The following is a 72,089-nucleotide window of genomic DNA, read 5'->3' on the forward strand; positions in this document are numbered from 1 at the left end:
TTTACAAACACCCTCACACCCCAGACCAAGTCATACCTATCTAGATCAATAATATAGACTTTCTATTTAAGCTTATTAAAATTAGCTTTTATTTGATACCCATTTCAAAAATATATAATTTTTAGACCACATCCCATTACCCCCACACTCCAGACCAAGTCATACCTATCAAGACCAAGAATGAAGACTATCAGTCTACATATGAAAATAAATTTTATTTGATACCCATATCATAAATAAATATTTACACCATCCCCCCTCCCTTTGATACACACCCTAGAACAAGTCATACCTTACAAGACCAAAAAGGAAGACTTACAGTCAATCCTTATTAAAATTAGCTTTTTTTTGTTTACCATATCAAAAAAAATTATTATTTACACACACCCCCACACCCCAGACCAAGTAATACCTATCAAGATCAGGAATGAAGACTTTCAATCAAAGCTTATTAAAATTAGCTGCTATTTGATACCCGTATTAAAATTAATTTTTACATCCACCCCTCTCTAACACTCCCCAGACCAAGTCATACCCATCAAGACCAAGAATGATAACTTTCAGTCAAACCATATTAAGATTAGCTTTTATTTGATACCCATATCAAAAAAAATATTTTTTACACACCCTAACCATAATCCCCAAAATCCAGACCAAGTGATACCCATCAAGACCAAGAATGAAGACTTTCAGTCAACATATTAAAATTAGCTTTTATTTGATACCCATATAAAAAATAAATATTTGCACCCCCCCCCCTCCTCTTCGATACACAACCCAGAACAAATCATACCCAACAAGACCAAAAATGAAGACTTTCAGTCAAACCTTATTAAAATTAGCTCTTATTAGATACCAATATCAAAAAAAAATTTATACACCCTTCCCTAACCCCCACTTTCAGGACCAAGTATGAAGACATTCAGTCAATCCTTATTAAAATTAGTATTTATTTGTTTACCATATCAAAAAAAATTATATTTTATAACCTCCCCCCCCCCTAACCTTCAGACCAAGTCATACCAATCAAGACCAAGAATGAAGACTTTCAGTCAAGCCATATTTAGATTGGCTTTTCTTTGATACCCATATCAAAAAAATTACTTCCCCCTCCCCCCATTTCACACTGCAGAACAAGTCATACCCATCAAGACCAAGAATTAAAACTTTCAGTCAAACATTATTAAAATAGCTTTTAGTTGAAACCCATATAAAAATAAATTTTTACACCCCCCCCCCTTCATCTACCTAACTCCCCAGATAAAGTCATACCTATCTAGACCAAGAAAGATAACTTTAAGTTAAACCATATTAAAATTAGCTTTTATTTGATACTCATATCAAAAAAAATATTTTTTACAGACCCTAACCATAATCCCCATACTCCAGACCAAGTCATACCCATCAAGACCAAGAATAAAGACTTTCAGTCAACCATATTAAAATTAGCTCTTATTTAATACCCATATCAAAATTATTTTTTACAGCCCCCCCCCCTACCTATCCACTCCCCAGACCAAGTCATTCCCATCAAGACCAAGAATGATAACTTTCAAACCATATTAAAATTAACTTTTATTTATTAACCATATAAAAAAAATTAATTTTTACACCCCCCCCCCCCATAACCTTCACCTCCACAACATAGACAAAATCATACCCATCTAGACCAAGAATGAAGACTTTCAGTCAAACCATATTAAAATTAGCTTTTATTTGATACCCATATTTTAAAAAAAAAATTTACACACCACCCCCCACTACCTCCCACTACCACACCCCATACCAAGTCATACCCATCAAGACCAAGAATGAAGACCTTCAGTCAAACCATATTAAAATTAGCTTTTATTTGATACACATATCAAAATTAATTTTTACATCCCACCCCCCCCCCCCACCACTCCACTCCTCAGACCAAGTCATACCCATCAAGATCTAGAATGAAAACATTAAGTCAAACCATATAAAAATTAGCTTTTATTGATACCCATTAAATTTTTTATTTAAACATGTTAGCAATGCTTATTTTAGGCCATTTACGTCAAAAATGCGAAAATCTAAAACAAAATATTCTTATTATAATTTTGTTTACATTAATCATTTTCACAAAATTTAGAAATTTACCAGATTCTATAAAAAAAAATTGAGCAGACCCAACGAGTAGAATACGCAAGCCGACTAACCGAGCCTACTATGCGAGCCGACTACACGAGCCGACTAATCGAGCAGACAACATGCGCCGACTAAGTGAGTCGGCTTTTTAGGCTCCTTGATCGACTTCAGTCGGAGCCGTTTCTTAAAGTACGACTCGAGTCTCAAGTCGTAGGAATTCCACTTTTTAACAACACTATCAACACCCCAGACCAAGTCATACCCATCAAGACCACGAATGAAGACTTTCAGTCAAACCTTATTAAAATTAGCTTGTATTTGATACACATATCACCTCCACAACCCAGAAAAAGTCACACTCATCAAGACCATATATGAAGACTTTCAGTCAAACAATGTTAAAATTGGCTTTTATTTGATAACCATATCAAAAAAAATATTTTATTACCACCCCCCGCCCCTTTCATACATACCCCAGATTAAGTCATATCTATCAAGACCATGAATGAATTCTTTAATACAAACCATATTAAAATTAGCTTTTATTTGATACACATATCATATAAAATTATTTTTGTTACCTCCACCCCCCTACCCTTCAGACTAAGTCATACCTATCAAGACCAAGAATGAAGACTTTCAGTCAACCATATTAAAATTAGCTTTTAAATTAATTTTTACCACCCCCGCCCCAACCCCACTCCCAAGACCAAGTAATACCCATCAAGACCAAGAATGATAACTTTCAGTCAAACCATATTAAAATTATCTTTTATTCGATACCCATATTTAAAAAAATTATTTTAAACCACTACCACACCCAAGACCACTTATACCATCAAAACCTAGAATTAAGATTTTCAGTCAAACCTTATTAAAATTAACTTTTATTTGATACCCATATCAAAAAAATTACTTCCCCCTCCCCCCATTTCACACTGCAGAACAAGTCATACCCATCAAGACCAAGAATTAAAACTTTCAGTCAAACATTATTAAAATAGCTTTTAGTTGAAACCCATATAAAAATAAATTTTTACACCCCCCCCCCTTCATCTACCTAACTCCCCAGATAAAGTCATACCTATCTAGACCAAGAAAGATAACTTTAAGTTAAACCATATTAAAATTAGCTTTTATTTGATACTCATATCAAAAAAAATATTTTTTACAGACCCTAACCATAATCCCCATACTCCAGACCAAGTCATACCCATCAAGACCAAGAATGAAGACTTTCAGTCAACCATATTAAAATTAGCTCTTATTTAATACCCATATCAAAATTATTTTTTACAGCCCCCCCCCCTACCTATCCACTCCCCAGACCAAGTCATTCCCATCAAGACCAAGAATGATAACTTTCAAACCATATTAAAATTAACTTTTATTTATTAACCATATAAAAAAAATTAATTTTTACACCCCCCCCCCCCCATTCACCTCCACAACATAGACAAAATCATACCCATCTAGACCAAGAATGAAGACTTTCAGTCAAACCATATTAAAATTAGCTTTTATTTGATACCCATATTTTAAAAAAAAAATTTACACACCACCCCCCACTACCTCCCACTACCACACCCCATACCAAGTCATACCCATCAAGACCAAGAATGAAGACCTTCAGTCAAACCATATTAAAATTAGCTTTTATTTGATACACATATCAAAATTAATTTTTACATCCCACCCCCCCCCCCCACCACTCCACTCCTCAGACCAAGTCATACCCATCAAGATCTAGAATGAAAACATTAAGTCAAACCATATAAAAATTAGCTTTTATTGATACCCATTAAATTTTTTATTTAAACATGTTAGCAATGCTTATTTTAGGCCATTTACGTCAAAAATGCGAAAATCTAAAACAAAATATTCTTATTATAATTTTGTTTACATTAATCATTTTCACAAAATTTAGAAATTTACCAGATTCTATAAAAAAAAATTGAGCAGACCCAACGAGTAGAATACGCAAGCCGACTAACCGAGCCTACTATGCGAGCCGACTACACGAGCCGACTAAGCGAGCAGACAACATGCGCCGACTAAGTGAGTCGGCTTTTTAGGCTCCTTGATCGACTTCAGTCGGAGCCGTTTCTTAAAGTACGACTCGAGTCTCAAGTCGTAGGAATTCCACTTTTTAACAACACTATCAACACCCCAGACCAAGTCATACCCATCAAGACCACGAATGAAGACTTTCAGTCAAACCTTATTAAAATTAGCTTGTATTTGATACACATATCACCTCCACAACCCAGAAAAAGTCACACTCATCAAGACCATATATGAAGACTTTCAGTCAAACAATGTTAAAATTGGCTTTTATTTGATAACCATATCAAAAAAAATATTTTATTACCACCCCCCGCCCCTTTCATACATACCCCAGATTAAGTCATATCTATCAAGACCATGAATGAATTCTTTAATACAAACCATATTAAAATTAGCTTTTATTTGATACACATATCATATAAAATTATTTTTGTTACCTCCACCCCCCTACCCTTCAGACTAAGTCATACCTATCAAGACCAAGAATGAAGACTTTCAGTCAACCATATTAAAATTAGCTTTTAAATTAATTTTTACCACCCCCGCCCCAACCCCACTCCCAAGACCAAGTAATACCCATCAAGACCAAGAATGATAACTTTCAGTCAAACCATATTAAAATTATCTTTTATTCGATACCCATATTTAAAAAAATTATTTTAAACCACTACCACACCCAAGACCACTTATACCATCAAAACCTAGAATTAAGATTTTCAGTCAAACCTTATTAAAATTAACTTTTATTTGATACCCATATTAAAAAAAATTTTTATTTCCCTCTTACCCCCCCCCCCCACTACCACACCCCAGAACAAGTCATACTAATCAAGACCAAGAATGAAGACTTTGAGTCAAACCATGTTAAAATTAGCTTTCATTATATACCCATATCAAAAAAAATTATTTTTTACACCACCCACCCCCCCCCCTCTTCATACACACCCTAGAACAAGTTAAACTCATCAAGACCAAGAATAATAACTTTCAGTCAAACCATATTAAAATTAGCCTTTATTTCATACCCATATCAAAAAAAAATATTTTTTACACCACCCACCCCCCCCCCTTCATACTCACCCTAAAACAAGTCATACTCATCAAGACCAAGAATGAAGACTTTCAGTCAAACCATATGGAAATTAGCTTTTATTTGATATCCATATAAAATAAATTAATTTTTACACACACCAACCTTAACCCCCACCTCCACAACATAGACAAAATCATACCCATCTAGACCAAGAATGAAGACTTTCAGTCAAACCAGATTAAAATTAGCTTTTATTTGATACCCATATAAAAATTAATTTTTACCATCCCCCCCCCCAACCCACTCCCCTGACTAATTTATACCCATCAAGACCAAGAATGATAACTTTCAGTTAAAGCATATTAAAATTAGCTTTTATTTGATACCCATGTCAAAAAAAAAAATTTTACACCCCCCCCCCCTCTACACCCCACTATCACATCCAGGGTTGCCAGGTCAAAATTTTCAAATTGTAGGAGAAATTCGGTATTTTGTGGGAGTAATATAAAAATTGTGGAAGAAATATGAAAATTCCTAAAAAATATATTTTTTACACCACCCACATCCCCCCTACCGCCCCCCCCCCACATTTTCACATTCCATACCAAGTGGTTCCCATGAAGATCAAGACCTATAATGAAGACTTTCAGTCTAACCATATTAAAATTAGCCTTTATTTGATACCCATATCAAAAAAAAAAATTTTACACCACCTACCCCCCCCCCCTCCCCGCAGAACAAGTCTCATCAAGACCAAGAATGAAGACTTTCAGTCAAACCATATGGAAATTAGCTTTTATTTGATACCCATATAAAAAAAAATTAATTTTTACACCCCCCCCCCATAACCCTCACCTCCACAACATAGACAAAATCATACCCATCTAGACCAAGAATGAAGACTTTCAGTCAAACTAGATTAAAATTAGCTTTTATTTGATACCCATATAAAAATAATTTTTACCATCCCCCCCCAACTTACCTCCCAGCCCAAGTCATACACATCAAGACCAAGAATGATAACTTTCAGTCGAACCATACCATATTAAAATTAGCTTTTATTTGATACAATTAATTTTTACCCCCGCCCCTCCGCACCCCACTCTCCCGACCAAGTCATACCCATCAAGACCAAGAATGATAACAATTTTAATATGGTTTGACTGAAATTCTACATTCTTGGTCTTTATGTGGATAACTTGGTCTGGGGGTGGGAGGGGAATGTAAAAAATAATTATTTTTGATATGGGTATCAAATAATAGCTAATTTTCTTATGGTTTGTCTGAAAGTCTTCATTCTTGATCTTGATGGGGTATGACTTGGTCCAAGTCGAGGGGGTGGTGGTGTAAATAATAATTATTTTTGATATGGGTATCAAATAAAAGCTAATTTTAATATGGTTTGACTGAAAGTCTTCATTCTTGGTCTTGATGGGTATGTTGATCTGCGATAAGAGGGGTGGGGATGGTGTAAAAATTGATATGGGTATCAAATAAAAGTTAATTTTAATATTGTTTGATTGAAATTCCTTATTCTTGGTCTTGATGGGTATGACTTGGTTTGAGGAGTGGGAGAGGGGGGGGGGTTAGAATGTAAAAAATAATTTTTTTTGATATGGGTAACAAATAAAAGTTAATTTTAATATTGTTTGATTGAAATTCTTTATTCTTGGTCTTGATGGGTATGACTTGGTCTAGAATTGTGAGAGTGGAAGGGGAATGTAAAAAATATTTTAAACTAATTTTAATATGGTTTGACTGAAAGTCTTCATTCTTGGTCTTTATGAGTATGATTTGGTCTGAGGGGGGAGGGGTGTAAAAAACATTTTTTTTGATATGGGTATCAAATAAAAGCTAATTTTAATATGGTTTTACTGAAATTCTTTTTTCTTGGTTTTGATGGGTATGACTTGGTTTGGGGGGTGGGGGAGGTAGTGTAAAAAATAACTATTTTTGATATGAGCATCAAATAAAAGCTAATTTTAATATGGTTTGACTGAAAGTCTTCATTCTTGATCTTGATGGGTAGGTTGGTCTGCAATAAGGGGGGTGGGGAGGATGTAAAAATCAATTTTTTTATGGGTATCAACTAAAAGTTAATTTTAATTATGTTTGACTGAAATTCTTTATTCTTAATCTTGATGGGTATGACTTGGTCTAGGTGGGAGAGGGTGGAGGGGGGATGTAAAAATATTTTAAGATAATTTTAATATGGTTTGACTGAAAAAATTTGATTGATTTATAATTAAATAACTTTTATTTTATATATTTCGAGATATTTTATTTTCTTTTATTTTTTACATTTTCAAATTTATTTTCATTTTTCTAAAAATAAAATAATTATAAATAATTTTAGTTTAAAATTTTTTTTAGTGCCTTATATTTTTTTTACCTAAACTGATAATGATTATAATATTTTTAAAACGATATTAAAAACTCCAAAATATAAATCTATTCTAAATATACCGGCAAAATTAAAATTTAAAGTTTTTTCTTATTTTTATTTAGAAAATGAGTCTTTATTTTGTAAAAAAAAACAAACCCATTATTATCATATCCAATATTCAATCCATATTAAAAGTCCACCATAATGACAATAATCATCCCGGTGTCAACACAACAATTAAAAATATAGAATCCGTATATGCTTCAATTCCTCAAAAATTCGTTATAAAATATATTCAAAATTGTCCAATCTGCTCTATAAAAAAAATCTTCCAAAGGCGCCAGTTGGAAAACCTTTAGTAGGCCATTCCGTCTGGGGGCGGGTGGAAATAATATGCCATAAAATAATAAAAATTAACAAATTTCCATTTTAAAAGTAAGGTTTTCTAAAAATTAGGCAGAATCGAGGGCGATCTTTTTTAATTTAAAAAATCATTAAAAGTTAAATAATTTTAATAATTAAATATTGATAGCGTATTAAGGAAATGGGTATCCCGTCATTACAGAGAAACCATTACAGAGAAAACCAGGGATGCGAACCCTACAAAATTTTTGCCCGGGTTCGGTTCGAGGTAAAAAAAAAGAAGGTGGGTTCGGTTCGGGTTCGGTTCAGGGAAATATTTTTGAACCCGGGTTTTGTTCTGTGTTCAGCTCGGCTTTAAGAATTTTTGAATTGATAAAAAAAAATTTATATTTAAATCATAATTAAAAAGCTTGACATAAATTTGATATAAAAGATAAATTTTTTATTTTGTTTATAGGCAAAATATAGTTAAAAAATGCAAAAGTTTACAAAAACTGTCCTACATCTTTTTTTTAACAATTTAGATTTTGAGAATTCCTTAAATTAACAATATCCAATATAATAATTTTTACTTTGACTTGTTTACTTTCATTTTTCTCTAATAAATTTGGTAATAATTAAAAATAGGCGTAAATGAATTTAATCGTTTAAAATTTATTAACCCTCCAATAGGAATCTCTGAGAAAAAAATTAAAAATGGAGCAAATGAATTAAATTATTTAAAATATATTAACACTTCACTTTATTGGAAATTTGAAAATTAAATTATTAATATTTGTATTTACAATTATACAAATATAGTAAACAATATACTGAACCCGGTTGAACTTGGGTTCATATAAAATTCTCGGGTTTGGTTCTGGGTTTTTAAAATTTTATAAACGGGGTTCAGGTTCGGGTTCAGATTTTTTTTCAAAAACCCTGGTTTTCTTCTCCAGGGTCGGCTTTGGTTCGAATCCCTTGAGATAGAGAATTTATTTATAGAGAATAATTTTATAGAGAATGATTTTACAGAGAATGATTTCACAGAGAATGTTTTTACAGAGAATGATTTTATAGAGAATGATTTTATAGAGAATTTTTTGTAAAAAATTTTATTTAAAGAATATGATTATTTTATAAAAAGTAAATCTATATAATATATAACATTTTTGTGTAAATTTGTGAAATCATTATTTAGGCTCTGCATACATAGGGGAAAAAAAATTACAGTTTTTATTCTAATATTAAATATTATAATTACCTTATATAAGAGAATAATTGGGTATTTTTTATTGTAAGAAAATTATTACAATCGGCACAGAAATTTTTTTATCTTTATACAAAGTTTTTCAATTATTAGAAGCGAACTTAACTAGTGACAGTTACATTGCCAAAGTAACTTTTAACAAAACTATCTATTTTATTTTGTATTCTTATCTTTAAAAATAAATTTCGCGAATTCCTCACAAATCATGTCAAAATTTTGTTCTACCATTAGGGGAAATGTGTCATAAATGACCTTGTTTGAAGACTAGCCACCACCCTTTAACATTTTATCTATTGGACCGATTTCTCTCAAAATTGGTCAAGATGTGTATATTTATGATATGTACCTTATCTAAGTTCATTTTTTCAATAGAGCAATCCAATAAAAAAATATTTTAAATAAACTATTTTTAGTACCTCTTTCTAGAAAAATCACTTTACACATTTTTTTGTTTGGTGAAAAAATTACTAATTTAGATTACTGGTATTTTATATAAATATTATCCATAGGCATTTAGCATTATTCACACAAAAAATTAGAGCTTACGTTTTATTAAATAAATATATAAAGGCGATGAATAATAATAGACAGATGAGTATTGTCTGGCCATGTATTGACTGGCCACAATTCACACATTATATAGATTAACAATTTTTTATTAATCATATTCTCTAAATAAAATTTTTTATAAAAAATTCTCTATAAAATCCTTTTCTGTAAAAACATTCTCTATAAAATCATTCTCTATAAAAAAATTCTCTAACGACGTTCTCTATAATTGATTTCTCTGTATAAGTTTCTCTGTAAAATACATTCTCTATAAATAAATTCTCTATTTTTGTTTCCTCTATAAAGGTTACTCTGTAACATTCTATGTAATGGTTTCTCTGTAATGACGTGGAACCAAGGAAATGTATATTATATTTTTATTTAACGATTAGGGAAAGAGGGGATATTAAATAAAAATTTTTATTTATTTCACAGATAAGCCGTCACTTTTTTTATTGTTTGCCGATGAGCAAAATTATATGAAGGCTGAATACATTGCTACTAAAATAGCAAAGGTTTCAAACAAAGATTCGTGTTTTCAAATTGTCCATAATATTACTAGTAGTCCTTATTCAAAAAATGTTGGCAACAAAATTATATGGAAAAATAGTTGTGCTACCAATAATATTGGGAATAGTATTTCTAATATTTTAAAAAGTTCCCCTTCTTTTATTTCATATTTAAATGATCGAGGGCATCAAAACATAATTTACTCTCAAATAATTGGAGAAAATAACCTAATCTTAGGTGATCACGTATTATTACCTATCCATAGGACAGATAGAACTAATATCTGTCCTAAAAATTTAGTAAGGAAAATATTAAAAATTGAAAAAAATAAAATATGCGTAGGTGTGTGCTGAAGAATTTCAACACCGTTTATTGCCTCTAGTCTGTATAAAACGATAAAATTAAATTATTCTGAAGTTCCCAACAAAGATATATCAATCATAGGTAATTTAAGCTTTTTTTATTATAGTAACATACTCCTCAAATTAATTCATCTATATAAAATATATTAATTATTTATTTAAACTGCTAACAATATTTAAGAGCCTCCCGGAGTGTTACAAACTATGGGAAAACGTCGTTATGTAATTGCAAAATGGGTTGCATGAACAAAAGATGCGAATGTTACAAGAACAACCTTAAATGTTCAACTAAATGTCATGTATCATTAAATAATTGTTGTAATAAATAATTTATTTTTTAATTCCGATTTTTTTAAATATATATTCATGCGAAAATATTTATGATTTTTATCCTTTTTGAAAATTTATATTAATTAGTTTATTATATAACAAATAAAGAAAATAAAAACTAGACGGCAAAAATTGACAAAAAAGTATATTATTTTATTTTAGAAATAAAAACAAATTTAATAGAAAAATATATATTTCGAATAAGGGTTTGACTTATAAAAACAGGAGAAAGAAAATTAAGATTAAATTAAAAAAATTTTTTAATAAATAAAAATATATTTATACACCATATTAAAGTAGAATTAGGCGTATTTGATACATAAAATTAGTCCTGACCCCCCCCCCCCCCCAATAATAGTTTCTCCATCGAGAGGTATCGCTTGGCTTGTTGCCTATTCAATATGTCTTAATTATCGATTGATAACTAATAACCATATATTTATATCTATAATAAGTTCAATAAGAAATTACTTAAAATATATGTGTCTGAACCACGAATCTGTGCTCGGGAATTTTTTTAAAAAAAAATGAGTTTTGATGAAATTCCATTTATATGATAAAATAAATTATTAAAGATAAAAGGGGGTTAAAGGGAAAAATGAATAGAGTTTAAGTTTATTTTTATTATATAAAAAAAATAGCTAGATTTAAAAAAAAATTGGTGTTGTTTTTTTTCGTTTTTTCAATTTTTTTTTGTTGTTTTTGTGAATATTTTTTTCAAAAATTTTAGGAAAGTAATAAGAAAGAAAGAAAAATTAAAATATGGGTTATTGCTTAAGTCGGGTATATTATTTTTTTTGTTATTTTTTTTATGTTTTTTTTAATGTTTTTTTTAAAGTTATTTTAAATTAATATAGTATTATTTGGTGATAATTTTTTTAAATAATGTAACATATTTTTATCGAAATATAGTATTAAACGAGTCAATTTTATTCATTAAATTGAAATATTGTATTAAAATGTATACAGATGATTATTAAATTCATAAGAAATTCTCCAAATATTAAAATAAATTTTTAGGAAAGTAATGAAAGAAAGAAAAGAAAGTTTTATTAAATTCTTAAGAAATTCTCCAAATATTAAAATTTTTATATAAAGCTAAAATATTTAAATATTTTTTTTTATTTAAAAAAAAGATTCCAAAAAAAACTTGGGGATTCAAGATCTCGAATCCCCACGTTGGGATTCCGAATCTTACGAGATTCCATATCCCAATACGACATATACATGATTAAATAAAGGAATGTAAAATATATAATAAAATACCCTAAAATTTTGTTATATGAAAATATAAAACAATTTTAACAAATCCAAAAATATAAGCAATTAAGTGTTCAAAAAAATGGGAGGTTTGGGGGGCGAAACCCCCCAAAAAATATTTAACCCCCCCCCCCCACCTTATGATAAAATCCTGGCTACGCCACTGTGTATGAGAACTTTTAGTGGAGATTGAACTAAAAGATATTCTTGTTTATTTGCGCAAAGGTTCAAAATGATATTTATCAACGTAAAAATTATATATTATCTTAATTCTTTTATTTATCATGTAATACATATAAAAAAACATTTAAAAAATAAATAAATATTGTTATTTTAAATTTTTTTAAATGGTATTTTAAAAAAAATAGGATCGCTTTTGAACACAAAAATTTGGATTCATTTTGCATGATAATAACAAATAATATGAGTAAATGGTTCGGGTCCTAAATATTCCCACAGCTGTTTTCGCGTTAAAAAGAAGAAAGATGGTGAATACAAACTAGACATTTTTAACATTTTTTTAAATTTTATTTTTAACATTTTTAAAATTTTAATAAATTTATAAATATTTATACAATAATTTACACAATATTACTACTGAGAATAAAATTATTTATAAAAGTAAAACATATTAATTTTTTTAATTGTACTAATATAGAAATAATATTTAACTTTATATAAATATATATAACAATTATAAATAAAATATTTAAATATATATAAAATAATATTTATTTATATATATTAAGAAAGACTATTAAAACATATCATAATCCTCGATTAATATAAATGATTTCAGATAATAATAGAATAAACCTATAATCTTGCATCTATGTTTTGTCAGGTATAAAAGAAAGGTTATTGACAAACTGTCAGATGACAGGTATAAAGATTTAATATGACGTAAAATAATATACCAAATTTTTATCCACTATTTTCTATTTTTATCTAAGATAAAAAGCTTAAATATATTTTTTTAATATGCCCCACTGAGTATTTTGGAGAAGATATCTTAAAGCTCCCTACCTATTTTTTTTCTCTCACTTTCCTCATTCTATGCTGTGTGTGTGCATTAGACTAAAAATTTTTCAATTATTATCTTCATATAGCCATTTATGCCACTTATCCTTTACATTATTTTAACTAGATATACAAAAATACGAATCGAATCGAATAATTCATATTCGTAGGAATAATAAAATGATTATTCGATTCGATTCGTCGAATATTCAATTCAATTTGAAAATTTTATTTAACCGTAAATTAAATAAGATAATATTAAATTTATTTTGTAAAATTTAACTTTGAATTTTATTAGTAAGATAATATAGATACATATATAGTATAATAATGTAGAAAAATCAATATAATATTCATATCATGTAGAACAAATATACCAACAACTAGTGTTGTTAATCGGCTTAGCCGAATCGGCTCGAACAGAGCTAACCCAAATTTTGGGTCGTTTTTTTCGACTCCAACTCAAAGTTTTGGTCGTTTTTTACGACTTCGACCCGAGTTCAAGCCGAAAAAAACGACTTCGACCCAAAATATGGGTCGTTTTTTTTGACTCCGACCCAAGTCCAAGCCGAAAAAAACGACCTCGACCCAAAATATGGGTCGTTTTTTACGACTCCGACTCAAAATTTGGGTTGTATTTTTCGACTCAAACTTGAAATTTGGGTCGTATTTTTTGACTCAAACTAGAAGTTTGGGTCGTATTTTTTGACTCAAACTTGAAGTTAGGGTCGTATTTTTCGACTCCAACTTGAAGTTTAGATCGTATTTTTCGACTCCAACTCAAAGTTTGGGTCGTTTTTCTGACTCAGACTCAAACATCGGGTCGTTTTATTCAATCCGACCCAAAATATGGATCGTTTTTTTTAAAGACGCCTTAAAGTTAGGGTTGCTTTTTTTCACCTAACCAAATATCTAGATCATTTTTTTCGACCAAAAGTCAAATAACATTTAGTAGATATTAATATTATAGGCGGCAAAGGTTCTTAAAGCTTCTTTAAATTATAACGCTCTGATTTAACTATTCCATCATAGTTATTTTTTAAAATTTTTAAGTAAAGATGTACCATAGAAAAGAGCCATTTGTTATGATGGTTATTTTTGAACTTTTTTAAATGAATTAGATAAAAATATATATTGTAGACATGTTAAATCAAAATTTCAGTGAAGATGTATCATAGATAAGTGACAAATCGACATTTTTGAACTTTTTTCAATTTTTTTAAAGGAAATAGCTAAAAATATATATTCTAAACATGTTAAATTTAAAATTCAGTGAGGATGTATCATAGATAGGTGACAATTGTCATAATCGTTATTTTTGAACTTTTTTCAATTTTTTTAAAGGAAATAGCTAAAAATATATTTTCTAAACATGTTAAATTAAAAATTCAGTGAGGATGTATCATAGATAGGTGACAATTGTCATAATCGCTATTTTTGAACTTTTTCAAATTTTTTTAAAGGAAATAGCTAAAAATATATATTCTAAACTTGTTAAATTTAAAATTCAGTGAGGATGTATCATAGATAGGTGACAATTGTCATAATCTTTATTTTTGAACTTTTTTCAATTTTTTTAAAGGAAATAGCTAAAAATATATATTCTAAACATGTTAAATTAAAAATTCAGTGAGGATGTATCATAGATAGGTGACAATTGTCATAATCGTTATTTTTGAACTTTTTTCAATTTTTTTAAAGGAAATAGCTAAAAATATATATTCTAAACATGTTAAATTTAAAATTCAGTGAGGATGTATCATAGATAGGTGACAATTGTCATAATCTTTATTTTTGAACTTTTTTCAATTTTTTTAAAGGAAATAGCTAAAAATATATATTCTAAACATGTTAAATTAAAAATTCAGTGAGGATGTATCATAGATAGGTGACAATTGTCATAATCGTTATTTTTGAACTTTTTTCAATTTTTTTAAAGGAAATAGCTAAAAATATATATTCTAAACATGTTAAATTAAAAATTCAGTGAGGATGTATCATAGATAGGTGACAATTGTCATAATCGCTATTTTTGAACTTTTTTCAATTTTTTTAAAGGAAATAGCTAAAAATATATATTCTAAACATGTTAAATTAAAAATTCAGTGAGGATGTATCATAGATAGGTGACAATTGTCATAATCGCTATTTTTGAACTTTTTCAAATTTTTTTAAAGGAAATAGCTAAAAAAATATATCCTAAACATGTTAAATTAAAATATCAGTGAGGATGTATCACAGATAGGTGACAATTGTCATAATCTTTATTTTTGAAGTTTTTTCAATTTTTTTAAAGGAAATAGCTAAAAATATATATTCTAAACATGTTAAATTAAAAATTCAGTGAGGATGTATCATAGATAGGTGACAATTGTCATAATCGCTATTTTTGAACTTTTTTCAATTTTTTTAAAGGAAATAGCTAAAAATATATATTCTAAACATGTTAAATTAAAAATTCAGTGAGGATGTATCATAGATAGGTGACAATTGTCATAATCGCTATTTTTGAACTTTTTCAAATTTTTTTAAAGGAAATAGCTAAAAAAAATATATCCTAAACATGTTAAATTAAAATATCAGTGAGGATGTATCACAGATAAGGGACAAAAAATGGTTATTATATATACGAGTAGTTAGGTACATAATAATCCTTAAGTGATAAAATGAGATGCTAATATATTTCTTGTAATTTTAATTTATAATAAAATTCTTAAATATGTTATTGTCATAGACTGGGTTAGAAAATCAACTATCACATAAACTCATCTATGTTTTATTCATATTATATTTTTAAGTTTGAGGATATAAAAATATTTCCTCTTTGAAGTTACTAGTTAGGATAAAATTTACTTGGCACATCTTACAATGATATTTATACTTGTTTTTTTTTTCGAGAATAAATTTTATGCGATATCTCATGAAGGAAATTACATATCATTGTAAAGAGAAATAACTTTGTATATATTATCTGCACCCATATCTTTTATATCAATCTCTATCGATGACATTTTAAATTATATTGGAAACTAGATTGTGTAGATTTCTAAATATTAATTTAAAAGATTAAGATGCTAGAATTAATTATAGATATATCTTAATAATTTGTATATGCATTTATTATTTAAAATCTCTCGTTTTAAGCCTATTTAGCAAGAAAAATATTGACTAATTCTGTAATTGATAATAGATATCTATACCTTTATATAATCTATGAGAAAAATTGCTCTTATAATATTCTACTTAATAAAATAGTGAATAATTAACGCCTGAAAAAAAGTAAGCGCTTTATAACATGGTTCAAAGTTAATCCCAGTATTAATTTTAATGTGTAATTTTTCTCAAGTGTTCAAAATTCTAAATCTTAATATCAAAAACTATTTTAGTTATCAATTTAAAGTCAAATAATATTAAAACACTAATATTCTCCAGTATTCATAAAAAACAACAGCCTGAAACAAGAACACTAAGCTCAAAACATTTAAATATTTGATACATTTATAGTTTAAATATTTTTATTTAAATTATATATATTTATTAATGTACAAAAAATTTAATTTAACAATATATATAGATATAAAAATCATGTATAAAATTTATTATTCATGATATTGATATCCCATGAATTTAAACATAAACACTGTTTAAGTGTTTCGGAGGCCATGCGATTTATTTTATTTGTTACGGTGTCCACCCCTCTTGAGAAGACACGCTCGCTCTCAACGGATGTACTTTGCTGCGACAAAAAATCTTTAGCCATCATGCAAAAGTACGGAAAACGCTCAGAATTACAGTACGACTTAAAAAAACTCGACTTAACACTACATTTTTGAAAAATATGGCTCGCCTAAATTACTAAATTATATTTAAAAAAATTCATATTTTATATTAAAAAAATGCATATGGAATCGCAAATACTTGTAAAAAAAATTACAAGTATTTTATTAGTTTAAAAATTCCATATGGAAGTGAAGTGACTATTTAAATTCTAAAATTAAAAAAGATATTTTATTTTACTTGGCGTGGCACCAGCTAGACGGCAAATTTGTTGAGATTTTTTCTTTTCTTCATTGTTAGGGATAGGGATATGATTAATAATCATTTTTTTTAACTTTCCAAATTTTTTTTATTATTTTTGAGGGTAGCCAAATTAAATTTTAATTTATTTTTTATTCATTTTTTGTTTTTAAAATTATAATTCAATTTTAGAGAGTAACATAAATTTTATTAATAAAAGTTGTCCAATTTTCAGGATTAGTCAATATTTTTCTTGCTAAATAGGGTTAAAACGAGAGATTTTAAATAATAAATGCATATACAAATTATTAAGATATATCTATAATTAATTCTAGCATCTTATTTTAAATTAATATTTAGAAATCTACACAATCTAGTTTCCAATATAATTTAAAATGTCATCGATAGAGATTGATATAAAAGATATGGGTGCAGATAATATATACAAAGTTAATTCTCTGTACAATGATATGTAATTTCCTTCATGAGATATCGCATAAAATTTATTCTCGAAAAAAAAAACAAGGTATAAATATCATTGTAAGATGTACCAAGTAAATTTTATCCTAACTAGTAACTTCAAAGAGGAAATATTTTTATATCCTCAAACTTAAAAATATAATATGAATAAAACATAGATGAGTTTATGTGATAGTTGATTTTCTAACCCAGTCTATGACAATAACATATTTAAGAATTTTATTATAAATTAAAATTACAAGAAATATATTAGCATCTCATTTTATCACTTAAGGATTATTATGTACCTAACTACTCGTATATATAATAACCATTTTTTGTCCCTTATCTGTGATACATCCTCACTGATATTTTAATTTAACATGTTTAGGATATATTTTTTTAGCTATTTCCTTTAAAAAAATTTGAAAAAGTTCAAAAATAGCGATTATGACAATTGTCACCTATCTATGATACATCCTAACTGAATTTTAAATTTAACATGTTTAGAATATATATTTTTAGCTATTTCCTTTAAAAAAATTGAAAAAAGTTCAAAAATAAAGATTATGACAATTGTCACCTATCTATGATACATCCTCACTGAATTTTTAATTTAACATGTTTAGAATATATATTTTTAGCTATTTCCTTTAAAAAATTAAAAAAGGTTCAAAAATAACGAATATGACAAATGTCACCTATCTATGATACATCCTCACTGAATTTTTAATTTAACATGTTTAGAATATATATTTTTAGCTATTTCCTTTAAAAAAATTTGAAAAAGTTCAAAAATAGCGATTATGACAATTGTCACCTATCTATGATACATCCTCACTGAATTTTAAATTTAACATGTTTAGAATATATATTTTTAGCTATTTCCTTTAAAAAAATTAAAAAAAGTTCAAAAATAACAATTATGACAATTGTCACCTATCTATGATTCATCCTCACTGAATTTTAAATTTAACATGTTTAGAATATATATTTTTAGCTATTTCCTTTAAAAAAATTGAAAAAAGTTCAAAAATAACGATTATGACAATTGTCACCTATCTATGATACATCCTCACTGAATTTTTAATTTAACATGTTTAGAATATATATTTTTAGCTATTTCCTTTAAAAAAATTGAAAAAAGTTCAAAAATAAAGATTATGACAATTGTCACCTATCTATGATACATCCTCACTGAATTTTAAATTTAACATGTTTAGAATATATATTTTTAGCTATTTCCTTTAAAAAAATTTGAAAAAGTTCAAAAATAGCGATTATGACAATTGTCACCAATATATGATATATCCTCACTGAATTTTAAATTTAACATGTTTAGAATATTTATTTTTAGCTATTTCCTTTAAAAAAATTGAAAAAAGTTCAAAAATAACGATTATGATAATTGTCACCTATCTATGATACATCCTCACTGAATTTTTAATTTAACATGTTCAGAATATATATTTTTAGCAATTTGCTATAAAAAAAAACTCAAAAAAGTTCAAAAATAACCATCATAACAAATGGCTCTTTTCTATGGTACATCTTTACCTAAAAATTTTAAAAAATAACTAAGATGGAATAGTTAAATCAGAGCGTTATAATTTAAAGAAGCTTTAAGAAACTTTCCCGCCTATAATATTAATATCTACTAAATGTTATTTGACTTTTGGTCGAAAAAAATGATCTAGATATTTGGTTAGGTGAAAAAAAGCAACCATAACTTTAAGGCGTCTTTAAAAAAAACGATCCATATTTTGGGTCGGATTGAATAAAACGACCCGATGTTTGAGTCTGAGTCAGAAAAACGACCCAAACTTTGAGTTGGAGTCGAAAAATACGATCTAAACTTCAAGTTGGAGTCGAAAAATACGACCCTAACTTCAAGTTTGAGTCGAAAAATACGACCCAAATTTCAAGTTTGAGTCGAAAAATACAACCCAAATTTTGAGTCGGAGTCGTAAAAAACGACCCATATTTTGGGTCGAGGTCGTTTTTTTCGGCTTGGGCTTGGGTCGAAGTCGAAAAAAACGACCCATATTTTGGGTCGAAGTCGTTTTTTTCGGCTTGAACTCGGGTCAAAGTCGAAAAAAACGACCCAAACATTGAGTCGGAGTCGAATAAAACGACCCGAGCTTTGGGTCGGGGTCGCGACTCGCGGCGTTTTAACAACACTACCAACAACAAATTTTTAAAGAAAAAATATCTGGTTCGCCCGTCATTCTTAACGGGATAGCTAGTTATTTAAAATTGTATATGAGTTATAAATTACATATAAATAAATACTTTCTTCGTCCATCATAAAACAATTTTCGGAGGTTAATTTTGTATTATGAATTATTCGAATAAAAACAGCCGTTAACAACATTTAGAAATATAAAATGTTTCTTCATTTTTCCTAGGAAATTTTATTAAATAGGAATAATTGTAAATAATTCCTACTAATAATATATTATTAATAAATTATTTTAATCGAATAATCTCGAATTATTCGATCGAATAATATATTTTCCTATTAGAATTTTTCAATCGAAATTGTGTTATTCGTATTCGTAAAATACGAATCTAATCAAATAGAATATCTTATAACAAATAATTCGTTTTAGGTATAATTTTAACTATTATTATTATAATTTTAGACACATCAAAAAAGACACCAACTATCGATGATTTTTTTGGAATAATATTATTGAAAATCTTTTAGACGCATTTTTTTAAATCTAAAAATAATCGAATGAAAAATTTTGATGATTTTACTTATATAAAAAAATATATATTAAATTTAATATTGCATTGCCCTCGAGTTCTAGGGTTGAATAATTTGGAGGCTATGTCTCCTACCCACCCCGGCCATGTAGACACTGATTATAGATATTACCAGATGGAATCCTTAACTACGCATATATTTAAAATTTATTGTGGTGTTTATGTTTTAAGTCCATGTTACTTATTTGTAATAAATTGTCATTTCTATTGTATTCTAGGTCTTTAGGCTTTGTCTTCTGAAAATATCCAACCAAACCATTTTAAATTTCTGAACCCTTCAGATTCGAAGCTATGTTAAACTTTACATTGATAGTGAAATGTGCATATATTTATCAAGATCTTTAACTGTGGATAACTAAATTTTGAAAAGTTAACATTATCCAGCAAATCACAAGTAATTATTTTTTAATAAAATCTAAATCAAAAGTGTTTAATTATTTCTAATCTATTAAATTGTTAAGATTAGGTAAGTTTCAATTACATATTTATTTAAATTCTAAGTCTATATTTTTTAAAGTAATCAGATTTTATAATTTTTATACCTATTATTGACCAAGACATGTGAAAAGTCTAATAATTAATTAATCGATTATTTTAAGTTAAAAATGTGAAATTGATTTATGAATATAATAATGATTATATTTATATTCTACATTTCTTTTATAAATTATCTCCTTCCATATATTTAGACATGATACAAAAAATATGAATAATAAAGTTTTATTTTAAAATATATTTTCAAAAATTCTCAATTTATATGACAAAAAATTAAAAAGCTACAAATATCCTATAATAAAATATAATATTTAATTATAAATAATATGACATTCAGATTCTATTTGTAATGTAAATATTAATTGTCGAACTATTACATATTGAAAAAAACTAGACAAAAATTTTATGGATGAAAAAGATGTAATCGATTTCACCAATCTTTTCCTCACAAATAAAACAACATACATCCACAATGTAAATATCGATTCAAGTCATATAATTTTACTTTTCCCCAAAAATAATAATTTCAACCTTTATAATTTAACGTTTTTTACGATTTTTAATAAAAATATATGCATAACAATTGAATCTGTTGAATGTGAATATGCAAGTTAATATCTAACATACTTTATCTAAGCAAAAGTGTTCAACTCCATTTCAATGCTATAACAACATTTCTTTCTGTGAAAACTATTATCGGAATATTATTAAATATGAAGTTTACATTGACACATATTCACAACCAGCCTGATGAATATTAAGAAGAGAATTATATTTTAGTAACTATGAATAAACTTAAAGAACAAATTAGAGCTTACAACTATCAAAACATATAATCAAGTTATGCGTATTAGAAAAATGGATCCTCTCGTTCAACTCTATTCTAATGCTCTACCAACATTTCTATCTGTCAAAACTATTATGAATCGTGTTATTAAATCATTGAGACCACCTTTGCCTTTCATAAATTCTGATATCCGATTATAAATTAATACTTGATAATAAGACTTTTTTTAATTTGTAATGAAAATAATAAATTATTAATATTTTCTACACATGAACTACTTGAAAGTCTCTGTAATGCCGACCAAATTTTGATGGGCGGCACATTTTTTTCGTGTCCTATATTATTTAAGCAATTATACACTATTCATACAATAATTCTTTGCGCGTATATATTATTGCCAAATAAAAATAAAGAATTCTAAAAATAACCATTGTCGATCTATAGGTATTTTCTTTTCTCCAAGCCATTATAGATTTTTAAATGAGAGTACTTACAAACTCGAATAAATATTTCCAACCTGCTATTTTCATTATGGTCAATGTATTTTAAAACGAATACAGGGTAATAGGTTGACAGCTTATAGAATTCTTAATCCTGATTTTAAGAGATTTTATCGCAGACTAATGGCGATACCTTTCTTAACCGAAATCGACATACCATTGGTATTGTCAGAATTAAATAATGAAGTAGAGGCCTTTAATTTAGATCCCATAAGAGATCTCTTTACATACTTTAAAAGTACTTGGATTAACCCAAACGCTAAATTTAAATATAAGATGTGGAACATGTATGATGTTCAAGGTGTAAGAACAAATAACCATGTTGAAGGATTTCATCGTTCTATAAGTGTATATTACTTATTGTTACTTATCCTAATTTATATATTTTTATTGATATGTTAAAACAAATAAATGGGAAAAAAGTTACCGAGAGAAAAAAAAATACTGCAAAATAGACAAGAAATATTTTTATATTACACTACCTATACACCTTAGTAGTATTTAGAAAGTCAAAAAATCAAATATTCTACGAAGATATTTCTGTGAATTAAAATCTTTATTTTCGCATATCTTGGATAAGATATTTAATATCGAAAAAAAAAATTAAATGAAAAATAATCTAGTCAGCAGGTATATCATTATTTTTTTTCGATATTAAATATCTTGATATTTTATCTAAATTCTGCATTGGTGTATAAGTAGTGTAATATAAAAATGTTTCTTGTCTGATTTTCTCGTCTATTATACAGTATTTTTTTTTCTTTCGGTAACTTTTTTCCCATTACGCAATTGGATAAATTTTATATCCATATCTTGTTGTATTTGTTTTAATATATCAATAAAAAGATATAAATTAGGATGAGAATATGTTATATACTCTTTTAAAGAACGATGAAATCCCTCAACATGGTTATTTGTTCTAACACCTTGAACATCATACATGTTCCACATCTTATATTTAAATTTAGCGTTTGGGTTAATCCAAGTACTTTTAAAGTATGTAAAGAGATCTCTTATTGGATCTAAATTAAAGGCCTCTACTTCATTATTTAATTCTGACAGTACCAATGGTATGTCGATTTCGGTTAAGAAAGGTATCGCCATTAGTCTGCGATAAAATCTCTTAAAATCAGGATTAAGACGACTATATGCTGTCAACCTATTACCCTGTATTCGTCTTAAAATACATTGACAATAATGAAAGTAGCATCCCTTGACAGAAATGGTTGGAAAAATTTCTTCGAGTGCTGTAAGTGCTCCCATTTCGAAATCTATAAGTGCTTTAGAAGGAGAAAAGGAAAAACCTATAGATCGGCAATAGTTTTTTAAAAGATTCAACATTTTTAGATACGTTTCTTTATTTTTATTTGGCAATAATATATATGCGCAAGGAATTATTGTATGATTAATCATTATATGAATAGTGTATAATTGCTTAAATAATATAGGACACGAAAAAAATGTGCCGTCCATCTAAATTTGGTCGGCATTACAGAGACTTTCAAGTAGTTCATGTGTAGAAAATATTAATAATTCATTATTTTCATTACAAATTAAAATAGTCTTATTATCAAGTGTTAATTTATAATCCCCGTATAATCGGATATCAGAATTTATAAGAGGCAAAGGTGGTCTCAATGATTTAATAACACGATTCATAATAGTTTTGACAGATAGAAATGTTGGTAGAGCATTAGAATAGAGTTGAACGAGAGGATCCATTTTTCTAATACGCATAACTTGATTATATGTTTTACGTTTGCTTTGATAGGGGTACGCTCGAATTTGTTCTTTAAGTTTATTCATAGTTACTAAAATTGCATAATGCTCTTCCTCAGATTCAGAAGGATGGTTGTGAATATGTGTCAATGTAAACTGCATATTTAATAATGTACCTCTTGCCGTACAATGACTTAGTCTACATTTAAATAAAATTCCAAACTTATGATGAACATATAGAAATTTATTTGAATATAACAAATTACGTTTTTTTTGGGAAAGAATAAAATTATATGGCTGTTCTACATTTAAATATGAGAATTGAATGTTATTAACTGATATTGGTAAAGTTACAGAGCTATCAGCTGAAATGGAGATATCGATTACAACTTCTTCATCTATAAAACTTTCGTCCAAAAATGGTAAAACATGGAGATCATCCTCTCCATCATCTTGTTCATGATTAATCACAGAAGTCACAATCTCTTCATTTCTACCCATCGATTCTTAAGGAAAAATATATTTTTGATTAATTATGATAAAATTAAAAAGAAAATATACTAACAAAATTTTGATTAACTATGATAAAATTAAAAAGAAAATATATTAAAAAATTTTGATTAACCAAAATCAGCATCTTCTCGAATAGGATTGATCATCGAGGATATCGACTCCGGACCTTCTTCAAGGATCCCAGAAATCCCCACAGCACCTCCATCTTCTTGTTCATGATTAATCACAGAAGTCACAATCTCTTCATTTCTACTTATCGATTCTTAAGGAAAAATATATTTTTGATTAATTATGATAAAATAATATACTAACAAAATTTTGATTAACTATGATAAAATTAAAAAGAAAATATATTAAAAAATTTTGATTAACCAAAATCAGCATCTTCTCGAATAGGATTGATCATCAAGGATATCGACTCCGGACCTTCTTCAAGGATCCCAGAAATCCCCACAGCACTTCCATCTTCTTGTTCATGAATATTCACAGAAGTCACATTATCTTCATTTCTTCCCAATGATACTTAAGGAAAAATATACTAATTTGATTTTCATATTATATTGTAAAATACTTCCTCTTCTTGCAGTCAAGTACTTGCAAATATCTAGAAAATAATAAATTACATCTTGTATATTAAAATCTTGCAGATTAAATAATTTACCATTGCATTCTGCTGTCAGAGTAAATACATTATTTAATGTAAATCCTCTACCATGGCAGGTTGGAGAAGTACAAATATAATAAATTTTACATTTATAATATTTGGACTTTCGGTATGAAGTTGGTATCATTATTTAAGATTGCCACAATAACAGTATTGAAGTAAATACTTTAAAATATTAATATGTAAAAATTTTAATTAAAACAATTACCTTTTCCTTTAAGGAGATAAACAGATATACAATATTGATGTAAATGAGATTGCTACAATAACAGTATTGAAGTAAATACTTTAAAATATTAATATGTAAAAATTTTAATTAAAACAATTACCTTTTCCTTTAAGGGGATAAACAGATATACAATATTGATGTAAATGAGATTGCCACAATAACAGTATTGAAGTAAATACTTTAAAATATTAATATGTAAAAATTTTAATTAAAACAATTACCTTTTCCTTTAAGGAGATAAACAGATATACAATATTGATGTAAATGAGATTGCCACAATAACAGTATTGAAGTAAATACTTTAAAATATTAATATGTAAAAATTTTAATTAAAACAATTACCTTTTAAGGAGATAAACAGATATACAATATTGATGTAAATGAGATTGCCAAAATAACAGTATTGAAGTAAATACTTTAAAATATTAATATGTAAAAATTTTAATTAAAACAATTACCTTTTCCTTTAAGGAGATAAACAGATATACAATATTGATGTAAATGAGATTGCCACAATAACAGTATTGAAGTAAATACTTTAAAATATTAATATGTAAAAATTTTAATTAAAACAATTACCTTCTTTAAGGAGATAAACAGATATACAATATTGATGTAAATGAGATTGCCAAAATAACAGTATTGAAGTAAATACTTTAAAATATTAATATGTAAAAATTTTAATTAAAACAATTACCTTTTCCTTTAAGGAGATAAACAGATATACAATATTGATGTAAATGAGATTGTCACAATAACAGTATTGAAGTAAATACTTTAAAATATTAATATGTAAAAATTTTAATTAAAACAATTACCTTTTCCTTTAAGGAGATAAACAGATATACAATATTGATGTAAATGAGATTGCCAAAATAACAGTATTGAAGTAAATACTTTAAAATATTAATATGTAAAAATTTTAATTAAAACAATTACCTTTTCCTTTAAGGAGATAAACAGATATACAATATTGATGTAAATGAGATTGCCACAATAACAGTATTGAAGTAAATACTTTAAAATATTAATATGTAAAAATTTTAATTAAAACAATTACCTTCTTTAAGGAGATAAACAGATATACAATATTGATGTAAATGAGATTGCCAAAATAACAGTATTGAAGTAAATACTTTAAAATATTAATATGTAAAAATTTTAATTAAAACAATTACCTTTTCCTTTAAGGAGATAAACAGATATACAATATTGATGTAAATGAGATTGTCACAATAACAGTATTGAAGTAAATACTTTAAAATATTAATATGTAAAAATTTTAATTAAAACAATTACCTTTTCCTTTAAGGAGATAAACAGATATACAATATTGATGTAAATGAGATTGCCAAAATAACAGTATTGAAGTAAATACTTTAAAATATTAATATGTAAAAATTTTAATTAAAACAATTACCTTTTCCTTTAAGGAGATAAACAGATATACAATATTGATGTAAATGAGATTGCCACAATAACAGTATTGAAGTAAATACTTTAAAATATTAATATGTAAAAATTTTAATTAAAACAATTACCTTTTCCTTTAAGGAGATAAACACAAATTCAATATTGAAGTAAAGACTTTTTCTAGGAAATATTTCGAAATTTTGAAGCGAAATGGTATAATGACAAAAGACAGACAAACGGATCGGACCAATGACATATAATAATACCTAGACTGACGATTCATTCATTAAAAGTGTACATCAATACAAATCAGCTGGGGACGCCATTTTGGTAACCTATAAGTAATTATTCTCATGTAAAAAGCTGCTATATATTTTCTAATTTTTTGGAATTAAAAAAACAAATATATATTATCCTAATTTTATGATTAAGATTGATGTTATTTGTAAATATGTTATTTTAAAAAGATTTTTCAATATTTGAAGATATTTGCCACTCATATTTTCCAAGTATATTAATAATTTATGATTGATATTTGTTAATGGTTTGTTTTTCATTTATGTAAGAATTAGATGAGTTTTTGTTGTGCAATATCTTGCAATTCAAAATCTAGTAATGATAGAAAATCTTTTCATAGGTAGATTTATTATTTATATGTATAAAGAATATTTGAATATTAAATTTATCTCCAGATTCCCTCTAAAGAATCATATCTTATTATCAAAATGGTTAAAGGCAATCAATAGAAAAAACTTCAACCCCACTAAATATTCCAAAATATGTGGTGATCATTTCACCATTGATAGTTTTATTCCATCTGTTACAGGGCTACGAAGTTTAAAGGAAGGATCTATACCTACCATTTTCAAAATACCCATTCCTCTTCAGGATGTATGATTATAATATAAATATTTTATTTTCCTAACCCATGAGACATAGTCATTAGGAGGTAAAACATATAGGATTAAGTACTCAAAAACTTTGATCTCCTTATAAGAGTGTTTTAAGTTTTAAATAAAAAATATCACTTTTTACACTAATGTTAATATTTTTTTAAATGAGTTCCCTTTATGTCGAAAAACATAATATCTTATTTCCAAAGATGATAAAATATTCATATATATATTTATTATGAAATATTCTTCAAAGATAACAAATAATCTGAATAATACTATTACAATATCAAACTCTATAAAAAAAATTGATCATAACTATGCTGCTAATAACTATACCTTTACCAGAAAGGTTAAATAATATTACTTCAAAAAATAATAATAACCTTTTTATTTAAAAAAAATATTTTTTTAGAGAAAATATTTTCCAAAAACAAGTGACACTTTAAATATTCTTGAAGATGTAGATTTGGAGAAACCTGCTAGTCATGTAAGCCCTATTTATTAAAATTCTTGTGAGATTTATTATTTGTCTATATTTTAATTTATTACAATATTTATATTATAAAACATATTTTTATAAGAATGTTTCAAAAACAATTGACACTATTAATATTCTTGAAGATGTAGATTTGGAGAAACCTGCTAGTCATGTAAGCCCTATTTATTAAAATTCTTGTGAGATTTATTATTTGTCTATATTTTAATATTTATTACAATATTTATATTATAAAACATATTTTTATAAGAATGTTTCAAAAACAATTGACACTATTAATATTCTTGAAGATGTAGATTTGGAGAAACCTGCTAGTCATGTAAGCCCTATTTATTAAAATTCTTGTGAGATTTATTATTTGTCTATATTTTAATATTTATTACAATATTTATATTATAAAACATATTTTTATAAGAATGTTTCAAAAACAATTGACACTATTAATATTCTTGAAAATGTAGATTTGGAGAAACCTGCTAGTCATGTAAGCCCTATTTATTAAAATTCTTGTGAGATTTTTTATTTGTCTATATTTTAATTAAGAGAAAATATGCTTCACAAACAATAGCCAATGATCATATATATACAGCCAATTTATCATTCTTATCAAGAAAGATCAAATATCAAGATAAATATATTTTAAAATTAAGAAAAAAAATGAGTGCCTCTTATAAGAGGGAAACTATAAGAAATAAGAAGATTATCGATTTAAAATCAATTATTAAACAATTGAAGAATAAAAATTTAATATGTGGTGAAGGGGAGGATCAATTGGAAAAAATTTTACAGGCATCCCTTTAGCTTTTATCAAAACCCAATTACACAGTGGAGGCATAAAAAATCCACGGAGATTAAAATTTTCACAAGAAATGAAACAGTTTGCCTCCACTGTTCATTTTTATTCTCCAAAAGCATATAAATACTTAAGGGATCAATTTTGCCTACCATCAGAATCTACATTGAGAACCTGGAGCCAACAAATTAAAATAAGGCCAGGTTTATATTTTATAAATTAAAATATTAATAATTTGATTTTAGGTTTTCTCGATGCTTCTTTTGATAGAATTAAAAGATTTCAATCTGATTCGAAAGTAAAATTATTCACCACATTAAGCCTTGATGAAATGTCCATTCGTCATATTGTACAATGGGACAAAAAGGAGTACCATGGATATGTTGATTGGCAATGAAATCAAACCATCTGATTCTCTTCCTAAAGCCAAACAGGCTCTTTTTCTTATGGCAACATGTCTTAATGGTACATGGAAAATTCCCATAGGATACTTCTTAGTATCAAATACTACTGGAGATTTGCTTGCTAATATAGTCACTAATGCTCTTCATTTATTACATGATACAGGCACTTCCTGTAAAGTTATAGTATGTGATGGTTTGGCGGCTAATATAAAAATGTACCAACTACTTGGTGCATCTATAGATCCTGATCTATGTATACCCTATTTTACTCACCCATTAAATTTTGATGAAAAAGTCTACATTATGTTGGACGTATGCCACATGATTAAGTTGTTGAGAAATCTTCTCGGTGATAAAAAAATTTTAATTTATAATAATGGATCAGTAATTAAATTACTATAAAAATATATATTTTTATAAATTAATAGATAATAAATTGGAAATATATAGCTAATCTTCACAATTTACAAGATAAAGAAGGACTTCGTGCTGCTAATAAAATTAATAAATCTCATATTGACTATCACAAACAAAAAATGAAAGTACAATTAAAAATACTACAATACTTATATTTTTTTTAAAGGTTAAACTTGCTGTACAAGTTTTTAGTAGCTCAGTGGCAAAAGGTATTCTTTTGGCACAAGAGCTAAAGATTGATGGGTTTGAAAATTGTGAGAGCACAGTTGACTTTATTAAAATGATTGATCAGTATTAAAATATATTTTAAATAATATTTTTATAGAATGTTTGACTTTTTAAATACACGGAACATAGTTGCTAAAGGGTTTAAAAAACCACTAACTACAAATTCACTTTCTTATTATGAAAATTTTTTTGAGATGTGGATTACAACTTTAAAATCCTTAAAGTTTGAAAGTGGAAAATACGTTTATAGATCAAAAAAAAAGTCTGCATTATAGGCTTAATCTTGTCAATGAAAAGCATTTTGGGAATTGGGAGGGAATTATTATTAGGACCTAACCCCAAACTCAAGTATTTTATTTAGCATTATATATATTTTGTATATTTATTGCTTTTCATATTTTAGATATCTTTTAACCTACAAAACATCTCAAGATCATCTAGAGCTCCTCTTTAGCTGTTTACGAAGCAGAAGAGGTTTTAATAATAACCCTTCTGCCTATCAATTACGATCAGCTATAAGAGGCGTTATGATAGCAAAGTTGGGAGCCTTATGCACAGGTAATTGTATTCCACTTGATAATACAAATCTTTTTTGTGGAGATTATCAAGATAATGATAATGATGATGACAATATACAAGCTATAGATTTTTCTTTTATAGATGTTCCAGGTATCCAAAAATTATCGCCATTCGTTGATAACATCGCAACTTATATATCAGAATATATAACACGTAAACTTATATCCGAAAATAAGGTAAAGTGTTATATATGTATTTCTGCAATGATTGTTAAAAATTGTAAAGATCAAGAGAGCTATAATTTAATTAAAATTAAAAACAATCAGGGATTAATAATTCCTTCCAGAGATGTATCTAGATTATGCCAATATGCTGAAAGTGGTTTCCGTACATTTGAACATAATAATCAAATTAATAGGCCTTGTATATTTAAACGAATAGTATCTTTTGTGATTTCAAAAGTGATAGAAATAAATATTTTTGATAATCTGGTTGATCACATGCTAGATCAAGAAGAAACATCTAGCCATTATCAAAAATTAATTAGATTAATAGTTGAACGTTACATAAACATAAGATTTTATCATTTTGCAGATAAACAAAATAAAAATGAAAATACCAACATTCGTCAGAAGCTGACCAAAACCATTCTATTTAAAGGACAATAAATATATCTATATAATCTTTTTTAATTTAAATGATATTAGATATATATTGTAACTATATATATTTAAATATAAATAATATCTATAAATCCTTTTTGTAATTCATGAATATTATTTCTATTTATTAATTTATAATAAACAATTATTGATTTTCATCATAAGATTAATAATCTCATAATATTAAGTTATGAAATTCTTCAAAAAATAAATAGGTAAGATTAAGCTAAATTTATCTGAAGTCTTAGAAATGTTTTAATTTAAAAAATAATTTTTTATTTGCAATACATAATTTATCCTAATCTATTAAATCAATATGATCCAATTAGCACAACTGATTAAAATATTAAATTCATATTGTATTTCTTTAATAATATAACATATTTTTTATAATATATATATTATTGAGAATCTGAAGATTAAACATTAACTTTATATTTAAAAAAAAAGAAATACCTCTATTTTTAAGATTCAGGATCACAACTTTAAAATTGAGAGAACTTTACATTTATTATTTAAGAAAAATATTGGAGAGGATGCCATTCTGGATTTCTAAGTTATATATTACTTTTTTATTAATATCATAATGTAAATTTTTAGCTAGAATTCTTTAAAAATTAACTTATGTTTAGATGTTTAAGCCAAACAATATGAATATTTGATTTGGGCCCGCTGTCACGAATATTAAAAAATATCAAAAAGACAAATAAGCTAAAATGGCGACCAATATGGCCCCTAAAGGTTGAAGCGAGAGATTTTAAAGATTTGGGCCCGCTGTCTCGAATATTAAAAAGTATCAAAAAGACAAATAAGCTAAAATGGCGACCAATATGGCCCCTAAAGGTTGAAGCGAGAGATTTTAAAATATAAAATTAAAACATGGCCGCCAATAAATTTCAATCGGCTATTACAAATGAGACAGATTTTATAATTTAAATTAATATAAAATTAATAACAAATTATTAGAAATTTGTAATTTAATAAAGTAAATAATACAATTTAAATATTAATTAATTAATTGATATATAAAAAATTTAATATAATGTAATCAATATATTTAAATATTTAATTAATTGATATATAAAATAATTAAATATATGATTGTTTGTAGTATTTAATATAATGTAAACAATATATTTAAATTTAATATAATAGTTAATATTATTAACATAGTTACTATAATATATTTTATATATTAATTTAATTATATATTGAATATAATTTCATCATATATAAATTTAATTATAATTATTTATAATATATTTAGATATAGAAATATTATTGGTTTATATAATATATTGCTTTATGATTAATTGGTATATATTAATTACTTAACTTACTAAGAAATCCCTAGATAAATTTTTTATCGTTGGATTTATACTTATTTATATAATCATCAGATTTCCTCACATCTTTTAATTTTTTTGAGATTCTATTAGTATATATAAGTTACCTAACTTAGTAGGAAATCCCTGAATAACTTTTTTATCGTTGGATTTATACTTATTTATATAATCATCAGATTTCCTCATATCTATTAATTTTTTTGAGATTCTATTAGTATATATAAGTTACCTAACTTAGAAGGAAATCCCTGAATAAATTTTTTGTCGTTGGATTAATACTTATTGCAATGTTACACATTTATTAGCATTAAAGGATATATTTTTATTTTATTAAATAATATTAATTTCACAAATAAATATATAATCTTATAATACATTATTTATAAGGGTATCATTTAGTATAAATATTCGAATAACGTTAAATACAGAAAAAAATAATTGGATAAAAAATGCGCATAAATGCAATACATAACTTAATAAATAAATAAAAAATCACAAAAATTGTGGATAAATACAATATAAAATTAGGCTATAAATGTAAGAACGACCATAAATATTGTAATTGGCTTATACCACTTCTGTATGACCCGACTAAAATATAAATACTTAGACTAATAGCTGTTATTTTATTGACAACATGAAAATTATTGAACAATTAATATAATTACATGACGGAGGAAAAATCGTGAAAAAAGAATATATGGCAAAAGTAGACATTGTAGTTTTAAAAAAACTTAAATGTGATTAGATTTTTTTGAATATAAATATCTTGATATTTTTTCTAAATATTCCATAGGAGTATATATATACCCACAATAAAGAAATATATTTTCCCTAATTTTATCGTCTATTTTGTAATATATTTTTCTTCTCTCTGTAACTTTCCTTCCATCATCTAATTGTAATAATTTAAGGTCCATGTCCTGTTCTATAATTTTTATAATAAAAAGATAAATGTCAGGATGAGAGTAAGGAAAATATTCTTTCAAAGATCTGTGGAAACCTTCGACATAATTATTTGTCCTTTCACCTCTAACATCAAATGTATTCCACATTTGGTAGTTAAATCTTGCATTACTATTAATCCAAGTATTTTCAAAATAATCTAAAAAGTTGTATATAGAATACAACCCAAAAGAATCAGCTTGTATTTTTAGTTCATTCATAATATATGGCACATCCCGCTCTAATAAAAACGGAATAGCCATAATTATACGGAAAAATTTTTTTACATCATTATTTTGTATATTTATCATGGTCAGACCACATTGCTGAATGCGCCTAACGATACATTGACAAAAATGGAAATAACAGCCTTTGACAAGAATGTTTGGAAAAACATTCTTTAAGGCTAAATATACGCCAATTTCAAAATCAATGGTGGCATATTTTGGGGAAAAATTTAAACCTAAAGTTAAACAATAATTTTTTAATAAATTAAACATATTTATATAAGTATTTTTGTATTTATAGGTAATAATATATAAACACATACAATTAAGGTATGGTTAATTAAAATATTAATAGTATAAAATTGATAAAATAATTTAGGGGAGGAATAGAAAGTTCCATCCAAAAAAATTTTTTCAGCCAAACAAAGGCGTGAAAGAAGAGATCTTGTAGAAAATATTAACAATTTTTTATCATCACAACTATGAACTAAAAAATTAGTTCCAGTCATGGTAATTGTGTGCTGTTGGGTTAATATAATATCACCATTTGAAAGGGGAAGGGGGGGTCGTGTTAATTGAATAACACGTCCCATAATGGATTTAACTGATAAAAAGGTAGGTAACGTTTTGGGGTTTTGCATACAGAAAGGATCGAGTTTTCTGTCTCTCATAACCTTTCTGTATGTCTTTCTAATACTAATATTTTTATTTAACAGAAGTTCTGTTTTAAGCATATTGATCGTGATGAGTGTATTATATATTTCTTCATCATTATGATCAATATGCTTTTGTGTCATTATAAAATAAGTATTTAAAATCCCCCTCCCTTTACAATGTTTTGTATGGCATTTATAATATATTAATTTATCATTAATATACAAATACTTATTAGAATATAAAAAGTCATTATTATATTTTGATTTTATTAATTTATAAATTGATTTTTTTAAAAAAAATAAATCTTGAAAATTGAATGGTGATTGATTTATTTAAAAAGAAAATAAATTTTGAATGTCATTGCAATTAAATTGATATAATGAATATTATTTATATTGAATTTTACATGGAATTGATGCATAATTGATTTCACTGACAACAGCTTCTTGGGTTAGAATAGGAATATCATCTTGAATAGCTTTATAATTGATATAGTAAATGAATTAATCATATTATATATGCATGGAATTGATGCATAATTGATTTCACTGACAACAGCTTCTTGGGTTAGAATAGGAATATCATCTTGAATAGCTTTATAATTGATATAGTAAATGTATTAATCATATTATATTTACATGGAATTGATGCATAATTGTTTTCACTGACAACAGCTTCTTTGGTGAGAATAGGAATATCATCTTGAATAGCTTTATAATTGATATAATAAATATATTGTATTTATTTTGTAAATAAGATAAAATTAATGTATTACTTTGACATCCAATACTTGCATATGAAATGGAAGCTTTAATAAAGAGGTAAATAATGTTAAAGGATGATATAAATAGGTTTTACTTTGGCATCCTACAGAAAAATAATTTTTTTGAAGGCAGATTGCATCTATAATATATTAATATAAAATTTATCTATAATTAATATACTCGTGCACTCTTTGGACATGGTAAATAAATTGTTCTTAACAATCCAGCGTCCAAGGCATGGTTTATTTGTGCATGTAAAGTAAGCAGTAAAGCTATTATAGTCTTTATGCTTTTTAAAGTTGTTAAATAATATTAACTTTAAAAAATTATTTTTTTTTATCCTTAAGCCATTTATGGCGTAACTTAAAATTTCTTTTTGTTAAAAACAACTTTTATATTTTAAATCAATTTGTTTGTAAACTAATATTTTATAAATCAGTTTCTTTCTTTTTGTTAAAAAAACAACTTTTATATTTTAAATCAAATTGTTTATAAACTAATATTAAATTTTATATTTTATAAATCAATTTACTTAACAAACTAATGTTCAATTTTTTATTTTTAATCAATTTATATAAATTACATTGTCAATATATATAGCAAACTTTTTTTGAATATATCATCATTATTATTTTTTAATCTAAATCTCAATAAACTTTTTATGGTGGCAGTTCCGCTACTTATTCGAGGAAGTCGTAAATAAATAAATAAATATGAAACAGATTCCCAATAATAATGTTAATATAATTATTGAATTTCCAATATACGCAGGCAATGGCGATCTTTTTTTGAGTAGATTTGAAGACATCTTCAAGGACAATCAGATATCGGACATCGAAAAAGCGGGTTCCTTTACAAGAAGATTACCAGATGAGGTATACATCAAGCTTAAATCGATATGTTCACCTACCGACTTCATCAATCCATCGATATTGATTGAAAAATTCAGGTTATTACACCCGAGGAAATCTACAAGTTCCAACTTATTATTATTTAATGCAGCTGTACAAGGTAAAAACGAAAGTTACATCGATTGGGTAAGTAGATTATGCATTTTAAAAAATGAATGTTTGCTAAGTGATAGTAGAGTTATTGAAAAAGTAAAAATTTCGTCAATCAGCAAAAATATTAGGCAGAAAATTACATTAAAAGAAAACATTACATTAGAAGAAGTTCTTACTTTAAGAGATGATTTTGAAGAGTTAGAATTAAAAGAAAATATAATTGCTAAAGTTGAAAATATTTCTTTAAACGAAAAAACAGAAAATGATACAACCGTGAAACATATAGAAAGGCAAAGAGGCAGGAAAACAGAAGAAAATAAACAATTGGTGAGATATGGAGACCATGATGAACGACGAAATTTACAATCTAATTACGATAACAGACAACGATGGACAGCAAGAGGCCATGACTTTCAAAGAAATATTTATCAAGGAAATAATTATAACCCCAGTTACCAAGTAAATAATTACAACCCTAGATATCAGAATTATAACGCGAATTATTACAACGTCAGAGCAAACTATCCAGGATCGTACAATAATTCTTCGAGATTTGATAATAGAACTAGTTATATTAAAAATGACTATAATAATAATAGATTTAATAATGATTACAATTACAGATATAACAGACATTATAACGATTCAAGATGTATTCAAAGATATAATGATAATCATAATATTGGGAATCGAGGAACTAATCAAGTATGCAATTATAAATATCATAACAACGACAATAATCAATCACGATATACAAATAAAGTAAACACTGTTAATATAGAAGAGATAAAAGAAGATGATAATGACAAACTAGAAAGAAAAGAATATAATTTATACAATTTAGACATAAACAATATGGATACCGATAATAATTACACAGCTAACGATGCTTACAAGGTCACGGTATATTTGAATGAGATGCCTATTTTGATGCAGATCGACACCGGGTCAAAGTATAGTATTCTACCGATTCATATCGCGAAAAAGATTGGAGTAAAAATCTTAAATAAATCAGATATTAAATTAACTGGTTATGATGGAAACACAATAAATGTTTTAGGAACTACCAAAGTCAAGGCAAAATTCGAAGACAAAAGTCAAATCTTAACTGCTTATGTAGTCCAGAGTGATAAGATTGCACTGTTAGGAAGGACCTGGATAGCAGTCTTTAGAAATATACTAGATAGATTTGTAAACTTAGTCGAAGAAGATTATGACAATACTATTCAAGAACTGATCAAACAATGCGAGTCAAAACTTAGCAAGAAACCAATACTACGCAATTATATCAAACTACATCTAAAACAAGGTGCTACACCGAAAATCATACCTCCCAGGCGTGTACCTTATTCTAGAATGGAATTGGTTACAAAAGAACTACAGAAGTGGATAAGCGACAAAATAATCGAACCTGTTGAAGAGGTAAGATGGGCCAGTCCTCTCACTCCTGTTGTCAAGAGCGATGGTTCAATTCGGCTATGTGTTGACTTCAAGAATACTATTAATCCTGCGTTAGAGAATTTCAAGTACCCAATTCCACGCATTAATGACCTTATGGCAAAGTTATCGAAAGGCAAGAAATTTACAAAGATCGACTTTAAAAATGCATTTCTTCAAGTTCCAATACACAAAGAATCAAGAGAATTTCTCACTATTTCAACTCATAAAGGCTATTTCAGGTTTACAAGACTTCCGTTTGGATTAAAAACTTCGTCAGCAATATTCCAACAAACCATGGATAACATTTTCGGGAACATGAAAGACGTCGTGTTTTATATTGATGACTTATTGATTACTGGGGAGGATGATGAAGCTCACGTGAACAACATAAAAATGGTACTTGACAAAATATCAAAGTATGGGCTTACACCAAACTTCACTAAGAGTATATTTCTTAAAAAAAAACTACGGTTTCTAGGTCACGATATAGACGACAATGGAATCCATCCGAACGCAGATAAAATAAAGGCTATTTCTAATATGCCGGAACCTAAGACAAAAGAAGAGTTGGCAACTTTTTTGGGGATGGCGAGCTATTATCGAAAATTTCTGTGCAATTTTGCTGACATCGCCGATCCCTTATACAAAATAGTAAATAAAGACAAGTGGTCATGGGATAGTACACATCAAGAAAGCTTTGATTACCTAAAAAAACTCATAAGCACTCCGCCTACGTTAAATTTTTATAACCCGGATCTACCAGTGGGCATTGCAACTGATGCTTCAAAGAAAGGGTTAGGCGCAGTTTTATTTCATATTGAGGGTGATGGCAAAGAAAAACCCATCGCTTTCGCGTCAAGAGCACTATTGAAATCAGAGTTAAATTATACCAATATCGAAAGAGAAGCTTTGTCGGTAATTTACGCGGTTAAAAAATTCCAGGAGTATTTAATAGGCACAAGATTTGTAATAATTACCGACCACAAGCCACTCGTGTATATATTTACGAAGGGACTCAAGGACAATTCTTCCATATCAATGCGACTCCAAAAATGGAACTTGGCTATGGGAGCACATGACTTTACGATAGTTCACAGACCCGGGAAACGAAATATTGTACCAGACTGTTTGTCCAGATTACCACTAATGAATACAGAAGAGATGGTACAAAAGTTAGATGACGAAATAATTGATGACAATTTTTGGGACACACCAATAAATTTTAAAAGAATAGTTAAAGAAACTAATATTGATCAAGAACTAATGGAAGTAATTAATGATATAAGGAATCATGAGCAGATAAAGAACAAAACGTATAAAAATATGGTATTGGAATTGAGTTTAATCAAAGGTTGCCTTTTTAAAGAGAATAGGATCATAATACCGAAAAGTATGAGAAAAGAGATTTTGCAAGAGTTGCATAATGGGCATCTCGGTGCTGGAAAAACAAAATCATTAGCGAGAGAGTATCTGTGGTGGCCTGGTTTAAATACAGAAATAGATCAGGAGGTAAAGAATTGCGATGCTTGCAATAAATACGCAGACAATCCTCATAATATTCAAAACCCATGGGAAACAGCAACGAAAGTATTCGAGCGCGTACACATAGACTTTGCAGAGTTCAAAGATAATAATTTTATGGTATGTGTTGACGCCTTCAGCAAATTTCCTATTATTAGGAGAATGAGAAACACAACTACGGAATCAACGATTAAAGAATTGATGAAAATAATAAGTTTATTTGGTATACCTAATAGAATAGTCAGTGATAATGGAACTAACTTTACCAGTAAATTATTCAAGAAATTTTGTGAAGATCATGAAATCGAACACTTGCTCACCGCACCTCACCACCAACAGTCCAATGGCCAATGTGAGCGTATGATTAGATCAATGAAAATGAATATGAAAAGGAATATGGAAAATAATAATAAAATAGACGTAGACATAGCTCTAGAAAAGTTTCTTTTTAATTATCGTAATACACCCAACGCAACGACCAACAAAATACCAAGCGAAGTAATGTTCTCCAGAATGATTAGGACAAAATGGGAGTTGATAAAACCGAGGGATGAAAGACATCATATACTAAATCGCAAGATATCAATAGATAGGGATATAGAAATAGGAGACAGCATATGGTATAAAACTTTTAAAGATAATAATTGGGAAAAAGGTACAATAATGCGCAAAAACGGAAATTTGTTGTATGATATAGATACTGGGAACAAAATTATAAAAAGACACTTGGACCAAATAAAAAGAAGATCAACTAATGTAGAACTTTCTTCTAATGGTGCAACAGTTTTTAAAGCGAATGTTAATAATAATGCATCACCTTATACATTGAATTTTAGAAGGAGAGGTGATGAAACAAGAAACCAAAACGTACAAATAAATGATCAGAATCAAAGACCAGTTAGAAATACTGTGTTGCCTAGAAAATTTGAAAATTTTATAATGAATTAAATTTGATAATAAATTTTTTTTCTCTCTTCCTTATATTAAAACAAAATTAGTTATTTTGTGTGTGGAACTAAATAGATAAAACGTACAAAAGATCAACGAAGGGGTTAACGAGCAAGAATGACATACAACTAAATTATAGACAGAGGGCAAATAAAAAAAATTAAAAAAAAAAAGTGTGAAATGTTAAATAATATTAACTTTAAAAAATTATTTTTTTTTATCCTTAAGCCATTTATGGCGTAACTTAAAATTTCTTTTTGTTAAAAACAACTTTTATATTTTAAATCAATTTGTTTGTAAACTAATATTTTATAAATCAGTTTCTTTCTTTTTGTTAAAAAAACAACTTTTATATTTTAAATCAAATTGTTTATAAACTAATATTAAAATTTTATATTTTATAAATCAATTTACTTAACAAACTAATGTTCAATTTTTTATTTTTAATCAATTTATATAAATTACATTGTCAATATATATAGCAAACTTTTTTTGAATATATCATCATTATTTTTTTTTAATCTAAATCTCAATAAACTTTTTAAAAGTGATTAGGCATAGCCATCTATATAAATATAATTAAGTAATTATAATAGTATAAAATATCACCTTGTCATATTTAATTAATAGTTTAAAAAAAATTGGTTACCTTTATACTTCCTATTTATATAAACTCAAAGTATTATGCTGGGTTGATTATTGAAAAATGGTATTTAGCTTGTAAATTCAATTTCACCTTTTTTCACCTTTTCGTAAAGCGACAAAACGTATAAAGTTAATAATAATTCGAGACTACGGGACGATACGGAATATTTATAATAAAAATCCTGATGATTCAGTTTATCCCCTTGTATGATTCGAAATATTAAAAGTGCAAGTAAAGTCTCATATTAAGATAAACATAAATTTAAGCAATGATTTAAATATATCTACCTTATTAGATATTTTAAGAATAGAATAGAAACTAAAAACAATTATATTGTGTCTTAAGAAAAACAAATGATAAGTAAGGGAACTTTATTAGATACTTTATATTCTATGTATAAAAAAATGTTTAAAATATAAATTTTAATAATTTAGTCATATAATTTTAAATTATTTGAATTTGGTCTGCTAAATATATATCTTCTTGGAAGAATAGCCTTGGAATATTTGTGGGATAGGATCCTTGATGGTACCATTAATGCAGATGGATGTGGATTTAAATTCTTTGTTAAGTATCATAGGAAAAATTTCAGATATAGTAATAAATTAGGCTCTCGTTTAAAATTTTAATAATGATATCTGTTACCAAAATGGCGGGTCCAGCTGATTTGCTTTTAACGACGCTTAAAAATGCATTTTAATGAATGAATCGTCAGTCTAGGTATATTATATGTCATTGGATCGGACCGATACCGAGTAAATAATAAAAAAAATTTTTTTTGATCATAATTTAAATCGAATATTTTTTTATGCTTGCTAAATTATGAAATTTTTAGTAAGGGTGTAGCCTTGAGACTGAACCATTTATTAAAATAAGAATTTTTTTTTAAAAAATATTTAAAAAAAACTTACTGGTGCCATCGAGGCGCTATAATCTATGAAATTTAAGAATAAATATATAAATAATACATTTTTAATTGAAATAATTTAAAGAAACAAAAAATCTTGCTATTGCTACAAATTTTAAATAACAATGGGAGAGAGAGACGGTGGAGGGATTGGTCATTTATTTTCTATTTTAATCTTTATTTTTCAGATCAATTTATTATCTTCTCAATTTTCATTTAATTTTTTTTAGTATAACCTAGCAATAATTAATTTTGATAAATAAATTTATAAGTGAGTGCTCATGGCATATTATATTAATATGGGTGGAAATTTTATGTCCCCAAAAAAATTCTGCAATTATATATCAGTACCCCCCCCCCCCCCCACCCCCAAAATCAAAATCTTACGAAAAAATATTCGAAATAATATTATCTAAATGTCAAGAAAGGGATTTATTCCCTGATCCATTATATATGTACATGGATTTCGAAAAATTTACTATGAGCGAGGTTAAAACTGTCATTGGTATGATCATTAATAAGTTAAATTATTTATATTTGTTTTTCCAATTAGGGGATCATATTATAATCAGAGGATGATTTACCATTTCTGTCACCCATAGAAAACTACAAAAGCTAGGTCTGGAAAGCCAATACAGAACCGACGAAGCCCTAGGCTTCTTTTGTAGCATGAGGGACGGCTTAGCATTTGTTCCTTTATGTGATATGGGCAATGCAATGGCATAACCACTGGTAAAGATATTCTTGAATATTTCGATAAATATTACATCAATGGAGTCACGGGAGGTCACAAGAAGCAATTCTCAATCCCAGACATGTCGAATTGGGCCTCGATTTTCTCCAGAAACTTGGAACGTGAATGAGAGCACCGTATCTGATGAAGAACCCACAAATAATCAATGCGAAGGTTGGGATCATCATTTTTCATATCTGGTTGGAAATAAACGCTCATCAATTTGGGTATTGAATAATAAAATGAAATGCGAGGTTGCTGCCGATGAAACCAAACTTGAACGATGGCGTGTAGGTAGTTGGACACCAAAACAAAATCGCAGAGTTATAATACCCAGATTCGGTTAAAGAAACTTTGCGAGGAATACCGTGATAGGGTGCAAAACCTTCCAGATTAGATTTTATGAGGGCGATTTTCACCTTTATTTGATGTCAACCGATATAATTATTATTCTAAATTATTAAATTTTAATATACATAATGATTTTTCAATTAAATAGACAGATCTTATTGTAAATTTTATCAAATTATATTTATTACTATAGCAAATAATTTTTACGAAAATTAGTAATACGTGGGTTATTTTACTGGGGTATTTTTTTGTCCCAGTACCAATTTGAACATCAGCAATTTTTATGTGGGGTATATGAGTAATCTTTAAGTAATGAATTGGGACCTAAGAAAATTTATTATTAAATTATATTTCTATAATAATTTTTTCTAAAATACTAATTTGCCTATACTTTATTAAATCCAAATAAAAATATACCGATATTATTAGGTCCTAACAGGAGGTTTTTTCCGAGGTTTTTTCGGGGGTTTTTTCCGGGATTCGATATTTTATTATATGAAATTAAAAATAATATTTACATTATAGGGGAAATGTGCCATGATTATGTTTTTGCCTTTATGAAAAAAATTATTAAAAGAGGAAAAGATTTGTTTTGACTTTTAAAGAAAACATGGTACGTCTGATCAATTGCGAGAAAAATTTTTTTTGAGGAAGAATTATGAAAATCGATTTTGCGAAAAAAGGTTTAGTTAATCCCCCCCCCCCCCCCCACATTTATTCTTAAATACTTTATATAAATAATAACAAATTCAGTATCGTTTTGTAATATTTTTTAAAGAAAATACATGTTCGCATTTTTTAGGCGTGGCAATTAAGTGTGTGAACCCCAGAGGCTCGTGATCAGAACTGGCTTAGTCAATTTTTAGACCCAAACCACGGGTCTGAGGGTTACACAACTAACCAATTAACAAAACTTAATCTTTATTTTTATTTAAATAGTTTTCAAATCAAGAAATTTATTTATACGTGTAGATTTACAAATCAATCTACTTACTTTCAAATTTAAATGGTTATGTAATTAAAAAGTGTGCTCTCCTACTCGCCTAATATGATAAACGGACGTAGGCTAAAAGTCACCTCGTTTTAACAAAAATGTTCAAAACTAACGATTATGACAATTGTCACTTTTCTGTGGTATCTTCACTGAAATTTTAATTTAACATCTTTACAATATATATTCTTACCTATTTACTTTAAAAAAATTCAAAAAAGTTAAAAAATAATGATTATGACAATCGTTACTTTTCTATGGTAAATCTTTACTGAAATTTTATTTTAATATCTTTACAATATATATTTTTACTTATTTGCTTTGAAAAAATTAAAAAAAGTTAAAAAATAACGATTATGACAATTGTCACTTTACTATGGTATATATTCTATGAAATTTTAATTTAACATTTTTACAATATATAATTTTATCGATTTACTTTAAAAAAATTCAAAAAAGTTCATTTTTTACACCCCACCCTCACCTCCACCCCCCAGACCAAGTCATACCCATCAAGACAGACTTTCAGTCAAACCTTATTAAATATAGCTTTTATTTGATACCCATAACAAAAAAATATAATTTTTACACCATCTCCCCCTACCCCCACACTCCAGACCAAGTCATACCTAGTGTTGTAAAAAAAAGTCGAGTTCACCCGACTCAGAGTCTGAGTCGTTAGTCGAATTAGTCGACTCACTGAAGTTGTGAACTCGAGTCAAGAACTCAAGTGGAAAACTAATGTTCTCGACTCAAGTCGACTTGAGTTCATGACTCGAGTTGACTGGAGTTTACGATTCGAGTCGACTTGAGTTCATGACTTAAGTTCACGGACTTCACGACACAAGTTCACGACTTCAGTGAGTCAATTAATTCGACTAACGACTCAGACCTGCTGAGTCGGGAGAACTGGACTTTTTTACAACACTAGGTATGACTTGGTCTGGAGTGTGGGGGTAGGGGGAGGGGGTAAAAATTATATTTTTGATATGGGTATCAAATAAATACTAATTTTAATAAGGTTTGACTGAAAGTCTATATTCTTGGTTTTGATGGGTATGACTTGGTCTGAGGGGTGGAGGTGAGGGTGGGGGGGGTAAAAAAATATTTTTTTGATATGGGTATCAAATAAAAGCTAATTTTAATATGGTTTAACTGAAAGTCTTCAATCTAGGTCTTGATGGGTATGACTTGGTCTGGGGGGTATAAGTGGGGTGAAGGAGGGAGGGTGTAAAAAATAATTTTTTTTGTTTTAGGTAAGAAATAAAAGTTAATTTTAATATGGTTTGACTGAAAGTTATCATACTTGGTCTTGATGTGTATGACTTATCTGAGGGGTGATGGTGGAAGGGGGGGGGTGTAAAAATTTTTTTTAGATATGGGTATGAAATAAAAGCTAATTTTAATATGGTTTGACTGAAAGTTATCATTCTTTTGATGTCTATGACTTATCTGGGGTAGAGAATGGGAAGAGGGGGGGGTATAAATTTTTTTTTTGATAAGGGTATCAAATAAAAGCAATTTTAATAAGGTTTGAATGAAAGCCTTCATTCTTGGCTTGGTATGACTTGGTCTGGTGGGTGGGGGTGGGGAGGGGGATTGTGTGTAAAATATAATTATTTTGATATGGGCATCATATAAATACTAATTTTAATATGGTTTGACTGAAAGTCTTCATTCTTTGTCTTGATGGGTATGACTTGGTCTGGGGGGGTGGGAGGGAAGGATGTGTGTAAAAAATAATTTTTTTTGATATGGGTATCAAATAAAAGCTAATTTTAATATGGTTTGACTAAAAGTTATCATTCTTGGTCTTGATGGGTATTACTTGGTCTAAGGTGTGGGAATGGGGTTGGGGAAGGGGGTGGGGGGTGGGGGGTGTAATTATTAATTTTTTTGATATGGGTATCAAAAAAAAGTTATTTTAATATGGTTTGATTGAAAGTCTTCATTCCTGATCTTGATGGGTATAACTCTGGGGTGTGGGGGTGTGTGTAAAAAATAATTTTTTTTGATATGGTAAACAAATAAAAGCTAATTTTAATAAAGTTTGACTGAAATCTTCATTCTTGGTCTTGATGGGTATGACTTGATCTAGAAGGTGGAGGGTGGTGAGTATGTATAAATTAATTTTTTTTTGATATGGGTATCAAATAAAAGCTAATTTTAATAAGGTTTGACCATAAGTCTTCATTTTTGGTCTTGATGGGTATGACTTGTTCTGGGGTGTGTATGGGGGGGGGGGTGTATGGTGTAAAAATTATATTTTTTTGATATTGGTATCATATAAAAGCTAATTTTAATAAGGTTTGACTGAAATTCTTCATTCTTGGTCTTGATTGGTTTGACTTGATCTGGGTGTGTATGGGAGGGGGGGGGATAATTTTTTTTAATATGGGTATCAAATAAAAGCAAATTGTAATATGGTTTGACTGAAAGTATTCATTCTTGGTCTTGATGGGTATGACTTGGTCTGGAGTGTGGGGGTGGTAGGTGGAGGGGGGGGGGTGTATGGTGTAAAAATTATATTTTTTTGATATTGGTATCATATAAAAGCTAATTTTAATAAGGTTTGACTGAAATTCTTCATTCTTGGTCTTGATTGGTTTGACTTGATCTGGGTGTGTATGGGAGGGGGGGGGATAATTTTTTTTAATATGGGTATCAAATAAAAGCAAATTGTAATATGGTTTGACTGAAAGTATTCAATCTTGGTCTTGATGGGTATGACTTGGTCTGGAGTGTGGAGGTGACAGGTGGAGGGGGGGGGGTGGATGTAAAAAAATTATTATTTTTTGATATGGGCATCAACTAAAAGCTAATTTTGATATGGTTTGACTGAAAGTCTTCATTCTTGGTCTTGTAAGATATGACTTGGTCTGGGATGTGGGGGTGTGTGTAAAAAAAAATTTTTTTTGATATGGTAAAGAAATAAAAGCTAATTTTAATAAGGTTTGACTGAAAGTCTTAATTCTTGGTTATTATTAGTATGACTTGGTCTGAAGGGTGGGGGGGGGGGATGGTGTAAAAAATAATTTTTTTTGGTATGGGTATTAGAAGCTAATTTTAATAAGGTTGAACTGAAAGTCTTAATTCTTAGTCTTGATGGGTATTATTTGGTCTGGGGTAACGAGGTAAGGGGGGGGGGTAAAAAAATTTTTGGGTATCAAATAAAAGCTAATTATAATATGGTTTTACTAAATGTCTTCATTCTTGGTTTTGATGGGTATGACTTGGTCTGTGAGGTATCAAATAAAAGCTTATTTTAATATGGTTTGACTGAAACTCTTCATTCTTTTTCTAGATACATATGACTTGGTCTGGGGGGGGGGTTGAGGGGAGATAAATAATATTTTTTTAATATGAGTATCAAATTATAGCTAATTTTAATATGGTTTGACTGAAAGTTTTTATTCTTGGTCTTGATGGGTATGACTTGATCTGGGAAGTGGGGGTAAGTAATCTAGGAAAATAATTCCCCGGAAAAAAAATCCCAGATAATAATCCCCAGAAAATAAATTCCCTGGAAAAATAATCTCCGGGAGTAAAATTCTTCGTAGAAAAAATATACAGGAAAATAATTCCCTGGAAATAAATTTCCTCGGAAAAAAATTCCCTATTTTTTAAATCCTATAAAATATTAAATTATTTTCATAAAATTAACAATATAGGAAAAAATATCCTCGGAAAATTAATCCCTAAAATATTTTTTGAGAAAATCGTCAAAAATTCCTGTAAAATTTTTCCAAATAAAAATTTTCAAAATAAAATAGTACGTGATTAATTTTAAACCTAATAAAACTTAAATTATTAATTAATACTAATAAATATAATGTATAATATTATGTACTTATCCCGAACCCAGGTTTAGTGAAAATTAAACAAAGAAATATTTATAAAATAAGCGAATTGGATACTTAGTCTATCTGATATTATGCAAAATATATGGCCTGCTCAGAATTTATTTTTAGCCCGGATTTATAAATTCAAAAATTACCTAGTCTCTGTAATATTAAACTGGGCATTTTTCAGCATTATATAATGTACATATGTATCTTTTAAAATTTTTCGTAGTTTTATGATAATTGTAGGAATAGCTCTTATGAAAAATTTTAGCATGCTTATTTAACCGAAGAATAAACATAAAAAATTTATTAAAATTATCAAAATTCCATTTTTATAAATTAAATATTAGTTTTATTTTTTTTAAATGTAATATAAAATATAGTATATGTTTAAAATAGTAAAAGATTTTATAAAAAGTAATGAAAAAACTAAATGAAAATCGTTTATTTCAAAATTACAAAGAATATACCACCCAATATAAATTTATTTATTCTAGAGCATAACTTCTCTTACAACGTTATAAATAATAATAATATCAGGGAACTAACTGGGATTATGTAATAACCTTTCCGGAGTTGGAATATTCCGAATCCCCATGAAAGAAAAATAAAATAATATAATTGTTGCAGTTTTACTTTAAAAAAAATGCATTATGCAAATCGTAAACAAAAAATAATGTTTTATTAAAATATCCCCGTCTATGTAAATGAGAAAAAAACGTGTGAGATTTGTAGATTTTTTCATACTTTAACAGTTTTAACAAGTAGGATGTAGAACTTGTTATTCTTCGCTAGGGAGACTATGTAAATGTTGATTAAAGAAAAAGGATATATAATGGAGAAATTATGATGCGAAAAGGGGATTATTATTTTAACTAAAATTTACTTTTAATTTTTTAATTTTATTTTATTTTATTTTTTTTATGATGTTTACTATTATAATTTTGAATAAAGAATTAAAGTTGATTTTATGATTTCGTGATTCCTAATTATTATTAATTTCCTTTTTATATATATATATTTGTTTTCTATTTTTATATTTAGGTTTTGATGCACAATGACAATCTTGTCGTTGTGACAGTGGTGCCGAAGAGCGGAGGAGACCGGCCCTTAATAACCTTCAGTCTGTGACCGGCAATAAGGAGATGTGTCAAACTGTATTCTAATACAAAAAAAAAATTCCAGAAGAACGTAAGATAAATATGTAAATAAAGATGAAAGGGAAAAATTATGTGGTTAAGATTATGTTTATGTAGGATATAAAATCTAAAATTAAAGACAAAGGTAACATTCATAGTAGATAGAGATAATTGTGTTTAGTTATTTAAAGGTGATAATTAGGAATTTTATATTTAGAAGTTACTGGTAAACTAAAAACAATGGAATTTTGAAACTAATAAAGACTATGATATTTTAGATTTTAGAATTATTATCAAGTGATCACTAGAAATAACTTTGACAAAAAATAGAAACATAAATTGCGAAAGTTAATATTTAACTAATAGGTTGCTGAGATATAATAATTAAAAAATTCGGTGAATAAGATTAGAATAAAACTTTATTGTTAGGAAATAGTTGATTAAATTCTTATTGAAGATTTACGTTTAACTTTTATTTTAAGGGCTGCGAGAGATAAAACAGCCTCAAGGATTAATGTGAATTAGTATATTAGGTTGTAGATTAACCAAAAAATCTTCATAGAGAGAATCGGCTTTTCGTCATTAGAAAATTTATGCCGCAATCGAGCTCAATTTGAGATCGGATATTTATTTTTTTTGAATCATAAATAAGATTTGAGATCAATTATGCAACATTATTCTAATAATAACAGAAAGAAAAACATGCGTTAGAAATATACATATCAGTTTTCAACAACGGTTGTGCGAAAAATTATAATGATTAGAGTTCATAAGTTATTCAAAGACGTGGGGTGAAAACCATAGTGATTAGAATTAAGAGGTTGTTCATAAACGTAAGTATGAAAACTTTTATGATTAGGTCATTGATTTCTCAACAACGTATGTGAAAAGAGATTTATATATTTCAGCAGTTTTTTTTAAAGAGAGTGTCAAAGAGTACATGAGGAAATAAATACACAAATAATTTTTTTTAAAAAGATAGGTTTTTATAGACATGGCTGAAAAGAAGATATAGCTAAAGGATGAGTACAAGTAAATTTTTCAATGAAAATATGGGTCTAGGCTTCATTAAGGGGAGAGGGGTGATAGAATGTGATATATTTATATAATTTATTATATTTTGCTACGTATTATAAAATTTAAGATTTAGTATAATTTACGCCATTTATTAAAGGCAGAATGAGTTTAGAGGAGATAAATGTAGATATGTAAATAGATTATTTTAGGTAGAAGTAGATTAGATGTGATTAACCGATATCTCAACAAGGGCAAACTGTCGTAGAAGACCCGAAAGTCTGAAAGATAGATACGATTACAAGAATTAGAGGCAACAACCAATCAATTACAAGAGAAAGGGGGAAAACAAGCAAATTGATATAAAAGAGGGTCAAGACGAACAAGAATTCGTGAAAACCATCGTTTATCGCAGATCAATCGTTTATCGAGATAAAAAGCTAATCGTGGATTACAAGAGAATGATAGAAAACAAGTTACGATGAAACTGGATGGCATCGATAATCGTTCATCAAGCGTGGATCGTGGAAAACAAGCCTTTATCAAGTTCGTCAGTGGCCTACAGAAATAAAAAGCTGATCGTTTCACAGGGTGACAAGCGACAGATAGAATTCAAAAATTTCAAGCGACAAAGCCTTCGTTAGAACTTAGAAGACAGCAAAAATTAAGAAGAATAAGTCGAGATCGAAAGAAGATTGATTATTCGCAGATTGGTGGGTCTAACTTAAGTGGAAGGGTGTTGCAGTTTTACTTTAAAAAAAATGCATTATGCAAATCGTAAACAAAAAATAATGTTTTATTAAAATATCCCCGTCTATGTAAATGAGAAAAAAACGTGTGAGATTTGTAGATTTTTTCATACTTTAACAGTTTTAACAAGTAGGATGTAGAACTTGTTATTCTTCGCTAGGGAGACTATGTAAATGTTGATTAAAGAAAAAGGATATATAATGGAGAAATTATGATGCGAAAAGGGGATTATTATTTTAACTAAAATTTACTTTTAATTTTTTAATTTTATTTTATTTTATTTTTTTTATGATGTTTACTATTATAATTTTGAATAAAGAATTAAAGTTGATTTTATGATTTCGTGATTCCTAATTATTATTAATTTCCTTTTTATATATATATATTTGTTTTCTATTTTTATATTTAGGTTTTGATGCACAATGACAATCTTGTCGTTGTGACAATAATTACTTTTTCTTCTCTTTTTTTGCGGCTGGCACCATATAATTAAAAGGCCAAAATAAGGGATTTAAAAAGAGAATTTAAAAAATTGTAAATAGAATAAAATTAAGGCATATAATAAATGAAAAGGGATGAGGTTAAGACATTTTTGTTTTAAAAAATATGAAAATATATTACTTTTTCTTCTCTTTTTTTGCGGCTGGCACCATATAATTAAAAGGCCAAAATAAGGGATTTAAAAAGATAATTTAAAAAAAGTAATTGTTTTAAAAAATATTAAAAAAATATTTATAAAAAATCCGAATTATAGCAACAATTATTCAATGCAATATGGCATTTCGTTGAACATTTAAGCAAGGACCCGAACCGTTATTTATAAAGGTTCAGATTGGTTACGGTTCAGTATGTAAAAAATTATAATGGTTACGTTTTGGTTACGGTTCTTGAGAAGAAATTTATTAAGGTTCGGTTCAGCTAATTATCAAAGTTTATAAAGGTTAGAAATTTTTTTTTATTGAAGCAACATCATCTTCTAATTTATTTTTATTATAAGCATCTATGAATTATATATGTTAGCGGCAATGTGAAAATTCCGGCAATGTATGTGAGGTAGTGGTAGGCAGGGTAATTTTGATATTTCGGCAAAGTATACATTGCCGAAATAACCAGGCATTGTGCACATTGCCGGGTTAAATCAGGCAATGTGTAATTTTTGTAATATTATATTATTAATAATTTTTTCGTTATTATTAATAATTTCTTAAGATTAATATTATATTTTTTTTAAAATATATTTTAATTTGTTGCAATATATTTTTTGATTGATATTTTTTTTAAATATATTTTAATTTGTTACAATATATTTTTTGATTGATATTTTTCTTATTTTTTTTTGTGTTATATGATTTTTTAAATTAATATTTTTAAATATATATTTTTGATTGATATTTTTTTTTAATATTTTTAATTTTTTGTGTTTATATGATTTTTTTAATAAATTTTTTTAAATATATTTTTTTGATTGATATTTTTTGATTGATAGTTTTTAATAAATTTTTTTAAATATATTTTTTGATTGATATTTTTTGATTGATAATTTTTAATATATTTTTTTAATAAATTTTTTTAAATATATTTTTTTGATTGATATTTTTTAATATATATTTTAAAAATGATTATGATATATTTATATTTTACGTAATTTCATCTATTATATATCTTTTGATAGATAATTATTAAGAAATAGTGACAAATGTCATAATCGTAATTTTTGAACTTTTTTGAGTTTTTTTAAACCAAATAGATAAAAATATGTTTTGTAAACATGTTAAATTAATATTTCAGTTAAAGTGTACTGGAAAAATGACAATTGTCATAATCGTTATTTTTGAACTTTTTTGAGTTTTTTTAAAGTAAATGGGTAAAAATATGTTTTGTAAACATGTTAAATTAATATTTCAATGAAAGTGTACTATGGAAAAGTGACAATTGTAATAATCGTTATTTTAGAACTTTTTTGAGTTTTTTTTAAAGTAAATAAGTAAAAATATGTTTTGTAAACATGTTAAATTAATATTTCAGTGAAAGTGTACTATGTAAAAGTGACAATTGTCATAATCGTTATTTTTTAACTTTTTTGAGTTTTTTTAAAGTAAATGGGTAAAAATATGTTTTGTAAACATGTTAAATTAAAATTTCAGTTTAGATATGTTTTATATTTTTAAGTCACTAACAGTAATATCAACAATAAAATTCCTAAATTCGCTTTTATTTATATATTCAAAATTAATGATGAGATATTTTCCTGCAAATCGTCATTCCTTGATTTGATTAAATTCAATATTTTATTAATAAAACATTTATCACTTCAAATGATAATAAATTCCACTATTATGATTAAACTTTAATCTTCATAACATCCGGAAATGTTTTTTTAATTTAATTATAATAGTAAGCCAATATAAGATTAAATTAATTGTAAGATTAATTTATTTTTCCCTAATATGTTAACTACGAAATATATTTAAAAATAGAATCCTGCATCGGTTATTTGTATATCAACTAACTATAATATCTTTGACTTATTTATTTCAATTCTGTGAGTAAATACATTTTAAATATTTATTCACTTTAGTGAATGATCTGAAATTACAAGTTAGAGCTACTATTGAAATTTAAATCTATCAAAGTATTAAATAGCTTTTCGAAAATGAATATAATTACAAAATTAATTTTAGCATTTTCAAAGTTAGCCCTCATATTTATATTTATTTTAAACAATTACTAAGATTATACACCAAACATTCTAAGTTTTTTTCAAAAAATGAAGGCCTTTAGATAATTTTTTTTACTATATTTTATACAATTATGCTAGGCTCTCTCTTTGAAGGCCTTTGGCCAATTTATGTTTTAAATTTTCCTCGGGTTTATAATCTTTTTGTAAAATATTTCTCACAAATTTTATAAGGTCATTATTTTCATTCATTTTTTTGTTACATCATATACGCACTTTTAGTTATTTGATAAGGGTAAATTCTTTATTATTTTAAATAAAATTTACCGAATCAGACACATTTGGTAAAATGGGTGGGAATTTTTTCTCCCCCCCCCCTATCATATTTATATGCTTCTTAATATTATTAAAATTTATTTTTACGCCATATTATTAACGGAAATCTGGTAGCAAGCCTTCCCTATAAGATCTTGTAAGAATTTGTATCTTCACAATAGAATAAACAATATTTACAACTCTTTTATCTATTATTAATATAAAACAATATTAATATATAATTATCATTTATTTTGACATTTATTATTTGTAGCATGACAATGTGAGTTGCAAGACATTTTAGTTGCCTTGCATTTACATCTATAAGTTGTGCAATTTTGCTTACAATGGCAATCTCTAAATCCTTGCCCAGATCCTATTGAAGACATGCCAACCATTGTTCTAAAGGTATGATAACTTGGTGGCACATCTCCAACGTTAATAAAGTTTTTTTTTTGTTAAATCAAATTGGGACCTAGCATAATGACCAGATAAATAGCCACGACTAGTTCCCAATTTATAAAATCCCTCTTTGGATTTATCCGTAATTACTGCCATCAACATTTTATGATCCAGTCTCCCCTGATCGACTACTGGAATTGGCAATAATAAGGAATCATCAATTTCCCCAGGTTTAAGTTTTTTGTCGCTTGTCATTTTTAACGCATGTTTCGAAATTTTCCTAATTTTCTTGATCGCATTAATATGTTTACGAATGATATCGTCCTCGGTAGCTTTATTTGAATAATTTTACATGATAAAAACATCACTTTATACTGGGTATAAATATATGATAAATAATTAGATGGCGAAAATTAAATCGTAATGTAGGATTTTATAGAAATTTTTTTTTAAAGAGAAAAATATTAAAGAGTTGGGATTATTTTCAAAATCAGCTGTAAAATGTTATATATTTAATAATGTATCTTAAACAAATAATATATACCAAGATCGGGAAACGAGCAATATTCTTGCTGAGAGTTAGGATTATTTTCAAATTCAGCTGTAAAATGTTATAAATTAATTAATGTATCTTAAACAAATATTATATACCAAGATCGGGAGACGGGTAATATTCTTGCTGAGAGTTAGGATTATTTTCAAATTCAGCTGTAAATGTTATATATTAATTAATGTATCTTAAACAAATATTATATTCCAAGATCGGGAGACGGGTAATATTCTTGCTGAGAGTTGGGATTATTTTCAAATTCAGCTGTAAAATGTTTTATATTAATTAAAGTATCTTAAACAAATATTATATACCAAGATCGGGAGACGGGTATTCTTGATTAAGTAAAATATTAATTGTAAAATATTATATGTTAACTAATGCATCTTAAATATATACCAGGATCCTGTGATAGATAATTTTCGCGGATAGAATTGTGTTCAAAATCACCTGTAAAATATTATATTTTAATTAAATAAAAATATATTACCAGGATCATCCGAATCTGTATAATCTACAAGATTTTGGTAAAAACTCTTATCATCATCCATATAAGCTATAATATATAATGAATTCATCGTATAACAATAATAATAAAAGAATATACCAGTATCCTCTACTGGATCTTCCGATTTTTCTGGTTTAAATAAATTTATTTTTGCATAGATATAATTTAATTATACTTGGCATAGAGGAATCCCAGATGTGAGGTTTGTGTCCAAACATAACCTCATAGGGTGATGCCTTGATTCCTCTATGATACGATATATTCTTTTGGAATTGTATCGTCTCTAAAGCATCAGCCCAACACGTTGTTTTCTTATCATGAAGAAAACAACGTAATTTATTCTAAAAAATTAAACTAAATTAATTTATTTTGTATTAAGATAAATACCATAATATCTTTATTAACACGCTCGACTAATCCATGAGGGGAGTCTTTTGGTCTTCCGTGCATTATTTTGCATCCAGGCCACATATCCACGATCTTATGGATGCTCTGAAAAAATATTCATAGTAATCGATGGATCGTTTTAAAAAACTATAAATATTTATAAATTAAATTTTACTTCGTTTTTTAATTCAGGCGTATTATCTGTGTAGAGTATTTTGGGAGCTCCAAATATATTGAATATAGAAATCAAATGTTTGGCCAAATTGGCACCCATTTTTTTTTAATGGGCCTCAAAATCTCAAACTTTGTGAAAAGATCTTTGTATACTAAAATATATTTATTTCCAAGATCAGGTGGTTGCATATCGATCACATTAATCTTAAAATATAAAAAAATTAATGTTATGTCTTATATTTATCTGTATAGTAAAATAATAAATTTAAATCTAACTTGACATCCAGCATTATAATCATCCGAAATTATGGAATTGGATAGTAATGATATCTTACTTGCACTTTTATTTAGTTGACATTCATGACATGATTGTAGGTAGATTTTAATTATTTCGCGGGAAATATTGTAATATTGAAAATTTAGAGCATTATATAATGTATCAATATTACCATGTCCAGTGCATATATGACATTGGTCAATGGTCTGATAGAGATCTTCTTCTTTTACAACTATTTTACAGCTTTTATGCATTAAAATGTTATTACTTAAATAAAAAAATTTCGAATTATAACTTTCTAAATTTAAAATAGTTTTTACATATTTTTCATTAGAAAAAATTTTTGCATTTTTATTTTTATTTTTAAAAATTTTAGAATAGTTTAAATAAATATCTTCCATGTTAAAATTTAAATTAATATTTGAGAATAATTTTTTTTCTAGAAAAATACAATAAAAATTACAATTATGATTCAAAATGGACCCATAATACCAATCTATTTATTTAAAAAAAAATAAATAAAATACTTTACTCCTTCTATCTAATTTTATCGAAAAGGAAAAAATATTTCTTTCCTAAAAGTTTTATTTATATTTATTTAAATTTTTATAAACATGTCAAAAATTTCATTAATATTTGAGAATTTTTTTTTTCTAGAAAAATACAATAAAAATTATAATTATGATTCAAAATAGACCCATATAGTGTTGTTAAACGGCTCGTTTTGAGCCGATTTTTAAAAACGGCTAACTCAATATTTCATCTAGAATAATATTACGCACGCCTGAAGATTTTGTTTGTAGAAGGAACAAAGGTTTGGACATCTATTAGCGAAATCTCGAGGCTTAGGCAATATTTTTCTGGCTAAAATATTGAGTTAGCCGTTTTAAAAAATCGGCTCAAAACGAGCCGTTTAACAACACTACATAATACCAATCTATTTATTTTGAAAAAAATAAATAAAATACTTTACCCCTTCTAATTTTATCGAAAAAGAAAAAATATTTCTTCCCTAAAAGATTTATTTATATTTATTTAAATTTTTATAAAACTTTATAAAGCACAAAATTTGTCTAATTGATTATATTTTATATAAATTTTTCTTAGTAAAAATGAATCATTATAGTAAATTTTAACATGGAAGATTTTTATTTAAACTATTAAAATTTTTAAAAATAAAAATGCAAAAATTTTTTCTAAAGAAAAATATGTAAAAACTATTTTAAATTAGAAAGTTATAATTCGAAAATTTTTTATTTAAAAAATAATATTTTAATGCATAAAAGCTGTAAAATAGTTGTAAAAGAAGAAGATCTCTATCAGACTATTGACCAGTGTCATATATGCACTGGTCATAGAGAAGAGACATTTTACATGAGCAATAAAGACGCGCTATTATAATATTACACGTGAAATTATAGACATTTACTTAAAACAATGTCAAGAATGCCAATTGAAGAAAAACAAAAAAAGTATTGGATTAGTGACCAATCCTATAATTTCAAAAGACCATAATTAGCGATGTCAAGTAAAATACAATTGAAATTGATTTTTTTTTATTTGTTAGTGTTATTAAACGTCTCATTTTGAGCCGATTTTAAACAACGACTAACTCAATATTTTAGCCTGGGCTTCGCTAATAGATGTCTAAACCGTTGTGCCATCTATGAGCAAAATCTTTAGGCTTGCTTAATATTTTTGTCCATAAAGAGTTAGCCGATTTTTAAAATCGGCTAAATTCGAGCCGTTTAATAACACTATTTTTTTGCTTTTCTTTTTTAGAGATCTTGTCCATACCTATACCATTAAGTGGCTACTTTATGGAAATTATATTTTGGTTGAGCTATAAAATTTTAGAAATCTACCTCTTAAGTTTAATGATGATTTTAGATTCGTGTAATATATTTTATTTCACATAATGAGGTTATGTTAGTTATTTTTAAAGCCAATTAAAACATAATATGTATTGACTGGCCATATACTTAAATTATTTAATAATTTTATTAAAAGTATAAATTACTTGTAAAAATATCGTTGTTATAAAAAAATATTAATTTTCATATTTTTGCAATCACAACCAGAGGGAGAAAATAAATATATTTTAGTATACCAAGATCATTTCACAAAGTGTGATTTTGAGACCATTGAAAAGTAAAACTGCAAAAGATGTGGCCGAACATTTGATATCAATATTCAATTTGTTTGGTGCGCCTTCAATTCTTCACGACAATGGAAGGGAATTTAAAAACGAAGTAAAATTTAAATTTTATTTATTTTTTTATAAAAAATAAAATAAATTTTATTTTTGCTAAATGTAAACATCATTTTAAATTATAATTTTAATTTGGGAGACAAATATTTTCTAAAATTTAGGGTTATTTTTTAATGTTTAATATATAAGAGGATAGTTAGCATTCCATGGACTCTTCAATTGATACCATTGTAATTACTATAAAGTATATCAATATTTTTTTAGACTATCCAAAAGATCGCCGACATGTGGCCAGGATGTAAAATGGTACATGGAAGACCAAGGCACTCCCAATCTCAGGGATCAGTAGAGCGTGCTAAAAAAGATATTATGGTATTTATCTTAATACAAAATAAATTAATTTAGTTTAATTTTTTAGAATAAATTACGTTGTTTTCTTCATGATAAGAAAACAACGTGTTGGGCTGATGCTTTAGGGACGATACAATTCGAAAAGAATATATCGTATCATAGAGGAATCAAGGCATCACCCTATGAGGTTATGTTTGGACACAAACCTCACATCTGGGATTCCTCTATGCCAAGTATAATTAAATTATATCTTTGCAAAAATAAATTTATTTAAACCAGAAAAATCGGAAGATCTAGGAGAGGATACTGGTATATTCTTTTATTATTATTGTTATACGATGAATTCGTTAATATATATTATAGCTTATTTGGATGATGATATAAGTTTTTACCAAAATCTTGTAGATTATACAGATTCGGATGATCCTGGTATTATATTTTTATTTAATTAAAATATAATATTTTGTAGATGATTTTGAAAACAATTCTATCCGAAATTATCTATCACAGGATCCTGGTATATTTTTAATATGCATTAGTTAACATATAATATTTTACAGACGAGTCTGAAAACAATTCTATCCACGAAAATTATCAATCACAGGATCCTGGTATACATTTTTAAGATGCATTAGTTAACATATAATATTTTACAGATGATTTTGAACACAATTCTATCCGCGAAAATTATCTTTCACATGATCCTGGTATATATTTAAGATGCATTAGTTAAAATATAATATTTTACAGTTAATATTTTACTTAATCAAGAATACCCGTCTCCCGTTCTTGGTATATAATATTTGTTTAAGATACTTTAATTAATATAAAACATTTTACAGCTGAATTTGAAAATAATCCCTACTCTCAGCAAGAATATTACCCTTCTCCCGATCTTGGTATATAATATTTGTTTAAGATACTTTAATTAATATAAAACATTTTAAAGCTGAATTTGAAAATAATCCCAATTCTCAGCAAGAATATTACCCGTCTCCCGATCTTGGTATATAATATTTGTTTAAGATACTTTAATTATTATAAAACATTTTACAGCTGAATTTAAAAATAATCCCAACTCTCAGCAAGAATATTACCCGTCTCCCGATCTTGGTATATAATATTTGTTTAACATACTTTAATTAATATAAAACATTTTACAGCTGAATTTAAAAATAATCCCAACTCTCAGCAAGAATATTACCCGTCTCCCGATCTTGGTATATAATATTTGTTTAAAATACTTTAATTAATATAAAACATTTTACAGCTGAATTTGAAAATAATCCCAACTCTCAGCAAGAATATTGCCCGTCTCTCGATCTTGCTATATAATATTTGTTTAAGATATTCCTTATGTAGCAAATTAATTTGTCTAATTTATGGATATTTAGGTAATCAAGAAAAAAATCCCTTAATTAATGAGGAACAACTAAAAGGTTCTCATAGTCATTTTGCCAACTTATCCGGTTTCTATATTCAATATTTTGCAAAATAATAAATCTTAATTTATAGAAAGCGCGCGTCAACATCTGGTTTACTCGAATGAATTGGATAATGACGGTATTTAGAAAAATATATAAAATTTAATGAAAATTATCCTTTAGGTTATCCAATCGGAGCAATGTTTAAATACAAATTCCGTCATTTAAGTTATCATTCTTTCTAAATTGATAAATTATAACTTATTTACATAAAATATGTAAATATATAAGGGGCGATTATTATAAAAACATTTTTTTAAAATATTTTTATGAAAAAAATGTTTATATTATTTTTATTTTTTAGATGCCATCGATGATGTGGGAAAAGAATTAACACAAGACAATAAATTTGTAGTATCTCATTGCAAGCAAAATTGCACAACCAATAGATGCAAATGCAAGGCATCTAAAATGTCTTGCTACTCACATTGTCATGCTACAAATAATAAATGTCAAAATAAATGATAATTTTATATTTACATTGTTTTATATTGATAATAGATAAAAGAGTTGTAAATATTGTTTTTCCTATTGTGAAGATACAAATTCTTACAAGATCTTATAGGGAAGGCTTGCTAAAATTTTAATAATATTAAGAAGCATATAAATATGATAGGGGGGGGGGGGGAAGAAAAAATTCCCACCCATTTTACCAAATGTGTCTGATTTGGTAAATTTTATTTAAAATAATAAATTTACCCTTATCAAATAACTAAAAGTGCTTATATAATGTAACAAAAAAAATGAATGAAAATAATGACCTTATAAAATTTGTAAGAAATATTTTACAAAAAGATTATAAACCCGAGGAAAATTTAAAACATAAATTGGCCAAAGGCCTACAAAGAGAGAGCCTAGCATAATTCAATAAAATATAGTAAAAAAAATTATCTAAAGGCCTTCATTTTTCGGAAAAAACTTAGAATGTTTGGTGTATAATCTTAGTAATTGTTTAAAATAAATATAAATATGAGGGCTAACTTTGAAAATGCTAAAATTAATTTTGTAATTATATTCATTTTATAAAAGCTATTTAGTACTTTGATAGATTTAAATTTCAATAGTAGCTCTAACTTGTAATTTCAGATCATTCACTAAAGTGAATAAATATTTAAAATGTATTTACTCACAGAATTGAAATAAATAAGTCAAAGATATTATAGTTAGTTGATATACAAATAACCGATGCAGGATTCTATTTTTAAATATATTTCGTAGTTAACATTTTAGGGAAAAATAAATTAATCTTACAATTAATTTAATCTTATATTGGCCTACTATTATAATTAAATTAAAAAAACATTTCCGGATGTTATGAAGATTAAAGTTTAATCATAATAGTGGAATTTATTATCATTTGAAGTGATAAATGTTTTATTAATAAAATATTGAATTTAATCAAATCAAGGAATGACGATTTGCAGGAAAATATCTCATCAATAATTTTGAATATATAAATAAATGTGAATTTAGGAATTTTATTGTTGATATTACTGTTAGTGACTTAAAAATATAAAACATAAATTGAAATTTTAATTTAACGTTTACATAATATATTTTTACCTATTTACCTTAAAAAAACTCAAAAAAGTTCAAAAATAACGATTACGACAATTGTCACTTTTTTATAGTACACTTTCAATGAAATATTAATTTAACATGTTTACAAAACATATTTTTACCCATTTACTTTAAAAAAACTCAAAAAAGTTCAAAAATAACGATTATGACAATTGTCACTTTTCCATAGTACACTTTCACTTAAATATTAATTTAACATGTTTACAAAACATATTTTTACCCATTTACTTTAAAAAAACTCAAAAAAGTTCAAAAATAACGATTATGACAATTGTCACTTTTCCATAGTACACTTTCACTGAAATATTAATTTAACATGTTTACAAAACATATTTTTACCTATTTACTTTAAAAAATCTAAAAAAAGTTTAAAAATAACGATTATGACAATTGTCACTTTTCCATAGTACACTTTCACTGAAATATTAATTTAACATGTTTACAAAACATATTTTTACCCATTTACTTTAAAAAAACTCAAAAAAGTTCAAAAATAACGATTATGCCAATTGTCACTTTTCCATAGTACACTTTCACTGAAATATTAATTTAACATGTTTACAAAACATATTTTTACCCATTTACTTTAAAAAAAACTCAAAAAAGTTCTAAAATAACGATTATGACAATTGTCACTTTTCCACAGTACACTTTCACTGAAATATTAATTTAACATGTTTACAAAACATATTTTTACCTATTTACTTTTAAAAATCTAAAAAAAGTTTAAAAATAACGATTATGACAATTGTCACTTTTCCAGTACACTTTCACTGAAATATTAATTTAAATGTTTACAAAACATATTTTTACCCATTTACTTTAAAAAAACTCAAAAAAGTTCTAAAATAACGATTATGACAATTGACACTTTTCCATAGTACACTTTCACTGAAATATTAATTTAACATGTTTACAAAACATATTTTTACCCATTTACTTTAAAAAAACTCAAAAAAGTTCAAAAATAACGATTATGACAATTGTCACTTTTCCATACTACACTTTCACTGAAATATTAATTTAACATGTTTACAAAACATATTTTTACCCATTTACTTTAAAAAAAGTTCAAAAATAACGATTATGACAATTGTAACTTTTCCATAGTACACTTTCACTGAAATATTAATTTAACATGTTTACAAAACATATTTTTACCCATTTACTTTAAAAAAACTCAAAAAAGTTTAAAAATAACGATTATGACATTTGTCACTCCTAAAAAATTATCTATCAAAAGAACATAAATATATAATAATAATTTAAAAAATATATATTAAAAAATATATATTTAAAAAATATCTCAAAAAAATATGTTTAAAAAATTTATTAAAAAGATATATTATAAAATATCAATTAAAAAAATTTATTAAAAAAATCATATAACACAAAAATTAAAAAAATTAGCGATCAAAAGATATATCAAATACAAATTAAAAAAATATATATATTAAAAAAAAATATCAATCAAAAAAATTTATTTAAAAAAATCATATAAACACAAAAAATAAAAAATATAAAAAAAATCAAAAAAATATATTTAAAAAAACATATAACACAAAAATTAAAAAAATTAGCGATCAAAATATATATTAAAAAAAGATTTCAATCAAAAAATATATTGTAACAAACTAAAATATATTTAAAAAAAATATCAATCAAAAAAATATATTTAAAAAAAATATATTTAAAAAAAATATATATTATAAAAAAAATATCAATCATAAAATATATTGTAACAAATTAAAAATATATTTAAAAAAAAAAATCAATCAAAAAAATATATTTAAAAAAATTTATTAAAGTAATAATAAATTAATCTCAAATAAATAATAAATTAATCTCAAATAAATAATAAATTAATCTCAAATAAATAATAAATTAATCTCAAATAAATAATAAATTAATCTCAAATAAATAATAAATTAATCTCAAATAAATAATAAATTTATTAATATGTAAAATAGAATACATTGCTTGATTTAACCCGGCAATGTGCACATGCCTGGTTATTTCGGCAATGTATACTTTGCCGAAATAACAAAATTACCCTGCCCACTACCTCACATTGCTAAAAAAATCTAAGATTCAAAATAACTCATTTTAAATATATTATTTGAACTTATAAGTAATATATTTTCTATAAATGGATTCCTTTTTGTACTATAAGAGCACGTTTATATAATTCTGTTCAAATTATTTCCATTTCTAAAATATAAAAACTGAACCGGTTTAACCGTTTTTTATAAAGGTTCTTTTTACTCCTTCAAAAAATAATTATATCGGTTCGATTACGGTTATGGTTCAGATATTAATAACAAAAATAAATTTTTTAAAAAAAAATATTTAAGGAGATTCGGATTCGGAATCTTTTTTTTAAAAAACAATTAAATTATATTTTTTGGCCTGGCTGGCACCAGAAAATTTTATTTTTTAGAGATATTTAATATGTATTACTTTTATGCTTTAAATCATTAAATACTCGAAAAAATGGTTTTAATATAAATTAAGTAAAAAAATAAATATTATTTTTAAATTAATAATTTAGACAAATTAGAGGAAGAGAAAGCGAAAAGAGGTACGGGGGCCTAATTGGTGGCAATAAAAACATTCACGCTTACCACACTTTGACACAAATGGTCTCTGATTATAATATGATCCCCTAATTGAAAAAACAAATATAAATAATTTAACATATTAATGATCATACCAATTACAGTTTTAACCTCGCTCAAAAAAGATCAAATGGTTCTAAATCTTTTATTTTGGGACAAAAGGTTCTTGCTTGGAACCATAAATGGTTAGATAGGAAAGGGGGGAAAATGTTGAACCCCTGGATAGGCCCTTATTTGATCAATAAAATATTTGATAAGGGTAATAATTTTATATTATATTAATTATTACTGTATATCAAGGTGTATATGAATTAATAACCACGAATAATCTCATATTAAAAACAAAATATAATTTATCCAATTTAAAAGAATTTATTGTAAGAAACAATGAATATCCAGATGAAAATGGTAATGATTTTTAAAAAATTACATTTTTTATGAAGTAAAAAAAATATTTTTAGATACAAAAATTAATATTTAATAACTTTATAATTATTTTTAATGTTTTTATTATAATTAATGCATTGCCTTTAGATAGTAGTTCCCAAAATGGCCTTTATGATGAAATTATTCCACTTGCTACGGAGTTTGTTGATCCAAACTCTTCCAGAGGTATTGTATTTAGGATATATATTTGAATTATCTTTTGAATGATAATTTTATAATTATTTTTTGAATAATAGCCTTATTATTATTTTTAATGTTTTTATTATAATTAATGCATTGCCTTTAGATAGTAGTTCCCAAAATGGCCTTTATGATAAAATTATTCCACTTGCTACGGAGTTTGTTGATCTAAACTCTCCTAGAGGTATTGTATTTAGGATATATATTTGAATTATCTTTTGAATGATAATCTTATAATTATTTTTTGAATAATAGCCTTATAATTATTTTTAATGTTTTTATCCCCCCATTTTTTATATAAATAAAATTATTATTAAATATTTTAATATTGTCGCGAATATAAAAATGGGTCATATCGGGCCCATACAAAATTATCATTATATTTTATATAAGTAAAAATAGCCGTATTTAACATTGTGGCCATCGCCCTGACTTCTGTATCAGAAGCCCATATCTGCTGTGTCATTACATTATTTAAGACATAAGTTTTTATGTCTATTTTTTTGTTCGTGTCGTAAAGATAATTTTCAATTACCTTTCCCATCTCGAATGTTAGCATAATTTGATTTATTTTTTAATTTATTACGTATACAGAATTGGATGAAGATATTTTGATAATAAATAAATTAGAAAATATCCCTAGATATTATTTTCCTACAACAAAGGTATGGAAAAAATATCATGCTAAAATATATGGTCTAAAGCCTCCCAAACGTTGTCGGGATGTAGACTATGGGAAACAACTTGGTGAACCCACCATCCTGGTGCAAATTGAAGGTGATGGGAATTGTTTTTATAGGTAAAACATATTAATATAAAATTTCATTTTATTCTACTTTATATAATTTAGGGCGATTAGTGTAGAGCTTACTGGAGCTCCAAATTCCCATGTTATTCTCAGGCAATGGTTGGCACAATTTATGCTAACATCCGAGATGGGAAAGGTAATTGAAAATTATCTTTACGAGACGAACAAAAAAATAGAGATAAAAACTTATGTCTCAAATAATGTAATGACACAGAAGATATGGGCTTCTGACACAGAAGTCAGGGCGATGGCCACAATGTTAAAAACGGCTATTTTTACTTATATAAAATATAATGATAATTTTGTATGGGCCCGATATGACCTATTTTATATTCGCGACAATATTAAAATATTTAATAATAATTTTATTTATATAAAAAATGGGGGGAGTCATTTTGAAAATGTTTTAGATTGCGATTTATCTTCCATCTAATCACTATTTATTATTTTTATTAAAAAATTTTTTTTATATAAATATATATAATTATATTTCATTCATATTATAATTTATCGCCTTATATATATATTTTTTATGAAAGTTGTAGTTTATAAATAATATTCAATTACATTCTGATATGCAATATATGATAATAATTATATATATTTCCATGATGTTTTTATTAAATTTAAAATTATGTATAAATATTTATATCAATAAAGTTCTTCGTCTATTTTCTTATACTAAATAAAGTTTTATCTAATATTTGTGACCCAATTCAGTACAAAATAATATAGAGATGGATTATCTTTATAACATTATATTAGGTAAACAAAATAAGCATTACGATTAAGCCATTTAAGCTAAGAATTTATCTTACTGTTTTTTGCTGTGATTTTTAGAGGGTTGGGTAGAAAAGGCGGTTTGCCTCTAGTAAATTTTCTGTCATATATGAGCTTTGTCTAAATTAATGTCTATCGAGAAGATGTTTGTATAAGAAATATCATGGGATCGGAGTATTTGGTTATTTTATAAATTTCATGTTGTGTAAATTAGCATGTTAGTAAGGATCTCTTCCCTACCTAAATATTGCTAAACTTTAATTATGATATTGATTGGAGCCTCCTATCAATAATTGAACTAGAGGTCTGGATTGGGTGGTTTTTTCGCCCGTACTTTAAAAAAAATATTTTCAACATTGGGCGAGAGGGTTAAAAAATTTGGGAGAATTTGATATTTTTCAGGCAAAATGATCAGAACAGTAAATAGTTTTTCATAATATTCCATATTATATGTTTAATTAAAAATACATTAAAATAAATAAAGAGCCAAACCAGCCATAAAATAATTTTAAAACAAAATATATATAAAAAAAATTATAAGTGAGAGCGAGGGCAGGTTAAATAAATCTTTTCGCTAAATTTAAAACTATAGAGAGGCGGCGACTATTTAGATAAGATAGATAAAAAAAACAATTTAAATAAAAAATGTACTCTACATGGATTTGAACACGCATTTTGAGGATAGGTAATGTAAGTCTTACTAACTAGACTACCCACCACACCTTGTAATACTTAATTTTATTTGTTATATATAATCTACTTTTAAATTAAATTTATATATATCAAAAAGAGAAATTTTATTATATTGTTAACTTTAATGATGTTAAAATAAAGATGAGCTCTTGAAATGAAACAATATATTTTACAAAGCATTACTAAAATATTATTTTAAAACATAGATTATAATTAAATATTTAGGTGTGATACCATTATTGTCTCTATATTATATTTTATATCCTTAACTTTAATGATGTTCCTTGATTTTACAGCTCTCATTATTCGACTTAATGATCTTAAAAAAATAAAGATGAGTTCTTAAAATGAAACGATATATATATCTTGCAAAGCATTATTAAAATATTATTCTAAAACATAGATTATAATTTAACAGTTAGGTTTTATACCATTATTGTCTCTATATTATATTATCATTTAAATTCATGTCATGAAAATTTTTGCATTTATCGCTTCAAAAACATTGGGGGCCATTATCATCAAAATCTCACAACCCATCCGTGTGAAAGTGATTGCGTGAGATTTCGAAATCTCACAGATCACTTTCACACGTTACACCGGGCCTAAAAAATTTTTTTTTAAATATATCCGGGCCGGGCCTAGATTGTTAAACCCGGGCCGGGCCTTAATATTTTTTATAAAAATTTTTACATTATGAGTTAATGGTTATAAGATTATATTATATTATAGTTATGATTAATATAATATTGGGTGATGGTTAACACTACCTAACAACCCACAGATCGATCTAATTATTAATTTCCAGCAAATTTATTCAAGTATATATTTTTTTATAATTCATATCTAAATTTTTAGAATATATTTTACCAAAACAATCAAATAGAGGAATATCACTTCTTAAAGTTTGTAATGCCTTTCAAAGCGAAAAGGAGAAATAAAATTGATTTTACTTAATAGAAAGCATTTTTTAATTGAAAAATTTGTTTTACACAAGTATCATTTTATTTCTCTTTTTCTCTGTCCCAAATTCAAGCAATTACGTATGTAGTCAGGGACAGATCGCAAAATGACGGAAAACTATATAAAAGATTATATTAAATTACAAGAGGCTCAGGAAGTAAATGAAATACCATCGACCAGTCAAATTACGACTGTTGTTAAACAAACTGACTCGTTTTATGACAAATGGGGCGATGGTAATTCTGGTAATATGTCAATACCCGATGATGAATATTATAATTACATAAATAATAGATAAACATTTAAGGTGGATAATTTGTTAGAGTGGTGGGCGGCTCATCAAAACGAATTTCCAATTTTAGCAAAATTGGCAATTCCTGCTTTAAGTGCAAGCTGTGAGCGGAATTTTTCCATTACTGGGAGAATTCTTGACGAAAGAATAAGTTATCTTCAACCTGAAAAGGTATATATGCTTCTCTTTCTTCATGATAATTTGTGAATTTTTAATATCTTTCTTGAGTATAGGGTTTCGTCAATCATGCTGGTTTTTTACTTTGCAAACTGTCTAATATTTATTGCATTTATTATATTTACCTTGAGTCTTGAAAGTTTTTAATCCAACATTTTTCATTATTTTTTTTACAATATTATATAATACAATTATCTTCTTTTGTTAAAAATTTATATTATAAAATAAATCATATTATTGTGCAATTAGATTATATTTTTAAAATACTATTTATTATACATGCATTTTTTTAAATAGCGATTTATTTTTATTTTATAAATTAAATAGTAAATTAAATACAATATATTATATTCTCAAAATATTTTCCATTTTTATAAATTAAATATTAGTTTTATTTTTTTTAAATGTAATATAAAATATAGTATATGACAAATATTATTACCATTTTTATGAATATTGTTTTATTTTTATAAATGCAATATAAAATATAATATATGCTCAAAATATCCATTTTTATAAATTCAATATAATATTCTCAAAATATTAGCTTTTTAAATGTATTTTTTTAATAATAAGCGATAATACTCGCTGAAAAATATGGTAAAATACCTCATAGGTGAATTTTTATATATACCAGGTCGAATATAATTTTAAAAAATTCCGAGCCGGGCCTTAAATTTTTAAATCCGGGCCGGGCCGGGCCGTAAAAATTTTTTTAAAAAATATCCGGGTCGGGCCTAAAAAATTTAAAACCGGGCCGGGCCGTGCAAATGGTACCTCTGCAGGTCTCTGACATATATAATGGATCAGGGAATAAATCCCCTTTCTTGACATTTAGATAATATTATTTCGAATATTTTTTCGTAAGATTTATTTTTTAAGGGGGGGGGGGGGGTGAGGGGGGAACTGATATATAATTGCAGAAAATTTTTTGGGGACATAAAATTTCCACCCATATTAATATAATATGCCATGAGCACTCACTTATATATTTATTTATCAAAATGAATTATTGCTAGTAGTGTACACGACTAACTAATAGTTTTAGTCAAAATATTCGACTAAAAACTTTAGCAACTAAATTAGTCTATTAGTCGACTAATTTGGTCGACTAATTTAGTCGACTAAAACGACTAACATAGTCGACTAAAACGACTAATATAGTCGACTAAAACGACTAATTTAGTCGATTAAAAGAACTAATTAAGTCGACTAAAAGAACTAATTAAGTCGACTAAAAGAACTAATAAAGTCGGCTAAATTAAGTCATTAAACATAACATAATCGTTATTTTTGAACATTTTTTAAATTTTTTAGGTAAAAATATATGTTGTAAAGATGTAAAAATAAAATTTCAGAGAAAAATATTAATTGTCATAATCGTTATTTTTGAAAAGTAAATAGGTAAAAATATATTTATTGTAAAAGTGTTAAAATAAAATTTCAGGAAGATGTACCATAGAAGAGTGACAATTGTCATAATCATTATTTTTGAACTTTTTTGAATTTTTTTAAAGTAAATAGGTAAAAATATATATTGTAAAGATGTTAAAATAAAATTTCAGTGAAGATTTACCATAGAAAAGTGACAATTGTCATAATCATTATTTGTGAACTTTTTTGAATTTTTTCAAAGCAAATAGGTAAAAATATATATTATAAAGATGTTAAAATAAAATTTCAGTGAAGATGTACCATAGAATAGTGACAATTGTCATAATCGTTATTTTTGAACTTTTTTGAATTTTTTCAAAGCAAATAGGTAAAAATATATATTGTAAAGATGTTGAAATAAAATTTCAGTGAAGATGTACCATAGAAAAGTGACAATTGTCATATTCGTTATTTGTGAACTTTTTTGAATTTTTTTAAAACAAATAGGTAAAAATATATATTGTAAAGATGTTAAAATAAAATTTCAGTGAAGATGTACCAGAGAAAAGTGACAATTGTTATAATCAATATTTTTGAACTTTTTGGAATTTTTTCAAAGCAAATAGGTAAAAATATATATTGTAAAGATGTTAAAATAAAATTTCAGTGAAGATGTACCATAGAAGAGTGACAATTGTCATAATCATTATTTTTGAACTTTTTTGAATTTTTTTAAAGTAAATAGGTAAAAATATATATTGTAAAGATGTTAAAATAAAATTTCAGTGAAGATGTACCATAGAAAAGTGACAATTGTCATAATCGTTATTTGTGAACTTTTTGGAATTTTTTTAAAACAAATAGGTAAAAATATGTATTGTAAAGATGTTAAAATAAAATTTCAGTGAAGATTTACCATAGAAAAGTGACAATTGTCATAATCATTATTTGTGAACTTTTTTGAGTTTTTTCAAAGCAAATAGGTAAAAATATATATTGTAAAGATGTTAAAATAAAATTTCAGTGAAGATGTACCATAGAAAAGTGACAATTGTCATAATCGTTATTTGTGAACTTTTTTGAATTTTTTTAAAACAAATAGGTAAAAATATATAAAAGATGTTAAAATAAAATTTCAGTGAAGATGTACCATAGAAAAGTGACAATTGTCATAATCATTATTTTTGAACTTTTTTTAATTTTTTTAAAGTAATTAGGTAAAAATATATATTGTATAGATGTTAAATAAAATTTTAGTGAAGATGTACCATAGAAAAGTGACAACTGTATATCGTTATGAGTGAACATTTTTAAATTTTTTCAAAGCAAATAGATAAAAATATATATTTGTAAAGATGTTAAAATAAAATTTCAGTGAAGATGTACCATAGAAAAGTGACAATTGTCATAATCGTTATTTTTGAATTCTTTCTAAGCAAATAGGTAAATATATATTGTAAACATGTTAAATTAAAATTTTAGTGAAGATTCCACAGAAAAGTGACAATAGCCATAATCGTTATTTTTGAACTTTTTTGAATTTTTTCACAGCAAATAGGTATAAATATTTATTGTAAACATGTTAAGTTAAAATTTCAGTTTAGATGTACCATAGAAAAGTAACAATTGTCTATTTTTCAACTTTTTAGCTGAAACGAGCAGACTTTTAGTTACGCCCCTTTATCTTATTGGGCGAGCTAGCTAAATAATATCAAAAATTACGAGCGGACCGGTTAAAAATTTTTTACTTTTAATTTTTATTTAAAATTTATCAGGTAACATTAAAAAATATATGCTTCATAAAATTTTAACATTTGTCCAAAGTACAAATAATTGTTGTGGATGTTATAAGTGTGAAAAGCTTATGAGATTAAAAAACTTCTTAGATTTTATTTGCATGGATGAATATCAATCGACGTGAATAAAAATATGATTTCACCTGTGGCCCAAAAGAAAAGAAAATTTAATTATTAAATTTTAAATGCACTGTTTGAAATAGGTAGCATCCACGTCAAGATTAAATCACAACATAAGATTAGATTAGGTTATGAGATGAGAGCACACTTTTTAATTACATAACCATTTAAATTTTAAAGTAAGTTTATTTATTTTTTATGGCCTAGCACCATTATTTTTTTGTACATTTCTTTAATTTATTATTTTAGAAAATAAATGATAAATCCCTCTTACGTTTCTCTTTCCCAATGTTATTTAAAATTTGTAACAATAATTTAACAAGATTTTTTGGTTCTTTAAATTATTTCATTAAAATGTATTATTTATATTATATTTATTATTTTAAATTTCAATGATTATAGCGCCGTAAGTTTTTGTATAAAATTTTTATTTTTAAAAAAATTTAAAAAAAATCTTTTTTAAAATAA

General features: G+C 26.4%; 4 protein-coding genes and 2 long non-coding RNA genes across 11 annotated transcripts; 2 read left to right on the forward strand and 4 right to left on the reverse strand.

The window, feature by feature from the left end:
- Window positions 1-21,385: 21,385 nt before the first annotated feature.
- LOC135931086 (uncharacterized) lies at window positions 21,386-25,426 on the reverse strand. The gene is made up of 6 exons (XM_065467955.1): window positions 25,379-25,426; window positions 25,168-25,335; window positions 25,078-25,110; window positions 24,879-25,028; window positions 24,619-24,768; window positions 21,386-24,499 (listed from the first exon to the last, which is right to left on the reverse strand). Exons 2-6 carry the CDS (start codon window positions 25,295-25,297, stop codon window positions 23,748-23,750), a joined length of 1,215 nt encoding a protein of 404 aa, XP_065324027.1. The 5' UTR covers window positions 25,298-25,335; window positions 25,379-25,426; the 3' UTR covers window positions 21,386-23,747.
- Window positions 23,016-23,615, reverse strand: LOC135927335 (uncharacterized). Its single transcript, XM_065463305.1, has one exon. It carries the CDS (start codon window positions 23,613-23,615, stop codon window positions 23,016-23,018), a length of 600 nt encoding a protein of 199 aa, XP_065319377.1.
- A 1,824-nt stretch (window positions 25,427-27,250) lies between the features above and the next one.
- LOC135931151 (THAP domain-containing protein 1-like) lies at window positions 27,251-31,248 on the forward strand. Of its 6 annotated transcripts, XM_065468054.1 has the most exons (14): window positions 27,251-27,321; window positions 27,379-27,449; window positions 27,505-27,703; window positions 27,962-28,057; window positions 28,121-28,195; window positions 28,290-28,358; window positions 28,455-28,523; window positions 28,620-28,688; window positions 28,748-29,200; window positions 29,243-29,785; window positions 29,830-29,943; window positions 29,985-30,109; window positions 30,144-30,394; window positions 30,450-31,248. In XM_065468054.1, exons 2-9 carry the CDS (start codon window positions 27,385-27,387, stop codon window positions 29,003-29,005), a joined length of 900 nt encoding a protein of 299 aa, XP_065324126.1. In that variant the 5' UTR covers window positions 27,251-27,321; window positions 27,379-27,384; the 3' UTR covers window positions 29,006-29,200; window positions 29,243-29,785; window positions 29,830-29,943; window positions 29,985-30,109; window positions 30,144-30,394; window positions 30,450-31,248. The 6 variants fall into 6 exon arrangements, with proteins under 6 accessions (XP_065324126.1, XP_065324127.1, XP_065324128.1 ...); XM_065468055.1 differs by lacking the exon at window positions 28,620-28,688; XM_065468056.1 differs by lacking the exon at window positions 28,290-28,358.
- Window positions 31,249-41,079: 9,831 nt separating this feature from the next.
- On the reverse strand, window positions 41,080-41,446 carry LOC135922198 (uncharacterized). The gene is made up of 2 exons (XR_010570777.1): window positions 41,371-41,446; window positions 41,080-41,287 (listed from the first exon to the last, which is right to left on the reverse strand). It is a non-coding gene; the product is annotated as an uncharacterized LOC135922198 (long non-coding RNA).
- A 12,439-nt stretch (window positions 41,447-53,885) lies between these two features.
- Window positions 53,886-55,568, reverse strand: LOC135927354 (uncharacterized). The gene is made up of 10 exons (XM_065463324.1): window positions 55,470-55,568; window positions 55,295-55,399; window positions 55,083-55,218; window positions 55,007-55,036; window positions 54,890-54,955; window positions 54,799-54,849; window positions 54,714-54,734; window positions 54,501-54,557; window positions 54,394-54,450; window positions 53,886-54,181 (listed from the first exon to the last, which is right to left on the reverse strand). The coding sequence occupies exons 1-10, from the start codon at window positions 55,566-55,568 to the stop codon at window positions 53,886-53,888; spliced, it is 918 nt and encodes a 305-aa protein (XP_065319396.1).
- Window positions 55,569-64,132: 8,564 nt separating this feature from the next.
- Window positions 64,133-64,606, forward strand: LOC135922496 (uncharacterized). The gene is made up of 3 exons (XR_010570932.1): window positions 64,133-64,250; window positions 64,292-64,399; window positions 64,526-64,606. It is a non-coding gene; the product is annotated as an uncharacterized LOC135922496 (long non-coding RNA).
- The last annotated feature ends 7,483 nt before the right edge of the window (window positions 64,607-72,089 follow it).

Source organism: Gordionus sp. m RMFG-2023, chromosome 1 (genome assembly GCF_954871325.1).
Source record: "Gordionus sp. m RMFG-2023 chromosome 1, tfGorSpeb1-WG-v2, whole genome shotgun sequence".
In the NCBI taxonomy this organism is placed as follows: Eukaryota; Metazoa; Nematomorpha; class Gordioida; order Chordodea; family Parachordodidae; genus Gordionus; species Gordionus sp. m RMFG-2023.

Coding starts and splice junctions, on each gene's coding strand:
- LOC135927335 (XM_065463305.1), bottom strand. CDS start 23,615: ATGTTGAATCTTTTAAAAAACTATTGCCGATCTATAGGTTTTTCCTTT.
- LOC135931086 (XM_065467955.1), bottom strand. CDS start 25,297: ATGATACCAACTTCATACCGAAAGTCCAAATATTATAAATGTAAAATT. Junction 25,111..25,167: donor TCTGACAGCAGAATGCAATG/GTAAATTATTTA, acceptor ATTATTTTCTAG/ATATTTGCAAGTACTTGACT. Junction 25,029..25,077: donor CTTGACTGCAAGAAGAGGAA/GTATTTTACAAT, acceptor TTTTTCCTTAAG/TATCATTGGGAAGAAATGAA.
- LOC135931151 (XM_065468054.1), top strand. CDS start 27,385: ATGAGTTTTTGTTGTGCAATATCTTGCAATTCAAAATCTAGTAATGAT. Junction 27,704..27,961: donor TACCCATTCCTCTTCAGGAT/GTATGATTATAA, acceptor TATTCTTCAAAG/ATAACAAATAATCTGAATAA. Junction 28,689..28,747: donor TGGAGAAACCTGCTAGTCAT/GTAAGCCCTATT, acceptor ATTTTAATTAAG/AGAAAATATGCTTCACAAAC.
- LOC135927354 (XM_065463324.1), bottom strand. CDS start 55,568: ATGGGTGCCAATTTGGCCAAACATTTGATTTCTATATTCAATATATTT. Junction 54,956..55,006: donor AGATCCAGTAGAGGATACTG/GTATATTCTTTT, acceptor TATATATTATAG/CTTATATGGATGATGATAAG. Junction 54,735..54,798: donor TTATCTATCACAGGATCCTG/GTATATATTTAA, acceptor TACTTAATCAAG/AATACCCGTCTCCCGATCTT.